This window comes from Epinephelus lanceolatus, chromosome 11 (genome assembly GCF_041903045.1).
Source record: "Epinephelus lanceolatus isolate andai-2023 chromosome 11, ASM4190304v1, whole genome shotgun sequence".
Lineage (NCBI taxonomy): Eukaryota > Metazoa > Chordata > Actinopteri > Perciformes > Serranidae > Epinephelus > Epinephelus lanceolatus.
The window spans coordinates 102,566-174,654 of NC_135744.1; the positions used below are offsets into that span (position 1 = coordinate 102,566).

At 43.2% G+C, this 72,089-nt stretch overlaps 1 protein-coding gene and 1 long non-coding RNA gene across 2 annotated transcripts; one reads left to right on the forward strand and one right to left on the reverse strand.

The window, feature by feature from the left end:
- Positions 1-19,138: 19,138 nt before the first annotated feature.
- LOC144464612 (uncharacterized) lies at positions 19,139-26,719 on the forward strand. Its single transcript, XM_078172128.1, has 4 exons — positions 19,139-19,466; positions 21,494-21,680; positions 23,355-23,442; positions 23,534-26,719. The coding sequence occupies exons 1-4, from the start codon at positions 19,139-19,141 to the stop codon at positions 26,228-26,230; spliced, it is 3,300 nt and encodes a 1,099-aa protein (XP_078028254.1). The 3' UTR covers positions 26,231-26,719.
- Positions 26,720-31,276: 4,557 nt separating this feature from the next.
- On the reverse strand, positions 31,277-41,932 carry LOC144464596 (uncharacterized). The gene is made up of 2 exons (XR_013492276.1): positions 40,983-41,932; positions 31,277-37,935 (listed from the first exon to the last, which is right to left on the reverse strand). It is a non-coding gene; the product is annotated as an uncharacterized LOC144464596 (long non-coding RNA).
- Positions 41,933-72,089: the final 30,157 nt, after the last annotated feature.

Here is a 72,089-nt window from a genome sequence, read left to right on the forward strand (position 1 = left end):
GCTGCACATGTGTTGTCAAATTGATGAAGATGTTTTCTTAATTTGTTTGTGTTTTGTGTGTATGCATGTGTTTTGTTAAATTGCAGTGTGTTTGGCCTGTCAGGGCCACCATAGTTTAGTGTAGTGGCGTTGAAAACCATAGTTAGGCAGAAGGAGAGTGTGATTGCAGTGTTGCTGAACAGGTTGAGAGTGTGTTCAAAGGACACCCCCATGTTAACTAGTGATGTTGGAATATTAAAGGCAGGGGAAGAGAGCTCTGCTTTGCATATTTTTCCAACAAATATGCAAGTAAGTGAGCATAATTATATGCAGTTAATTTCCGTGTGTCCAGATTATGTTGAGATAGAAGCCAAAGATTGGCCAATTGGAATGTACGGCAGGGCATCATAGTAATGCGGCGGACACATGTTTACCGGAGAGGTTGTGTTTGGCAAGGAACGCACGTGTTATGTTATGTAAGAACATAGATGTTGAAGACGATCTGGTCAATGGCGCATGTGGCACGGTAACTCAGATAGATTTTGGTAATGATGAAAGTTTTCCTAAAACAGTTTATGTCAAATTTGATGATGACAAAATTGGCTCACAGAGGAGGAAAACACGTGCACATGCTGTGACAAATCACAATTTGCTTCACAGGGCTTTACAGCATATGGTATCCCTCTGTCCTCACAGCGGATAAGGAAAAACTTCCCCCAGAAAAACCTTTAATGGGGAAAAAAAACGGTAGAAACCTCAGGAAGAGCAACTGAGGAGGGATCCCTCTTCCAGGACGGACAGACGTGTAATGATGTCGTACAGAACAGGTCAACATAATAAATTAACAGTAATCCGTATGACACAATGAGAGAGAGAGACAGATGCAGGACAGACGGTAATGACAGTAGCTTACAACAACATTAATTAAAATAATAATATTATAATTAATAATAATATATTAATATCTGATTGTATACATGTGTGACAATAATCATATGAGTATAATAACAGTAGAAGTATGACTAATGATAACAGCAGCAGCAGGAGGCATCTGGCAGGACCACGGCAGCAGCACAACCACACACATCACACTATCCAGGCACCGCTGCAATACGAGTTAACCTGAGAGACAGTGGAGCACAAAGGCTCCGGAGAAGAAGCCGAGTTAGTGACATCCAGAATGGCCGGGTTAGCAAGATGCAGTAATAGGACACGAGAGAGAGAGAGAAGGAAAGAAGGTGTCCGGTGTATTATAGGGGGGTCCTCCGGCAGACTATGCCTAAGTCAGCCTAACGAGGGGCTGGTACAAGGCAAGCCTGAGCCAGCCCTAACTATAAGCTTTATCAAAGAGGAAAGTCTTAAGTCTAGTCTGAAATGTAGAGACTGCCTCCCGGACCGTAACAGGAAGATGATTCCACAGGAGAGGAGCCTGATAGCTGAAGGCTTTGGCTCCTGATCTACTTTTGGAGACTTTAGGGACCACGAGTAACCCTGCATTCTCCAAGCGCAGAGTTCTGGTGGGATAATATGGCACTATGAGCTCTCTAAGATATGACGGAGCTTGACCATTTAGAGCTTTATAAGTTAACAGTAGGATTTTAAATTCAATTCTGGATTTTACAGGGAGCCAGTGCAGAGAAGCTAAAACAGGAGAAATATGATCTTGTTTCTTATTTCACTGTGCTAACCATGCTAATCAGTTAAAAAGTAAGTTCGCCTACTTTTTGAACCGACTGGCTCACAATGTCGAGACATCAGCGGCAGGCAAAAGGTGACCCTGCTACAACTCAGGTGGCTCCAGCAACTACGATGGCGGACCCGCTAACCCTTACTAGCCTCGTGCAGGAGCTTGGAAAACACAGGGAAAACCTGACTGCAGAACTTAAAACGTACCTCTCTGCATCTTTAGAAACCTCTCTTACGCCTATACAGTCATCTCTTTTTTTTTAAGATTTTTTTTTGGGCATTTTTAGCCTTTATTTGATAGGACAGACAAGCGTGAAAGGGGGAGAGAGAGAGAGGGAGTGACATGCAGCAAAGGGCCAGAGGCTGGAGTCTAACCCGGGCCGCTGCGGCAACAGCCTTGTACATGTAGCGCCTGCTCTACCACTAAGTCACCGACGCCCCGATACAGTCGTCTCTTGAAAAACTATCGGCGCCACACTGGACTCTCAACACCAAAATATAATGACCATTGAAAACACACTCAGCATCCACAGTGATGAGCTAGCTGAGCTAACAGCAAGAGTTGATCGGCTGGAGAAAGCAAATGCTGCGCTAGCATCCAAAGCGGAGGACCTTGAGAATCGCTCCAGGCAGCAAAACCTAAGAATCGCCGGCATACCTGAAGGAAGCTCACCGTTGGAATTCATCTCGCAGCTTCTTCAGACAGTTATTGGAAATTACATTTTCCCTGAACCACTGGAGCTGGACAGAGTGCATCATATGCTAGCTCCAAAGCCAGCAGCGGGACAATGCCCACGAGCCATCCTCATCAGGTTCCGTTATCAGGACATGGAACATGTGCTTCACTGTGCAAGATCGCAGAGAGAAGGCATACAGTTCAACGGCAACAGGATCCTGTTCTTTCCCGATATGAGCACAAGTCTGGCCAAGCAATGAGCGACATTTAAGGACATCAAGGCTAAACTCTACGCCGTTGGAATCACATTCTCCCTACGCTACCCGGCCCGCCTGTGCATCACCGTCAACGGCGAAAAACATCTGTTTGACACTCCTGCAGCGGCAGAAGCATTTTATGAACAGATAAAAGGGAACTTTCCAGCCAATAATGATGAAGAGCAGGATTAACTGATGTCGACCACATCTGAATGGTTTGAGATATGTTAACACTCTAACACTATAGGATGGGTGCTGTGAGATGCAGATCTCAGATAATTAATAGATTGCCTGATCCGCGTTCTGGACTATAGAAACTTAAAGGCAACTTATGTGTCAAATATCCTTTATCTGTTTAGGTGAACTTGGGTAAGCGCACAGTGAAGTTTAACTTGATATATTGTTTTAACATAGATACACTTGAAATGTAAGGTTTCAATAATGGGAACAGGTTCCTGCTGCTTCTTATGTTAGAATAATATGAAGAATAGATTGTACAGCATTGTTATGCTGTGTTCCCACCAAATGCAAATTCGCAAATTCGCGCGTCGAGATTACATACAAAGTCAATGCAAAATGGTATATTTGTGTCTACAATAATACCAGATAGCACCATTGATATGATAGTCAGCATATCGGTGATGTCTGCTTTTATTTTGGTGTTTATTGTATTATGCTGCAGTGTAGACATGCCAAATTAAAGCTTTATTATCTCACAATATGATATCAATCGATAACCTAGCATGCATGAACAGGCATATTATTTTTGGTGCTTACATACATTCATTCATTTCATTTTTATTTCAGTTTTAATGTCAATATAGTAATACTGCAGGATGTTTGCTCAATAGTAATGTGTGGGTGGCTCTTAAAAGAGCCGTTGTAGGAGTGCTTGTGCACTAAATGTTGGCTTGCCACGGGACCGTTCCCTCTGCGGAGAAGTACGCTGTGAAGGTCTCCCGAACCCTGATGGCCTCTCTTGCAAAGTTGTTTGCTGCAACTCTGCCCAGACCTGGCAGCGGCTCCACGTCACCAAGTGGGATGCTACCCCTCATCGCAGGCGTAGGGATCATCTTCCGCAGGAAGTTGTGGAGCACACAGGTCGCCTTCACGCATCTCTCGGCAACATCTGGATGGACCTCGAGAGCACGTCGGTATATCCTCCACTGAGATGCCAGGATCCCAAAGGCATTCTCCACCACCAGCCATGCCCGGGACAGACGGTAATTAAACAACCAACAGTCTCGAGGAAGGGTGCGCCCAGGGAATGGCCTCATGAGGTTTCTCAGGAGTGGAAAAGCCTCATCAGCCACAAAGACGTGTGGCTGGGGTCCTCTGTGGTCAGCTCCAGGTAAGAGATGGTCAGCAGGTAGATGGAGGGTGCCAGAGCGAAGTGCCTGACCAAAGGCTGAGTTGGCCAGGATGCCACCATTGCTCGTCCTCCCGTAGCCCCTGACATCAGTCACTCGGAAGCAATACCTGGCATCCACGGCAGCCAAGAGGACAATGGAAAATGACCCCTTGTAATTAAAAAACTGGGATCCCGTGTTGTCATGGGCTTGAATCCTCACGTGCTTCCCATCCACAGCACCACAGCAGAGAGGAAAGTTCCACCGCTCCTCAAACCCCTCCGCGATGGACCTCCACTCCTCTGTGGTGGGCACAGCCATGAACTCCCCACAAGGCAGTCCCAAATGGCGGAGACCACGTCAGCCACAATCCTGGACACACTGGAGACGCCAACACGGAAGCTGTTGGCAATGGTCCTGTAGGAGTCACCAGTGGCCAGGTATCTGCACCATAGAAAACATTTAATTTAGCTGAGTTGTAGCGAATGCAGTGATACTGTAAGTGGCAGTTTAGATCCCCATTAGCTACTGTACATAAATCATTTCACAATACTTCAATACAGAAAATACACAAACACATTACATTCATACTCACAAGACTCAAAATACAAAACACAACCAAAAAGACACACAACAAATAATAATATTCTATTGATATGGCTACACATATGAAAATGCTGAGGTTGCACTATTGCTTTATTGCAGTGGATAAAACAAGAGCTAATTTTCTATTTAAAAACATGACAAGCAGGTCAAGAGCTAGAATTTATTCATACATTATAAATAAAGTTTTGTACACACACGCGCGCATCAACAACGAGGCTCGCAGCTCAAGTTATGGCCGGCTATGAAGCACCAGTTCTCAGCAGAGCAGCACCTAAACCTCCCTGTCCTTTCCCGGTCAGTGTCTTGCTAGATACAGTGAATATTTATTGATTTTGACACACCAATAAACTGCAACTCACCGGAGACAGATGGACAGGTTCTCTGCAGCTGGAATGGAGCGCCTGTAGTTGGTATCCAGGTGGGAGATCCTCGCGCCAACCCTTGCCAACAGGTCCTCAAACTGGGCCCCAGTCAGCCTGAAGTACCACTGGAACAGACCGTCATCCAAGCGAAGCTCCTGTAGGAGACGATGGAACTCGCCGAGCTCAGTGCGCCTCCGCAGGGTATCATGCACCCAGAACCAACGGCGGCGTTTGGCCCTTTCTTTCTTTCTGGGGAGGAATGGGGGGGGGTATGTTGGTCTCACTCCGTGAATATAAGTGTTATGAATACATATTGTTATGTGCGCAGCTGGTTTTATATATTATCTTTATCTATTTATCACATCTTTTCAGATGTCATGTGCACATTATTAGTATATGAGTAAAATAAATACTCATAGTAGGAATGTGAGAAGGTTAAACGGTCCTGTTAAGAGAGCAAGAATTTTCCAACATCTTAAACTCCACAGGGCTGACATTGTTTTCCTCCAGGAGACACACCTTAAGATAAATGATCATACAAGGCTTAGACGACCATGGGTAAGACAAGTATTTCATTCATTATTTGACTCAAAGGCCAGAGGGACAGCTATTTTAATTTCTAAAAAGATTCAGTTCATACCAGAAAACATAATACCTGATCGTAACAGGCGCTTCATCATTGTTTCAGGCAGACTGTTCCACTTACCTGTTACATTAGTATGTGTGTATGCTCCTAATTTTGATGAAGCCAAATTCATGGCTACACTCTTATCCACTATCCCAAATATGGATACACATTATTTAATTTTTGGAGGGGACCTAAATTGCATAATGAACACTCAGTTAGGTCGCTCAAGCCCTAAAGTGACAAATTTATCAAAAATGGCGACTACATTACAATCATTTATGGAGGACTATGGAAGCTGTGATCCTTGGAGATTTCTGCATGGGGATGCCAGAGCCTACTCATTCTACTCACATGTGCATCATGTCTACTCAAGTATTAGTACCATCCATACACTCCATCGAATACTTAGCAATAGTCAGACCACTCCCCTGTGTTAATAGATTTCAGATTTGATTCTCCCTCTGCAGGTAATCCACAATGGAGATTCAATACATCACTGCTGTCAAATGATGCTTTCTGTTCTTACATAACACAAGCTATCAAAGACTTTTTGAGTTTTAACTATTCAGAAGAGACTAGCCCATCATTACTCTGGGAAACCCTAAAAGCTACCATCAGAGGACAAATTATTTCTTTCTCTTCTCACTCTAACAAGCTATACATAATTGATAAAGTATCTGAAATTGACAAGCAATATGCAATAAATCCCACACCTGAGCTACACCAACAAAAAATTAACCTCCAAACTAAGTTTGATCTTGCCTCTACAGAGAAAGCAGAACAAACCATATTGAAATCCAAAGGTATGCTGTATGAGTATGACGATAAGGCTACATGTTCCCTGAAGATCAGTGCAGCTTTAAATCATATTACTCCAACTTTTATACTTCTGAACCCCCCCAACAGACTCAAATATGAATACACTTTTAGACAGCATAGATATACCAACTATAGACATACCAAAACAGTCATCACTAAATCAACCAATAACAGCATTAGGGAAATGAACAATGGCAAAGCACCAGGACCTGACGGACTGCCGTCTGAATTCTACAAAAAATTCTCTGCTCAGTTAGCTCCTTTATTACTGGATATGTTTAATCATTCCCTGTCTATAGGAACACTGCCAAGAACTTTAACAGAGGCATCTATTTCAGTTATCCTCTAGAAGAATGAAAATCCTGCTGAATGCAGGACCTATAGACCTGTATCACTTTTAAATCTAGATGTGAAAATATTAGCAAAAACTTTGGCGAGAAGACTGGAAACATGTCTCCCTTCAATAATCTCTGAAGACTAGACTTAAGACTTTCCTCTTTGATAAAGCTTATAGTTAGGGCTGGCTCAGGCTTGCCCTGTACCAGCCCCTAGTTAGGCTGACTTAGGCCTAGTCTGCCGGAGGACCCCCTATAATACACCGGGCTCCCTCTCTCTCCCTCTCTCTCTCTCTCTCTCTCTCTCACTCTCATCCTATTACTGCATCTTGCTAACTCGGCCATTCTGGATGTCACTAACTCGGCTTCTTCTCCGGAGCCTTTGTGCTCCACTGTCTCTCAGAATAACTCATACCGCAGCGGTGCCTGGACAGTGTGACGTGTGTGGTTGTGCTGCTGCCGTGGTCCTGCCAGATGCCTCCTGCTGCTGCTGCCATCATTAGTCATTAGTCATACTTCTACTGTTATTATACACATATGACTATTGTCACACAAGTATACTGTCAGATATTAATACATACTTTCAACATATTGTACCACAGTAGCCAGAACTATAACTATAACATTATTACTTTCATTAATGTTGTTGTAAGCTACTGTCATTACCTGCATCTCTCTCTCTCTCTCTCTCTCTCTCTCTCTCTCTCTCTCTCTCTCTGTCTCATTGTGTCATATGGATTACTGTTAATTTATTATGCTGATCTGTTCTGTACGACATCTATTGCACGTCTGTCCGTCCTGGAAGAGGGATCCCTCCTCAGTTGCTCTTCCTGAGGTTTCTACCGTTTTTTTTTCCCCCGTTAAAGGGGTTTTTTTTGGGGAGTTTTTCCTTATCCGCTGTGAGGGTCTTAAGGACAGAGGGATGTCGTATGCTGTAAAGCCCTGTGAGGCAAATTGTGATTTGTGATATTGGGCTTTATAAATACAATTGAATTGAATTGAATTGAATTGAAGACCAAAATGGCTTTATCAGAGGTCGTCAGCTATCTTCAAATATACGGAGGCTATTAAATATTATTTCCACCCCATCCAATGCAAAAAAGCCCAAAATAGTGCTCTCGATAGACGCTGAAAAAGCCTTTGACAGGGTGGAATGGGGGTACTTGTTTAAGATACTAGCAAAATTTGGATTTGGGGAAAATTTCATTTCATGGATATGACTTATTTACTCGTCGCCCCTCGCCCATGTTAACACAAATAGGCACTACTCGATATACTTCCCATTGTCCCGCGGAACCCGTCAAGGCTGCCCGCTGTCACCATTGCTATTCGCCCTTGCTATCGAACCGTTAGCCATATTGTTGAGAGCATCAACACATCTCCAAGGTATAAAGCGAGGAAATATTGAACATCGGGTTTCCCTATATGCAGATGATCTATTAATATATATAACAGGTCCTATCACCAGTGCCAATAAATTAATACAGATACTAGAGGATTTTGGCACATTTTCAGGCTATGAAATCAATCTCCAAAAAACAGTGTGTTTCCCAATAAATTCTAAAGCCAAAACACTTACAGAGGAACAATTACCTTTCAATTTTTCACCAGATAATTTTCAAAATATAGGCATTAACATTACCCATTCTTTTCAGGGGTTACATAAAAATAATATTGACAAACTGCTGAATAAAATGAAAGCTGACCTACAGAAATGGTCCAGGTTGCCACTGTCATTAGCGGACAGAGTGCAAAGTATAAAAATTAATATCTTGCCAAGATTCTTATTCCTTTTCCAATGTCTACCTCTTGTCCTGACCAAAACATTCTTCAAAAAGCTTGATAAAATTATCTTCCTATTTGTATGGGCAGGCAAGGTTGCCAGAATTAATAAAAGAGCTCTGCAGGCAGCAAGACAAGAGGGGGGCCTGGGCCTGCCTAACTTCATGTTCTATTACTGGGCAGCAAACATTCAAAAAACACTGAGCTGGTGGTACGAAAGTGAGTTGGACTGGTGTATAATGGAGTCCCTCTCCTGTCATACCTCCTGACTTGTGGCCCTGACATGCTCCCCTTTACCACTTTCAGCCACAAACTATACCTCAAACCCTGTAATCTTGTCAACTTTGAAAATATGGACACAGTTTCGCAAACACTTTAAACTATCTTATCCTCCTTGGTCCATTATGTAATAATCATACTTTCTTTCCTTCTAAACTGGACTCTGCCTTTGCACTTTGGAAGGAGAAAGGTATCGCATCATTCAGAGATCTGTTTATATATGGCACATTTGTTGATTTTGAAAGGCTGTCCCATGAGCATGACTTACCTCGAAGCAATTTCTTCCGTTATCTCCAGGTTATCTCCAGCACATTCTCATGTTTACCCGCAGACTTACCAAACATTCTGGATAAGCCAAAAAGCCAGACAAGAATGATATCTAAGTTGTATACAAGTATCCTTCAAGCTAACCCCTCTCCATTGATCATAACCAAACAGGAGTGGAAAAATGAGCTGGGAGTTCAATTCCCAGACCCCTGGTGGGAAAGGGCCAAATTACAAGTGAGTTACTCCTCATCCTGTGCCTGTCTTAAATTAATACAATTCAAAGTAATACACAGAATGCACTTCAGCAAAGCCAAACTAGCGAAGATTTTTCCCAGCACCAGTGAGACCTGTAATAGATGTGCCTCTGTCTCATCTGATCTAGCGCATACCTTCTGGTCATGCTCAAAGTTAACAGGATTCCGGAAGAACTTTTTCAAGATCATGTCTGAAGTTTTAGATACAGATACAACTCCCTGTCCACTTATTGCTATATTTGGAGTTCCCCTAAACCACTCTGAGGGTTAGCCTAACCCAATAAACAGAAATTAAATGTCTTAGCATTTGCCTCTCTGATTGCCCGCAGACGTATCCTTCAAAACTGGAAATCGCCAAAACCCCCAGGAAATCAATCTTGGCAGACTGATTTAATGTCATTCCTTAAGCTAGAAAAGGTCAAATTTTCACTTAGAGGGTCAACTGGGAAATTCTATAGTACATGGCAGCCTCTTCTCTCATATTTTGATAATGTAGCTATAACCCCTTCTACTTAGGAAAACAAAACATCAGTATTTTCTTATCCAGTTGTACTGTTCCAACACTGTCAATATATGGGTCAAAGCTGTTTAGTGTACATACAAGGGTGGACCAACTTGGAGTGGGAGACTGGGGTGGGTGGGTTATGTTTTGAAAGATTTTATTATTTTTTTATTTTATTATTATTATTATTATTTATTTGTTATTTAATTTTATTTTTTCTCTTCTCTTTTGCTTCCTTTTTGCCTGTTCTATATGTGTGTTTGGTTCAAAAAATGATCACACATTTATCCATGCAAGATTTTTATGTAACATGATGTGATGTGTTCTAATAAACAAAGTTTAAAAATAAATAAATAAATAAATAAATAATAATAATTATAGCTGCTGCGCAGCAATGGTCGGGGCTGGGCAATTTTAGGCAAAAATAGGCAATTCTGAGCAACAAGCAGAGTGTAGGAAGATGAAAAAAAAGGTAGCACTCTTAGCATTAGAGACTATGCTCTATCTCAATGAGCTAATTAGCAAGAGACAACTCTGTGGTAACTTCTAGCTAATTATAGGAATTCTACAGCTGCAGTGATTAGTCAATAAATCATTAAGTCAAACACGTAATTAATCCACAACTATTTCATGATGGACTGATTGTTTCAGGCATCAATGTTGGAGTTACCTTCACAGATTTGGGGATATCCTCCTCAAATCTTGCTTTATCATGGTTTTGGACCTTTAGTCAGACAAAGTGAGATGTTTGTGGATGCCAGATTGGAATTGGGGAAAGGTAATATGAATTTTACATAATTTTATAGACAAACATTTAATATAGACAATAACTGGAATGCTAATCAATAATGAAATTATTCATAGCAGAGATAGGCCTATTTTTAAAATTGTAAATGCACCATTACAGCTTCATTTTAAAATGAAATCAACATTACCTTTGTGGCGACCCAGCTGTTTTGACGTCATTTTCCATTCATCGTTCACGCCCATCTCTCATCTCCATTCAACCAATAACCATATGCCACCAACCCCGCATAGTAATTCAAAACCACCCAATCACTCACGTTTCACTACTGCGGAGAAACACAGACACACCAGACACACGCTGACAATTCTTACCTGCTGCCGAAGTACATACCATTTAATCCATCGATCATCGCCTCACAGTAAGAGCCAGCCACTTTAGCATCTTTAGCATGCCGAGCGTTCACTTGCCTGTTGCCCCGCGGTAAACATATGATTTAATAACTCCACAGAGTACCGAGCTCCGTGACTGCCGTGTCATCCTCGACTAACCCAGACTCTACTGACGGGAGGTACAGTGTTTGAACAATTATTTATTGATGTATTTCTCTATATGCTTACATTGTCAAATTGTTGTTTTCCTGGCTGCTTGTAGGGTGGGATCCGTGGTAAAACGACGATTTATCTTTTCTGTCAATGCTGGGGGATACAGGAATGGATTTAATTGGATGGACTGAATGTGTGGACTGGATTATATGGAATGGACTGTCGCCCAATTCAATGAACTATAAAATACGAGAAAGAAAACTGAAACTGGTGTTGTGTTGTAAATGTTTAATTGTGAATTGTGTTTTGGAATGCTCATTTAAGCAGGTGTGGTTGTGCGGATTTAAGGTCTGTTTGTTTTGAGTTTTAAGTATTATTATTTGTCAGACCTGACTCTGACTGCCCCCTATATATATATATGTAAAAAAGGATAACACAAGCAGAAACAGTCCAAATGGAAAATAATGGCTTGGACCAACTGCAGGATTCGGGGGATTCTTCTCTGGAAACACTGCTACCTGCTGGCCTGGAGGCCCAGGGGCAACTTCCTGTTTCCCCTACTGACCAGGGCAGGAGGATCAATTGTAACTTTTCCCCTCTGTCAGCTTTGGAACTGCGCCTTCTGCTGGCCAACAAGTGGATTCATATCCTGGACATGTAAATACTCGGTCAAATATATCACTCCTGGACATGGAGCTCACAGGAGATTTTCCACTGATACAGCCACAGTTTGACAAGAACATTCAGAAAACATTGGATGAGCTTCAAAGGAACCAAGTGGGAATGGAGGGCATGTTTATGCAGTTTAAGGTAGAGCAACGAGCTCATAATCAAAAAATATTGGACATCCTGTCTGATCTTAAACAGGCATTCAGTGGGATGCAGGAGCATGGACAGCAGGAAATGAAGAACTCTTTACAGCAGCATACAGAGTATCTCCGGACTCAATTCACAGACACTCTCAAATAGAGGCTTACACATCATCATACAGAGATGCTGAAGGAGGTGAAACAGGTTTGACTCTGTAGTGTAAAAGTTTGTGCCAACAAATCAAGCAGCAAGGTTAAGATGTATAAATTGATTAAGAAAACAAAAGAGATTATATAATCATGTTTCTTATGTACAAGGCATTATAAAGCTCTTTTGATCTACATTTAAATATGATAAGACATTGCTGTATGTGTAAAAGTACTCATAGCACCATAGCACCAGACTATGCAATCATGTTGTATGCACCTATTGAAAGAACACACTGTGTCTTGTTCAACGATGAAACACATACTCAAATGCTGTAATACATACACACATTCACAGATTGCACTCTAAAGGTTCACCTTGCATAAGACTGAGAGCACTGAGGACTGTATAGAAAAGTCCCCAAAATTCACATGTTTTTTAAAAATAGAGTGAAAGCGAGACCAGACCTAAGGGAAGAAAACTTGGGAAATTCCAGGCTGCATTACACCATTAAAAATGGGCCCAATCAGAATTGGACACAAAGAAAGGTTCTCCACCAATAGAATTGGACTTAGGAGGGAAAGGTTAGCAAAAAGAGGTGGAGATTCATTTGAATCTCCACCAGCATATACAGTGCCCTCCAAAAGTATTGGAACAGTGAGGCCAATTCCTTTATTTTTGTTGTAGACTGAAAATATTTGAGTTTGACATCAAAAGATGAATATGAGACGAGATCAACATTTCAGCTTTCATTTCCAGGTATTTACATCTGGATCTGATACACAACTTAGAAGATAGCACCTTTTGTTTGAACCCACCCATTTTTCATGTGAGCAAAAGTATTGGAACATGTGACTGACAGGTGTGTTTTGTTGCCCAGGTGTCTCCCAATTACATTGATTATTCAAACAATAAATAGCACTGAATGTCTGAGCTCAGTTTCAGATTGGGTACAATAGGTTTTGCCTGTGCAGACTGCATTTAGAGGTGGAACCAACATGAAAACCAGAGAGCTGTCTATGGGTGAAAAAGAAGCAATTGTGAATCTGAGAGAAGATGGACAATCAATCAGAGCCATTGCACAAACATTGGCCATAGCCAGTACAACCATTTGGAATGTCCTGAAGAAGAAAGAAACCACTGGTGTACTAAGCAACAGACGTCGAACAGGTAGACCAAGGAAAACATCAGCAGTTGATGACAGAAACATTGTGAGAGCTGTAAAGAAAGACCCTAAAACAACTGTTAGTGACATCAGCAACAAGCTCCAGAGGGCAGGAGTGAAGGTATCACAATCTACTGTTCACAGAAGACTTCATGAACAAAAGTACAGAGGTTACACCAGAAGATGCAAACCACTCATTAGCAAGGCCAGGCTGGAATTTGCCAAAAGGTATAGAGATGAGCCTCAAAAATTCTGGGAAAAAGTTTTATGGACTAATGAGACAAAGATTAACTTTTTCCAAAGTGATGGAAAGGTGAAAGTTTGGAGAAAGAAAGGATCTGCTCATGATCCCAAACATACAAGCTCATCTGTGAAACACGGTGGAGGGAATGTCATGGCTTGGGCTTGCATGGCTTCTTCTGGGACGGGCTCTTTCATCTTCATTGATGATGTAACACATGTTGGCAGCAGCAAAATGAACTCAGAAGTCTACAGAAACATTTTGTCTGCTAATTTAAAGAAAGATGCAACCAAACTGATTGGGAGATCCTTCATCATGCAGCAAGATAACGACCCAAAACACACTACCAAAACAACAAAGGAGTTCATCAGGGGCAAGAAGTGGAAGGTTTTAGACTGGCCAAGTCAGTCTCCAGACTTAAACCCAATAGAGCATGCATTTTACCTGCTGAAGAGGAGACTGAAGGGAGTAACCCCCCAAAACAAACAACAACTGAAAGAGACTGTGGTGAAAGCCTGGAAAAGCATCACAAAAGAAGAATGCAAAAGTTTGGTGATGTCAGTGGGTCACAGGCTTGATGCAGTTGTTGAAAGCAAAGGATTTGCAACTAAATATTAAGTCTCTTTCACTTTAATCTATTTTAAGTTTATATGTTCCAATACTTTTGCTCACCTAAAAATTTTGTGTTCCATTACAAATAATGCTATCTTCTAAGTTGTGTATCAGATCCAGATGTAAATACCTGGAAATAAAAGCTGAAATGTTGATCTCTTGTCTCATATTCATCTTTTGATGTCAAACCCAAATGTTTTCAGTCTACAACAAAAGTAAACGAATTGGACTCACTGTTCCAATACTTTTGGAGGGCACTGTAAGCCAGGGTTCTGAGAGCAGGTTTTCAGTCACACTCCGGAGTCTGACTTGCTAAGTTGTATGTGTTAAAGCCTGTTGACACATTAAACTTGATTGCATCGGACTTTGCCTGTTTCCAGTGTTTCTTTAAGTATTTGCCAGCTGAGCCTAAGGTACCAAATTGACATCTGAGAACAACTGACAAGAGACAAGAGGTTCAAGGTCGGGAGCCTACAGGCCCACTTCCAGGCACCGATTTTTGACACTTCAAGTGGCGATTTGCCAGCCAGGAGAGAAGGACGTGTCGGGGCCGGAGACCAGGAGCACTGGGCTGTACGCCAGACACACAGGTGGCCACCAAACTAAGGTAAGCAGAGTCTTTTTCTGCCTAAACCGGGTGTGTCTGGGGTGCAGTGCTGGAGCCGCCCAGGTCGAAGGTATTTGGCATTGTTCCTCCTCTAAAGAACCTAGTTATGATGAATTAATCAATCGAATTGCTAAAAGTGTCACTGAATTGGTTGAATTACCAAGAACATTACTGAGTCACAACTAACATCACTGAGAAGCGGCTAAGTTTGGTGCAATATATGTGATCTTGGTGCGGGAAGAGTGTATGTGTGTGTGAATGTAAGAGGTAACAAAAGTAGAAAAGATAGTTAAAGTATTTAAAGTATTGAGAAAACACACTGAGAAAATAAGAAGTAAAACCGGTAAGAGAGTAAGAGATATAAAAACATATCCGTGGTTACCGCTATTGACTTGACCAACGTACCCTTTAAATCTGTAAAGGCAGGGGCGTTGAGCCAACCAATAGGCTGCTCGGGCGGAATGCAGAGATAAAAGAGTCAGAGGTACTCAAAAGCGAATCCGTGGATACCGCTAGCGACTTGCCACACACACCTTTAAGCCTGTAGGGGCAGGTGTGTGTGTCAACTGCTAGGACTGCTTAGACGGAGAGCTGAGGAAATAGAGATAAAAAGGCCTAAAGTAAAAAGCTTCTGTGGATACCGCTGTTTTGAGGAAAGTGACCTCCCGGCCAAGAAGGAGGGGAGTCACCGTAGACAGAACAGGTCTGACACGGGCAGAACGCTTAAAACGTTGCAACCAAAGAGATAAAGGAAAAGAGAAAAAAGACAAAAAAGAAGTCAAAACAGTTAACAGATCGATCAAGAGTGTAAAAATTGTAAAAATCTAACTGTAAGCTATAAAGTTGTTGTGCATATATTTAGAAGTAAGCTAGAGTAAACACAATAAAATCTATTCAAAGTAATGCATGAAGCGTTGAATAAAGTGTTGTAAATACAGTAAAGTGTTAAATAAAATGTAGCTGTAAAAAGGCTGACAAATCATTGGGAGACTGACTTAACAGGGAGTACAAAGGGAGGAGGTGAGAAATACAGCCAGCATAGAGTGAGGAATGTAGCCAACAAAAGAGGGCTTACACAAACAGAGCTTTGTTAAAATTGATATTTTGATTTTGACCTCTATTGGGCTAAAAGTCATCACAAAGGAAAGTAGATATTTTGGATATATGTGTGTTTGTTTTATGTTATTTGTTTCATCAAAGCTTTGTTACATGAGGTAGTTATTAACAGTGTCTCAGTGAAACAAAACCAGACAAGGGTAACCTAACGGTGTCAACAAATTGTCTGGGGACTGGAAACCTAACGGTGCCAACAAAAGTCCACATGTTTCACTGATTGGACCAGTTGCTCGGGTGAACTCCATACAAACTGGTTGGCTGTTAAGGGGAGAATAAAAAGATATTTGTTATTGTGAGAAAAACAAAAATAAGTGACAAGTATAGTTTAGAATAAGAAAATTATACAATATAGATGATAAAGAGTCTTAGTTTATGTGTGTAGTTATCATAGACAAAATAAAGTACATAAAGAAAAGAAAGGTTAAAATCAAGCTGCTGAGAGCTGGATGGAGCAGAGCCAACAGAAAAGAAATTAAACTGATAAATCAACCTGTTGCAGTAGGGAGGTGAGCTCTGAAGGGAGAAACATAGATGGATGGAGGAGAAATTGTTGATGACGAGATTTGGGGAGAAGAACACTGTTTAAACGAGGGCCCGATAGAATATAGGGGAATACGAACACATTTTTGGATAGAGAGATCATACTACGACAGCGAGGGGGTCGAGCACTGGCAAGACGAGCAAGAAATTAAGCAGAAGCTTTGGCAAATCACTAAATTTGTAAATTTGAAAAGAGTAAAAGAACTGTTTCCAGGTGCCCCGTGGGAAGCGATTTTGCGCAGATTGTGGAATCCTTTTTCATTACATACACTATTGCAATACTTGTGTGAAAATTATGAAGGCGCGCCAGGAGCCTCACTGCCTCTGCAACAGATAAGAATACAGAGTAGAACTGGAGGGATATATCATCCACGGCTGCAGATCACTGTAGTGCCCAGAAAAGTTGAGTGGGAGACAGGAAAATTTGGGTGTATAGTTCAAGTTCCACAGGGGGACGGGTCGCATAGATTAGAATATAACCCAATTGGAGGAACACGATACAAACCTGCCATAACAGTAGGCAAGATAGTGGTGCTGATACGCACCACAGAGACAGACGAACAACCAGAGATCTCCAGAAACAGTGAAGCCAAGCAAGGCTTCATGGGAGCCAGACAGGATAAAATGGAGGAAGGGGTTTTAACCCCCATAGAGGTAGTGATAAGGCAACATCCAACTCGAGCTAAAAGAATCCGACGGTGTGTAACCAAATGGCACAAAAGAACGTCAGGCAGGCATCGTTGGCCTATGGAGGGTACCTTCAACCTGGCATGCTGTGATGAGGTGGAGTCAGAATTAAGACACATTGAGGCTCGCGACATTAAGGCAAGTTACGCATTAAAAAACAAGCGTGCAAAGGAGAGAGAGGTTTTGGGATGGTTTAAACAAACAGGGACAAGAATGATGGTGCAAGTGGAAGAAAAAGAAAAAGAACAGACAAAAGAGCAGGTGACGCCCACAACCCCTACAATGCCTACAGCCCCGCCCCTACCCACACCACCACCACCCCCATACCCACAGGAGCCGACGCAACCAACAATAGGACAGTATGCATTGTTAGAAACCACAGAACTGGGAGGTCAAATGGAAGGGACTTTTACAGTAACTTTAACCAAGAACGCTAAGAAAGAACCCAAACGGAGAAAACCATTAACTCCGAGAAAACGGCTACCAATGGAGAAAGCTCTCCTCTCAGACACAGAAAGTACTGATGGGTCAATAGCTGACGAAGAGGATGAAGAAGCTGGGATCCCAGAGACAGATCTGCGCCGACAAGCACCTCACAACAGGAGAAACAGTGATGGCGCCTGGACCACAGACATGGAACTGACAGGACTTGTCAGCCAAGGGGAAGCTCCTCCCATTGAAGAACAAGTCCCACCTATGAGACGACATGAAGAGCAGAGACGCAGACAACCAAAGGTGAGAGATACCAAGCCCCACCACTCAAGCTGCTATGATCTCCCTACTGGAGAGATTAGACACCCACAAAAGGCAAAGCAGGAGTGGCTGCTGAGACACCGGAGCACCCCAGAAATGGAGATTTTAATGGAACAAGAGATGGAACGCCTCGAAGAGGAGTGGCGTAGGCGACGGGCTGCTTTTAGCCCACCACCTGACCCAAATAACGGGGTGAGTACCATGCAGGTCGACAGGAGCAACCAGAGTCCCGATGTGGAGAGTGGCTATGGGGACGTGGTTCAGCAAATGCAAGGATTAATTGACAAAACTAACAAAAAACTGGACCACATGTCCAAAGAAATAGAGGCCTTAGAGGAAGAAATTAGACAACCCCAAGGCCCCAGACAAGGACAAAAAGAGCCTAACGCCAAATCCACAAAAGAACATGTTACTATACGACTTCAGGGCACTTTGGAGACTGACAAGGCACGGACAGAGGACATACAAGATACAGACAACGAGCCGACGCCATACAACAGCGTAACATACAGCAGCAGTCTGAGTCCAGCAGGTATGACACTAAGAAATGGGAGAGTCCTAAAAGTACTCAGAATGGCGGAGGAAGAGAGTGAGGACAGTGAGGAATCCCGCATGTGCCCTATAATAACAAAAACCAGTGGAAGATTGCAGTACGAACCTTGGCCATTCATGGACATGATAGGCCTGGCAGAACGTCTACCAACACTCACAGATGGCGCTGATAAGTGGATATTGGCCCTGGAAGAGACCACAGCTGGCATACGGTTGGCGATAGGAGACATCAAAGCCATCCTCATGTATGTGGCAGGAAAGCAGACCACCAAGGAGATATTTACAGACGCTGAACCAATATTAATGACGGAGTGGAATTTGGACGCCATCGCTCTCGTGTGTGGGAACAGCTAAGAAAACATTACCCAGCAAAAAGAGACCCATCCAAACTGGAAGGGGAAACCATGGGGGAGGATGAGTGTCCCTCAAAATTCCTACACAATTTCCAAAAAAGATGGAAGGAAGAAACGGGAGAGGCATGGAATGCAAACAAGACCACCCAGAGCCTCTTTAAGATGATGGTAAAAAAGGCCATGCCTGAGGAGGTACAGCGACGCCTAGAGGGTGTGGTAGGATTGATGAAGATGGAATGGCCACTGTTTACAGAGCACATCGTTCATCATGTAGAACTCTACAAGAAGGACAAAAGGAAAAAGGAGGAAGATGATAAACAATTGGCTAACAAACTGACTCAGCTACAGCTGGGTGAGTTGAGCAAACAGGTGAAAAAAGAAAAAGAGAAAGCCAAGGTTCAAGCCCCCATGGTAATGGCCACCCAAGCAGTTCCACAGGGCGGCCAACCCCAAGCTCCTCTGCAGCCAGCCCTGGCTGATTCCAATGCGGCAAGCAAAGACACTGCAGTCAATGCTACACATCACCATCATTATTATCAGTCACAAACACCAAGAGGTGGTGGCGGCCAACGACCCCCCAGAGGGCGGGGCCGAGGAAGAAACCGGGGATGGAGAGGAGGCAGAAATTACACACCAAGCAACCAGCAGGGTTATCAGGAACAGTTCAATCAACAACCAGGAACCAATCAGGCTCCACCTGATAACCTCTGTTGGGGGTGTGGTCAGCCAGGTCACATACGAGCTCAGTGCCCTAGCAATCCATGGGAAGGTCCAGCACAGAATTGGCCCTGCACAGAACAGCCACGCCCCTGGTAGGGGTGCCCAGAGGAGCCTGAGGGGGAAGTAATGTTACCAGCTATATCACTTCAGTCACATGACGAACCAATCATACCTGTTGTCATCCAGGACCGTGAGTATCCTTTCATGGTAGACACGGGAGCCACATATTCATGCATTGGAAAAGAAGGCTCAAGGCTCCCCCTCTCTACATCATCAATAAAAACAATAGGCTTCTCTGGGAAATCACAGGTCATACCATTGACAGAGCCTGTTCCAATGCTCATTGCAGGAAGAGTCATTTGTGCTCCTTTGCTATATTCAGCCTACACCCCAGTAAATTTGTTAGGAAGAGACATTTTATGTCCCTTGAAGGCTAAGATCATGTGCACCCAAGATGGGTTGTATTTGGATTTCCCTGATGATCCCCCACAAGGCATGATGTCCCAGCTTCCCCAAACTACACTAGAAAAACAGCAGGCCCTAGTTTATTGGCTTCAGTTGACACCTGAAGAGTCACATCTTCAACAGAAATGGGCTGAATGGGGGGCGTGGATTCGCATGCACTACGACACAGCACACACCCCCACTCTGCCACTGCATTGCACGCTCATGTATGACAAAGATCAGACTCATGTAGATTACCAAGAATGCTGGGATGCAATAATTAACAAAAAACCATGTTTGATCACAAGTGAAGACATATTTCTGGGGGCAGAGGGTGTGGCGGCGGCTGTTCGCCTTCCAGACGAATTATCAGGGTGGTTTCAAGTACCAAACTCCACGCCACATGTCACATTGTTGGTGGCAGAACATTATGAGTCTCATCATCTTGGTCCCATGGTCAAGTGTGCCATGCAGGTGCAAGAGTGGATACCTACACAAAATAAATACATTCATTTTTCTAAGGACAAACAGTTCATCAGAATCTCACTTAAAGTAGGTGATGAGGCACTAGCAGACAAGGTAGTGGTAGATGCAGCCACACCCACACAGATGGCAATTGCAACAGAACATGAGGAGATGCTAAATCAAGTCCCACCGCAACTGTGGACAGCTCACAAAACAGACGTGGGTTTAATTAAATCAGCTCAGCCAGTTCACATTAAGCTAAAACCACACGTTAATTTGCCATATCAAAAACAGTACCCTCTCAAGCAGCATGCCATTGATGGTATCAGACCAACAATTAAGGGGTTGGTAGAGGCAGGGGTATTGGTTGAGACTAGAAGCCCCTGTAACACACCTATCTTCCCCATAAGAAAACCAAATTCAACAGACTACCGTTTGGTCCACGACTTACGAGCTGTAAACGCAGTAATAGACGGGGAAATACCACACGTTCCAGACCCACATACGTTGCTCTCAAATATTCCACCAGACACCCAGTGGTACACAGTCATTGATCTGTGTTCAGCTTTTTTCAGTGTACCACTACACCCAGATTCTCAGTACTTGTTTGCCTTCACGTATGAAGGTCGGCAATTTACATATAAGTGCCTCCCGCAGGGCCTATCCGAGTCACCTTCGCTCTTTAACCATGCGCTGACACAGGACTTGGCCAGTTTGAATGTGCCAAGCACTGTGTTACAGTATGTGGATGATTTGCTTATCTGTAGTGCAACCAAAGAACAGTGTGAAAAGGACTCCATTGCTGTACTCACAGCCTTGGCAGAAGGAGGACATAAAGTCAGTAAAAACAAACTGCAATTCTGCCAGCAGTCAGTAGAGTATTTGGGGAGACAATTATGTGGAGATAAAAGGTTTATTGCACCCTCACAGTTGGAAGCAGTAATCAAGGCCCCTCAACCGCAAACGGTTGGCCAGATGCTGTCTTTTCTGGGTATGACAAGTTACAGCAGACCTTGGATTTGTGACTATGCCATAAAAACTGCTTCCCTCAGGGCTCTGATTAGGGCAGCAGGACAAACGAACAACGCAGCACAGTTGCAGTGGACAGATGAGGCGGAGGGAGCGTTCCAAGCCTTAAAGAGTGACATGCAATCTGCCCCTGCGTTGGGGACTCCTAATTATGCTAAACCTTTTCACCTCTATGTTGCAGAGAAATCTGGCTTTGCGTGTGCTGTCCTGATGCAAGACACACCTACAGGTAAACAACCACTAGCCTATTACAGCACCAAACTTGACAACATAGAGGCTGGTTTGCCACCCTGCTACCAGGGATTGGCAGCAGCTGCTTTTGCCTTTCAGAAAGCATCATCGCTGACCATGGGACATCCTGTGACGCTGTACACTTCTCATCAAATCCATGCGTTGCTAACAAGTCCACGTTTCGTTCTGACGCAAGCCAGACGTACGGGCTATGAAGTTGTTCTGTCAGCCCCTGAACTTAATATACAGCGTTGCACCATCGTTAATCCCGCCACAAAGCTGATGTTGCCAACAGAAGGTGCACCACATAATTGCATTCATGAGACAGACAATTTTATGCGCGCTAGGGAAGACTTACATAACCAACCAATTCCTGCAGATCTCACACTGTTTGTTGATGGTTCTTGTTTTCGAGATGGTACTGGCAGCCACGCAGGATATGGTATTGTTCAGCTCAATAACACTGATCAAAGTTTTGTCACACTGCAATCCTGTAGCCTTGCTCAACCTTGCTCGGCCCAACTCACAGAAATAAAAGCCTTAACAGCGGCATGTCAATTGGCAAAGGGCAAATCATTGAATGTTTACACAGACTCAGCATATGCCTATGGGGTATGCCATGTTCATGCTAACATCTGGAAACAAAGAGGGTTTCGTAGAGCAGACGGCACTCCGGTAACCCATGGAGCTGCCATTCTTGACCTTTTAGAAGCCATGTCGCTTCCCAAAGCTCTAGCTGTAATTAAATGTCCAGCACACCAAAAAACTGACACATTGATAGCAAAAGGTAATAACCTGGCAGATGAGGCAGCTAAACGGGCAGCAATAGGTGCAGTAATGGCACCTATACTTACCATACAAGATTGTGAATCCCTCACTTCCTTGCCCTCACTTAAAGCCACTCAGGATAGAGTAGAGGAGGCTGAGAAACGTTTATGGATAAAAAGGGGTGCTGTAAAAAACATGAGACCAGGGCCATTGCACAGAGTTTGGCTAGATGCCCATGGCCGCTTTGTACTACCAACCTTATTATTGAGACATGCCATAATTTGGGCGCATGGTAGTGACCATTGCACAAGGGGGGAGATACTAAGGAAACTACAAGCAGTATGGTGGTCACCATTTATGGCAGCTACAGTGGATAGGGTACTAAATGAATGTGACATCTGTGCACAACACAACATCAGGAAAGTTTTTTCAGCTCCATTGGCACACATACCACCCCCAGCCGGTCCCTTTAGACACATCATGTTAGACTACATAGACATGGGACCACAATCAAGAGCTAGGGGAATGAGATACGTTTTGGTGGTCATATGTAGATTCAGTAGATGGGTGGAGGCAAAAGCTACAGCAAAATCAGATCACAGAACAGTTGCAAAATTTTTGTGTCAAGAAGTATTCCCAAGATTTGGAATGCCAGATACCATATCATCAGACAACGGTAGCCATTTTGTGTCTAACGTTATACAGGAGACATTGAAACAATTAGGGATCAAACAAAAATTTGGCTGCGTATACCATCCCCAATCACAGGGAGCTGTAGAAAGGGCAAATGGTATTTTGAAAACCAAAATAGCCAAAATAGTAGCAGACAGTGGAAATAAGCTTAACTGGGTGGATGCTTTACCGCTTGCACTAATGTCCATGCGTTCACAAGCCAGCCGAGTCACGCATCTAACACCGCATGAAATGCTTACGGGCCGGCCCATGCCGCTACCATACGTAAGAGGTCCCCATGAGGGGCCGTCCCTGGAACAACTACAAGGTGAAATGTTTGAATACTTACGAAGTCTAACCCGTATCCACAGGGCTGTGTTCCAGCAGGTGAAGGGTGCCACTGAGAACAGAGGGGTCGACATCCCAAGAGACCTCCAAAGAATACGTCCGGGAGAGCTGGTATACGTCAAGGTGTTCAAGAGAAAGTGGGACCAGCCACGAAGGGAAGGTCCATACAAGGTGATACTTGCCACACCGACTGCCTTGAAAGTCTGCTGCAGAGCTAACCCACAAGTCCCAGAGAGACCACCCATACCCCGGCCCAGAACCAGGCAGAGAGCAGTCCCCCCAGATCCACAAGGGGACGGCGAGGCCGCCCCAAGGGCAGAGAGAGATCAACCAGAAAGGTATGGCGACGCCTCCCCACAGGAACAGGGGACAAGAAGGTCAGCACGCGTTGCACAGAGACGCAGGGCAGAGGCAACCCAGGGCGATGGCAGCAGTTCAGCCCCGAGTGAGAGCAGCAGGTCGCTACCAGAGAGGGTATCAACAGTGGCAGAGAGCTCATCAGAGGGGAGCTCCTCAGCCTCCAGGACTGGCAGCCAATCTCAACCTCATGAGTCATCATCTGCTAGAGATAGGGAAGATCATGAGAGGACAAGTGCAGAGAGAGAGGTGGCTGCAGAGGCAGAAGGACAGGAGAGAGAGGGAACAGAGGCGGAGGGAGAAGAAGGAGAAGAGAGCTCAGACACAGGCCCAGCACCAGGCTCAGGCACAGGCTCAGACTCAGGTTCAGACTCAGACTCGAGAGACACAGACACAAGAGGATCAGACCCTGAAGAAGGAACAGCCCCCCGGCAAGTGGGAGGGTCTGAAGATCAGGCAAGGAGGAGCTAATGTGGGAGTGATAGGTGCAGTGCTACTAACCCTTTTACTTATTCTGACAGTGAGGCAGAGTGCAGGAGCAGAACTGGGCAATCAACATCAGATGCAGACAAGTGAATGCTTAGTGGCATTAGGAACTATGGCTGCAAAACAGGGACAGATACCACACAGGGAAATGATACAACTAACCTACTATAAATCACATGCTTATGATGACATCTTGGTGGAGGGTCCAGGAAACATCAGGTTGCATGGTCAGTCCATAAGTCCACACTGTACTGCAGAGGGAATGATGACAGCAAGAGCTTGGTGTAACATGAGAGGTTGTACCAATATAGAAACAAGGCTTACCTTATCTGTGAAAGTGGCCCGTAAATGGCTAAAATTGAACCCAAGGTCCCAGAGAAAGCCAAGAGAAGTGGTGATGCAAAGGGTTGAGATAATCAGAACAACTACTTGGATGTCTAACATGTTCTACCAGTGGTTAGAATACTCCGCAAAACAGGTAACTAACATCACATGCGTAGCATGCCATAGAAGGAGGGGTATACCCACAGTTAAGCCTCTCCCAAACATAGATAAGTGCTGGGAGCATAGTACATGTTTTGCTGCATGTGTCATGTGGATGGCGGCAGGACGAGACAGGTGGACCAACACAACTGCAATTTGTCCGGGAAGTCTTAAAAATGCCTCTGATAAATTCCAGCAAGAGTTTCACGTGCCCCCAGTAGTACATTTGGCACCAGATCTTGTGTTCCCCTTTTGTGTGGCACGGGGAGATAATATAGAACACTGGTTAGATAATGTCACTTCTACTAACTCTTCCCAGGGGGCAGAGAGACTGATCCAATGTCGGTATGAGGAGATTGTGGGAAACGTATCTTCATCAGCGGGTGGGATGCAGCTCAGGGGGGTACAGAAAGTATGTAACACAACTCAAGAGGCTAAAATTCAATGCCATCAGGTGGTCAATGGTGGGAACGATTCAATGGTTATGGGAAGAAATTATAACGATACCACTTGGATTTTGACACTTAACTTAATTAATGGTACGGTGCCACTGGCAGATATATTTTGGATGTGTGAAAATGATCTTCAGGTGAAAGCTGTGCTGCCAGTGAATTGGACAGGAATCTGTACCCCAGTAATGTTAACAGGACAAATCACAATCATGAGTTTAAATAATAGCCAAAATAACAATAATCACTCACGGTCTCGTAGGTCTATCAGTTCTCCAATGCTCTCCTGGGAGGAGGATGCTAGTGTGTACATTACATGGGATCAGGTGCCCCAAGGGGTTCCCAGGGACACACAGGCTATATCAGATGAATGGATAGAGACAGGTAGAGTGTTAGGCTCCTGGCCAATCTGGGGAGCCATAGCTAATGCCCAGTATATAGCTCGTAATAGCCGTTGGATAAATTATTTATGGTATAACCAACAAAGATTTGTGAATTGGACTATAGAAGCCTTACAAGGGGTGAGTGAGCAGTTACATGCTACATCCCTAATGACACTGCAAAACAGTTTCATCATTGAGACTATGCTTGCTCAGGACCAAGGGGTCTGTGATGTAGTTGGAGAACATTGTTGTACCGTCATCCCCATGCACACCGGGGAGGATGGCAATTTAACCAAAGCTCTAAATAGCATACGTACCCTGCGAGACCAACACGTACAGCACTCAAATTGGAACACTAAAATCTCCTCAATTTGGGACTGGTTATCAAAGTTATCCCCTGGAAAGATTTTACACATGATGGGAATGTTGTTGGGGTTTATAGTACTGGCCCTTCTTATAATAGCCTGTTGCATTCTTCCTTTAGTGCAACTCCTCATCAGAAGAACTATGGCAAGCGTTGCTGGACAATTTATTATAATAGATCAAGGATCCCATCCCAAGACAATCACAGAATTATACAAAGACATGGGTGGCCCTGAAGGGAAAGAGCCTAATGATTTCCACCAGAGCACAGGGCTGAATGAGGGAAACCAATATGAAATAATGACGTCAGACAAGATACTGAGCCCAGATGATCAGAAATGGGGGTCAGTCGAGGAAGAGTACGAGGAGATAGTGTAAGAGCACCTAGAAGTCTTGCTGTCACCAACCCTACTAACACTTAACCGCTAAACACAGTAATTTTGCTTGCATGGCTTGTGTACAATATCAAATGCTGTAGGGACAGACACAGCACTAACAGAAAAAAGGGATAGCACATTAAAGATGTCCTTTACAAACTTTTAAGATAGATATAAACCATGGCTGAGCCTTGGAGAACCCCACATCCATACCAACAGAACCCAGAGGACCAGCCAGTGTTCCAGTATCAACAGCAGACGCCAGGCGTGATGGGACCTCCTCGTCCACCTCCGCCACCCTACCCCGTGGGCAGTCGCCTGGTGCCCCTTTGCAACCCCGGTGAAGGTGTCCAGACGGGCGGACGACGCAGCTCCAACCCCTACACGATGACGCCGGAACAGGTCTTCACTGCAGTCTTGGGCGACCCCCCACCTGCACGTACCTTTCGTCAACTGCTATTGTCACCAATAGTCCCCAGTCATGCTGACAATCCCCACGAAGTTTCCAATTCAGAAGCAGAATCCTCCACTTGGGGAGGCCAGGCCCCAGTTGATCCCACTCCAAAGAACCCAAACCCACCATACTCCCAGTTAGAGTTCATGCAGAATGTCGCGGGGGCCCAAGGGCCTACCACCTCACGAGCAGGTGCTGGAGAGGTTCAAACCCCCACCTCCCCACAAGTGCCATGTCAGAGTGGATGTCTTCCTTGTCAATACCGTGTGTGTGATGACACCTCATCAACAACGGACGGTGATACCGAGTCACTAAGTTACTCACCTACTACTCCTGACCCCCCCCCAAAGCCAACTAAACAACAAAGGAGTGCACGGGGCAGACTGCTAGGCCCCATGCCAGTACAACCACTGTACACCTATATGCTCCAGAGGCTGCAGGATGAGTATGACGTAGTCCCAGAATTCGTTGAAGCCAATCTGTGGCTATTGCCTGAGGGGAAGGCCAAAACTAAGCAAGATCGTGAAATTGAGGCTGTACTGCGTAACCAGCTTCACTCAGTTGGCCAAGGACCTTATCGCATGTTGATGCGCAGTCTTCCCCCAGTACTGCGTACAAAACTGCGCAGGATTCGCCGTGACACCTATGCAATCAGAAAGGGTGAGAATCATGTGTTGAGCCGGCAGCAGCAGCAGCACACCACCAATGAGCTGCTGAAGCTGCGGGCCCAGCTTAAGGAAATGACTGAGTCCCGAGACACCCTCCTGACGGAGGTCTCTATACTGAGAGGGAAGGTGGCGGTTCAACACTTCTTAGGTCACAAGGACTGATATGGACATGATGAATCGACAAAATGGAGATTTATGCATGTTAATGCCATAATGATCAGATAACAAGTAATAATGACTGATGATGAAACCTAAAGGTACTGATGATTATGCTTGCTCTGATATAAGAAGATATATGATGTGTGTTATTCACTAATGAAGATATGTGTGACAAAATGATAATTGATGAAATCTGATCTATGTGTTAACCTTATTGCTAATCACTGAAGATGATTCAGGTATGGTAATAGTTAATCTTAATCAGTAGTTATGGGACTATAAAGTCCCAAAGGGGGGAATATATATTTTTCTCTCCCTCTGTGATTAAAGTATTATATGGGACTATTGTAGCCCCAGAAGGGGGAATGTAGTGTAAAAGTTTGTGCCAACAAATCAAGCAGCAAGGTTAAGATGTATAAATTGATTAAGAAAACAAAAGAGATTATATAATCATGTTTCTTATGTACAAGGCATTATAAAGCTCTTTTGATCTACATTTAAATATGATAAAACATTGCTGTATGTGTAAAAGTACTCATAGCACCATAGCACCAGACTATGTAATCATGTTGTATGCACCTATTGAAAGAACACACTGTGTCTTGTTCAACGATGAAACACATACTCAAATGCTGTAATACATACACACATTCACAGATTGCACTCTAAAGGTTCACCTTGCATAAGACTGAGAGCACTGAGGACTGTATAGAAAAGTCCCCAAAATTCACATGTTTTTTAAAAATAGAGTGAAAGCGAGACCAGACCTAAGGGAAGAAAACTTGGGAAATTCCAGGCTGCATTACACCATTAAAAATGGGCCCAATCAGAATTGGACACAAAGAAAGGTTCTCCACCAATAGAATTGGACTTAGGAGGGAAAGGTTAGCAAAAAGAGGTGGAGACTCATTTGAATCTCCACCAGCATATAAGCCAGGGTTCTGAGAGCAGGTTTTCAGTCACACTCCGGAGTCTGACTCGCTAAGTTGTATGTGTTAAAGCCTGTTGACACATTAAACTTGATTGCATCGGACTTTGCCTGTTTCCAGTGTTTCTTTAAGTATTTGCCAGCTGAGCCTAAGGTACCAAATCGACATCTGAGAACAACTGACAAGAGACAAGAGGTTCAAGGTCGGGAGCCTACAGGCCCACTTCCAGGCACCGATTTTTGACACTTCAACTCAGAGTATGGATCACCTACAAACTGAATTTCTGCAGTGCTCCCAACGCCTGGTAAACATAGCAAGTCATATGGCCACGATGACAACTCAATCACTCCGTGTGTCAGCACTGACTGATGCTTCAGTACAGACTGGTCCAAGTACTGCTCAAGCCACACTCCAATCTATAACCCCCCAACAAAACGCTGCTCTGCCTCCGCGAGAACGCTTGCAGTCAACCATGCATGCTCAAATCGCTGATACTCTGTTATCTTCACCAAATGACTCCTCTATCTCAGCGGACTTGAGTGGCAGATTAATGGCTAAGTGTCCTATTGAACTCCAGTTTCCTACATTTGGGAGGATGGAGGACAACCCAGATCCCTTGTTGTATGTGGAGAGATACAAAGATTTTATGGTAATAAATCCACTGACGGCTGAGGAGTTAATGGTGACACTCAGGAATGTGCTGTATGGTACAGCAAGAGACTAGTGGGATGTGACTCGTGTCAATACGCGATCCTGGGCGGAGTTTGAGTACAGTTTCCTCGCTGCTTTCCTCTCGGAGGATTATGAGGATGAGTTGGCAGAGAGAGTGCGTACCCGAGTTCAAGGTGAGGACGAAGGTATCAGGGACTTTGTTTATATGTACCATTCCTTGTGCCACCGCTGGAAGCCAGACATCACAGAGGATGCAGTTATGAAGCTCATCCTTAGGAACATCCACCCTCGTATGGCTGGCCAGCCAGCTACGGGGTAGAGTGAATATAGTGGATGCTCTGGTGAGGTCTGTGAGGCTTGGACAACAGCTGGAAAAGGACAGAGAGAAGGAAGAACAGACAGAGGCACCCCGGCGGTACCAACCTACCACCACTAGGGCTCCAACTGGGGTAAACCCTGCCCCCACCCCACAGGTTTCCCCCCCTCCTGTGACTCTGGAGCCTGCTCATCCTTACTGCTGGAGGTGTAAGGGCAGTCATGCTCCATTCTCATGTCCCAATTACAACCACTCTAAGAAGGTTAGGCCCTCTTCTCAGTCACACTCTCAGCAGCATCAGCCGCCCTCCCAACCACAGTCTTCATATTTGTCCCACCCTCAACAGCAACAGCCATCCGTCCACCCTTGACAACGCCACCCTCAACAGCAACAGCCATCCTTCTGCCCTCGACAGCCCCACCCTCAGGAGCAACAGGCACCCTCCAACTCTCAGCAGTTCTGCCCACCCCCCGCAGTCAAGAGCCAGATACACAGTCCTCCCGTTTTGCAGACGAGCAGACCCGCCCTTCAGTTAGTACCTTGACGCAACAGGCAGCACAGCCAGCGTCATGTGTTCCCTCTCATTCTTTCGTGAGGGAATTGGGGGAGTGCAGCGGCTCTGGAGGGAGCTGTGGCAAGGCCTTGCCTTGATTGTTAAAGGTGATGGTGGCTGTTCGGAACTGGAGTGGCAAAGCTGTGGTGGAGACGGGGAGTCTATACACTGCTCAGCGAACAGGTATGGGAGAGCATCAAGGCTCCTGGTGACAGACTTTGCCCTTGGACAGGTGATCCACTCTATCTGGCTGATGGGGAGCCCAGGAAGCCTCTTGGATGGGTGGAATTGGAGGTGACCTTGCAGGAGAAGACTTGGCTGGTGGCTGTGGCCATGCTAGATTCCACTGCTTTGGCATTTCCTGCTCTGCTTGGCTTGGATTTTGTGTTTTTCTCAGGTATGCAGATTGACGTGGCAGGGGGTTCCGGGATGATGACAAGAGAAGGTTTTTCTTCTGTGCAGAGGCCTCTCCGCTGAGGGAGGGGGAGTCTGGCAACTATTTTGCTTTCTTTTCGGTGGAAGCTCCATCGGCCTATGCACTATTCCCTCCTCTGACCTCTGGGGAAGACTCACAATTGTGTTGGGATTCACAGGACCACAGATGATTTATCATTTGGTAAAATCATCACTGATTTAAAGGCTTTTTCCTCTGCATGCTCTTTGTTCCCCAAACAAAGAGAGCTATGTGACACTCATCTCCACAGGAGATCTCACCTCACATCTCAGTGAGACTCAAGTCCCAAAACTTGATTGGACAGGACCTTTACAGTGACATGTGACTCTGATGTCACAGGCATCTGTAGATCTGTGCTCCCTTCCACAGATCTCTCTCTTGCTCTCCAGCTGTTGAACAGCTAACACTTCTTTCCGGCTGGGCCTGGAACAGCACAGAGGCCCAGCCCCTGAATCTTTGTTTTTTTTTTGTTAACTTCACATTTTCTCGTGTAGTGGTAGTTCTGTCCTTGCTGTGGAGACACACCACTGTTAAATGAATACAGAGGAAACACTTATGTGTGGAATAACAAAGGATGTGGAGTGTGTGGATTTCTTTCATCAATTTGAAATAAAATTGTCATCTTTGTTGTGTTAATGTCATTACAGCTGAGATGGAAGGTCCTCTGCTGGCGCTGTGCTGCCACAGCTTCATCGGGTGCCAGGAATGCATCGCAGTCCTGCTGTCCCGGAGTGAAAGTTGCCCAAAGTGCAGGACACCTATTAGTCAGGACAGGACTGTTGCTGTGGCTGGCCTGTCAGAGGCTAAAGGGACAGTGAGAGGCCTTGAGCTGTGATAGATTGTTTTTCCTTTTGTTGTTCATATGTTGTTACCATTACTATGGTAGTCATTAAAACTACAATTGCAAATGTTGCATTACAAATGCACAAACATGTTAAATTAGAAATGTTGCATTACAAATGCACAATGTTTTCATTGTGCATGTGAATTTGTGCAGGGCTTTTGTGAATTTTTCTAGATTTAACATGGTTTTATGAAACCCAGAACCTGACTGATCTGTTTATTAACTAAAATGCATTGACAATTTTAAATGACTATATAGTGTGAAACTTGCTGTGAGTCCTAACCTCACGGACCTGCACTTAGACACTCAGCTGGTTGCATCTCTGCAGTGACATGGGAACAGGGTGACACTGGACAGGCTGTGTAACCGACTTATTGTTCAAATTTCTTAGCATCTTATCACTTATTGTTATATATTTAAAATACTATAGATCTTACTTCTGGCAGCTTGCACTGAATTGTATGTATACACGTCATACAAGGAATTCTTAAACAGGCCAACAACCTCACTATGACTGTACTGAAAATTAAAGACCTAGCCTTGTTTTGTGTGCTGTGTTCAGAAGACTCCCCTCAAAATGAAACATTAGAATGTAAATTGATGACCTTCAGTTCCTTAAAATGCCTTAATATGTGAGTCAATTCAGTAAAAATGTCAAATTCCAATAAAATTTTCACCCATTATTCATAACAATCTACACATCCTACAACACACTATTTCTTTAAGTTAGTGGGTATTTGATAACTCCCTCCACTTATTTAAGACATTTTGCATTTTTTTTTTAAGATATTTTTTGGGGCTTTTTAGCCTTTAATGTATAGGAGTGTGAAGGGGGGAGAGAGAGAGGGAGTGACATGCAGCAAAGGGCCACAGGCTGGAGTCGAACCCGGGTCGCTGCGTCAACAGCCTTGTACGTGGGGCACCTGCTCTACCACTCAGCCACCGGCGCACCAAGACATTTCGCATTTTAATAGGCTTTTAACTATGGCAAGAGAGGGTACAATACACCAGTAAAATTAACTTTATTTCATGAATTGCTGCATTTTTAACTGACATAATTACACCATGTTGTGTACACCATCACTGATGACTACAAACAACAAATACAGTACCACAGTGATTTATAATGACTTCATTTTCTGGGACCAGTATGAGCTACTGTACATGTTTCATGTGGGCACTGTACAAAGATTAACCATCTCTTCTAATCATCCAGTAAATTAAAAGACAGTTCTTAAATACAAAACTGAATCAACATACTCTTACTTAATGTGTATTTAATACACTCAGAACTCAAAGTGCCTTGGATTTCTTACTTCTTGTTTACAATTGTTTGTACTGATATTACATATCTTGTCATGCTTTGATAAGACATCTGGCATTAAACTGTGTGGTGCCTCTTTGGATGTCTGCATCCTTTCTTACAGAAGAATTAAGCAAGGCTGTGTTCTAAACTCATTTATTATAATTTTTTCAATATCTGTAAAGACCCAGCACCATGTGTGTCTTAGTCCTTTCCTTTGCACTGAAAAGCTAGCTGTGTTTCGCTGTGCAAGCCACTTTTAGTAGGTACAGTTTGGGACTCAGAAAGCAGACATGTTGAAACTCCTTCACTCCCTTCTGAGGTGAGCGACACTCCCTCCACATCTGCCTCTCCTAGTATCTCACAAGCTCTCTACTCTGGTCCTCTGGAAACTCTGTAATAAAAGAAAATGTTTTGTTTGGTTTAAAACAGATGTTTTACATAAAGACTGCATAAAGAAAATATATGACGGAGGTCATGATATCTAATATTTGGTGTCAAATTGTTTTCAGTCATCGACTGTCTGAACTCTGTGATCCCAGAGGACATGTCAATCAATTTCAATCAATCAATCAATTTTATTTATAAAGCCCAATATCACAAATCACAATTTGCGTCACAGGGCTTTACAGCATACGACATCCCTCTGTCCTTTGGATCTTCACAGCGGATAAGGAAAAACTCCCAAAAAAACCCCTTTAACGGGGAAAAAAATGGTAGAAACCTCAGGAAGAGCAACTGAGGAGGGATCCCTCTTCCAGGACAGACAGACGTGCAATAGATGTCATACAGAATAGATCAACATAATAAATTAACAGTAATCCATATGACACAATGAGACAGAGAGAGAGAGAGCGACAGAGAGAGAGACAGAGACAGAGAGAGATGCAGGACAGACAGTAATGACAGTAGCTTACAACAACATTAATGAAAGTAATAATATTATAATTAATAATAATATATTAATATCTGATTGTATACATGTGTGACAATAATCATATGTGTATAATAACAGTAGAAGTATGACTAATGATAACAGCAGCAGCAGGAGGCATCTGGCAGGACCACGGCAGCAGCACAACCACACACGTCACACTATCCAGGCACCGCTGCAATATGAGTTAACCTGAGAGACAGTGGAGCACAAAGGCTCCGGAGAAGAAGCCGAGTTAGTGACGTCCAGAATGGCCAAGTTAGCAAGATGCAGTAATAGGACACGAGAGAGAGAGAGAGAGAGAGAGAGAAGGAGAGAAAGTGCCTGGTGTATTATAGGGGGTCCTCCGGCAGACTAGGCCTAAGTCAGCCTAACTAGGGGCTGGTACAAGGCAAGCCTAAGCCAGCCCTAACTATAAGCTTTATCAAAGAGGAAAGTCTTAAGTCTAGTCTTAAATGTGGAGACGGTGTCTGCCTCCTGGACCGCAACAGGAAGATGATCCCACAGGAGAGGAGCCTGATAGCTGAAGACTCTGGCTCCTGATGTACTTTTGGAGACTTTAGGGACCATGAGTAACCCTGCGTTCTCAGAGCGCAGTGTTCTGGTGGGATAATATGGCACTATGAGCTCTCTAAGATATGACGGAGCTTGACCATTTAGAGCCTCATAAGTTAACAGTAGGATTTTAAATTCAATTCTGGATTTTACAGGGAGCCAGTGCAGAGAAGCTAAAACAGGAGAAATATGATCACGTTTCTTAGTTCCTGTTAGTACACGTGCTGCTGCATTCTGAATTAGCTGGAGAGTTTTTAAGGACTTACTAGAGCTACCTGATAATAGAGAGTTACAGTAATCCAGCCTTGAGGTAACAAAAGCGTGGACCAATTTTTCTGCATCTTTTCGGGTCAGGATAGGCCTAATTTTCGCAATATTATGCAGATGAAAAAATGCAGCCCGTGAGGTTTGTTTTAAATGAGAATTAAAAGACAAATCTTGATCAAATGTTACTCCGAGGTTTCTTACGGTAAGGTTAGAGGCCAGAGCAATGCCATCTAGAGAAACTATGTCATCAGATAAAGAGTCTCTGAGTTGTTTGGGGCCAAGAACAATAACTTCCGTTTTGTCTGAATTTAACATCAGGAAATTGGTGCTCATCCAGGTTTTTATGTCTTTAAGGCAATTATGAAGTTTAGTTAATTGATTACTTTTTTCTGGCTTCATAGATAAATACAACTGTGTATCATCTGCATAACAATGGAAATTTACAGAGTGATTTCTAATTCTAATGATGTTACCTAAAGGAAGCATATATAGAGTAAATAGGATCCGAGTCTGAACCTTGCAGAACTCCAAAACAAACTTTAGTACGTAAGGATGATTCATTATGAACGTCAACAAACTGGAAATGATCAGATAAATAAGATTTAAACCAGCTTAGTACAGAACCTTTTAGGCCAATTAAGTGTTCCAGTGAATTTGATGGTCATTTGTGTCAAACGCCGCACTAAGATCTCATAAAACAAGTACAGAGACGAGTCCTTTATCTGAAGCAATCAGTAGGTCATTTGTAATTTTAACTAGTGCTGTCTCAGTGCTATGATGCACTCTAAATCCTGACTGAAATTCCTCATATAAATTATTATCATGGAGAAAATCACACAGCTGGTCTGCGACTACTTTCTCAAGGATCTTTGAAAGAAAGGGAAGATTAGATATTGGTCTATAGTTGGCTAACACCTCTGGATCCAGGGTGGGCTTTTTTAGTAGAGGTTTAATTACAGCTACCTAAAAAGACTGGTTAATAAGTGCCTGTTAATAAGGATATATTGATCATATCTAATATATGAGTGTTAACTCAAGGAAAGACCTCCTTAAGTAGCCTAGTTGGGAATACAAGGCTCAATAGAGCCCTGACTCTCAGTCAGCCTGGCTACAGTGCTGAAAAGAAACCTGGGGTTATTCTTGTTTTCTTCTATTAATGCTGAGTAATAGTTTGCTCTGGCATTGCGGAGGCCCCTCTTATACGTTTTGAGACTGTCTGCCCAGATTAAACGAGATTCTTCCAGTTTGGTTGATCGCCAATTCCTTTCAAATTTTCGCGATATTTGTTTTAACTTACAGGTTTGAGAGTTATACCAAGGAGCGAACTTTCTTTGCTTTGTTAACTTCTTTTTAAGAGGTGCTACAGAGTTGAGTGTTGTTCGCAGCGAGCCTACGGCACTATCGACAAGATGATCAATTCGGGAGAGGTTAAAGTCGGCACGGGAAACCTCTGTTACTGACGGACTTGGTATTGAATTTAATGACGGAGTAATCATTTCCTTAAATTTTGCGACAGCACTATCTGATAAACATCTAGTATAGTAACTGTTGCTGAGTGGCGTGTAATCGAGTAAAAAGAAATCAAAAGTAATCAAATAATGATCCGATAGTGAGGGATTCCGTGGAAAGACTGTTAGGTTATCAATTTCAATTCCATACGTCAGAACTAGATCGAGGGTATGGTTAAAACAATGAGTGGGTTCATGTACACCCTGACTGAAGCCAATGGAGTCTAATAATGAGATAAACGCGGTAGCCAGGGAGTCATTATCAACGTCGACATGAATGTTAAAATCGCCTACAATAATAACTTTATGTGATTTAAGAACTTAACTGGATAAAAACTCTGAGAATTCAGAAACAAATTCGGAATACGGGCCAGGAGCACGGTACACTATAACAAATAAAAGTGGCTGCGAGGTTTTCCAGGTCGGATGTAAAAGACTAAGAACAAGACTTTCAAATGAATTATAATCTAGTTTAGGTTTAGGGTTGATTAACAGACTAGAGTTAAAAATGGCTACAACTCCCCCTCCTCGGCCACTGCCTCGAGGAATGTGGGTATTATAATGACTGGGAGGAGTGGATTCATTAAGACTAACATATTCATCTGGACACAGCCAGGTTTCGGTGAGACTGAGTAAATCAATATGATTATCTGAAATTAATTTGTTTACTAACACTGCTTTAGACGATAGAGACCTGATATTTAACAGTCCGCATTTAATTCTCCTGTTTTGTCTTTCTGTCACAGAAGAGGTTTTAATTTTTATGAGGTTGTTATGCACAACTCCTCTTTGTTTAATTTTAGATTTAAATAATTTAGGTGGTCGGGGGACATGACACCATTTGTATAAAACTATGAAAACTATGGGTGGGTAATTGCACTAGAAGCTCAGAGAAGCGTGTAGGACTGCGACTCTGAGTCCTGATCTCAACTCTGGGTTGTCAGGGATTTGAATTACTAATAAAATTTGCCAGGTTCCTAGAAATGAGAGCAGCTCCATTCAAAGTGGGGTGAATGCCGTCTCTCCTAATAAGACCAGGTTTTCCCCAGAAAGTTTGCCAATTATTAACGAAACCCACACTGTTTGCTGGACACCACCTGGACAGCCAGCGATTAAATGATGACATGCAGCTAAACATGTCATCAGTGGTCAGATTTGGGAGGAGTCCAGAGAAAACTACGGAGTCCGACATCCTTTTTGCATATTCACACACCGAGGCAACATTAATTTTAGTGACCTCCGATTGGTGTAACCGGGTGTCATTGCCGTCGACGTGAATAACAATCTTACTGAATCTACATTTAGCTTCAGCCAGCAGTTTTAAATTTGACTCAGTGTCGCCCGCTCTGGCCCCAGGGATACATTTGACTATGGCCGCTGGTGTTGCTAACTTCACGTTCCTCAGAATAGAGCTGCCAATAACCAGAGTTTTATCCTCAGCGGGTGTGTCGCTGAGTGGGGAAAAGTGGTTGGAAACATGAACAGGCTAGTGGTGAGCCGTGGGCTTCGGCTTGGAGCTGTGCCTCTGGCGAACAGTTACCCAACCTCCCGGCTGAACGGGTATTACCGGAGGACCGCTAGCGGAGGCTATGCTATGTGGCTCCGTACTGGCTACAGGGGGCTGGCTAACTACCACAGCTACTGAATGGTTTTCCATGGTGTGGAGCCGCGCTTCTAATTCACTAAGCCTCGCCTCCAACGCAGCAAATAAGCTACACTTGTTACAATTACCACTGTCGCTAAAGGAGGCAGAGGCATAGCTAAACATTTGGCACACCGATCAAGAAAGAGCAAAGGGAGAAGCCATCGCTAACTGTAAAGCTAATGTAGCTACCAAGGCTAGTAACGTGCAAACAACAGCTAAGAGATTAGCAGGGAAGTCGTAAGAAGGAGGAGAGCTATAATTGCTTTAACAGAACTAGTGTGGGTTAAGACCTGAAGTAGATGTTAAAGCAACTGAAGTGAGAAAGCAGAAAGCAGGCTAGTAGAATTCACTAGAGCAGTACAGAGACGCTGTCACGGAAACACCGGAAATGACACAACTCGCTTACCGCAAACATAAAACCAGACACATGTGTATCTCCCCTGCCCTGGTGATAAACAGGAAAAAACAATTTACAATAAGAAACAGTGTGTGTAGTATATACAGAATATGCAGAATATTATTATTTTACCATGGGTGACAGAGCTGTACAATTGTGCATTGTTAATGTGAAAAATATGACAGATCTGTTTGACAGAGCTGTACATTGTGCAGGGTTATATGCACAATTATAGGGAAACATGATATTTATTATATTATTTAGAACATTTCTTTATTTTGCACTCTGCATGCACAAACACTGCTGGTAATGTACACATTTGTGAACACAGATCACACTAGAGTTTAATAAATCAAAAATGCATATCAAAACACTCTTATGTCCTTACTTACATGACCAGTAAGGTCTACCATAAATGTAGACATTTCACACAGACTTTTGAGAAAATGTTCAAATGAGGTGCAAAATAGCTGATAATAACAAACGAGTAAGTTAAGGTTATCCATACAATTAGCTACAACAGCTAGCTAGTTTACCTGCAAACAAATTAGCATTGTTAGCGTTGGTTATCTTCTGTAGCTAGCAGTTAGCTACACTGCTGGCAGGTCAACAATTTAAACAGTGTTGGGTTGGAGATGTTTAGTGGATAAGATCAACAACAACAAAGTTTGACTGCGTCTCAAACACGATGTGTTTACTTTAAAAATCCCCGGTGATCATCTCTCTCAGTTGTGAGAAAGTGGCAGAAATATCACTGTATAACAGTTATGAATGATGTTAATTATTTAGGCAATTTGTTGTTCGGTGAATTTATTTCGTTTCGCTCTCCTTAAATTGACCGCTGCAGCCAACACGCTTCAAAACAACGCGCAACTTTTACTTTGAAGTCTGTTTCCGGCTCTCGACTTCCTTTTTCAATTTTCATTGTATAAGTTGGATAAAGGAACAAGCAGACGCTTTGAAGCGCTGAATTGCATTACACGTCTTACGACAATGAAATAGGAAATACCCCCAAAAGTGGGATTTTTCATTATACAACGTGAACAATGCACATGAATTATACTTCATGCATGGACCATTTTAGCAATTATTTTAAATACAATCATGTTTTATTTGGAATAACATTGACCCCAACAAGTTAAACCTACAAAAATTGCAGAAAATCAGCAAACACATAAATTTTAGTTGGTTTCATTTTTAACAAAGATTAAATAAGGTGAGCACTTTAATTTATTGGGTTACAGCTGCAACATGCAAATTACTATCAGGTCATTCAAAACAACTGAAAACCATGGACACAACAAATGTCATACTTACTCTTACATCAGTATGGTTAATTGTAACTATTTAACTTTTAAATGAATGTAATAATTAGATTGTCATATTGTCAGATCTATTCTATTATATTTCAAGAATACATGTAAACACAATATTACACTATTGTACTGGCAACATAAAGAAGTAGACTTGGAGTTCTCTTTTTTGTGGAAAAAGTTTTTATTCCAGATATCCATATCAATCTCAAAAGTAGAAAAAAAAACAAAGAAAAAAATGGAAAAACAGTAAAATAATTGAATTGTTTGGTCTATAAAATGTAAGAAAATGGTATAAAATGTCAACCACTGTTTGCCAAATCCCAAGATGCAGCCTAAAATGTCTTGTTTTGTCCCAAACAAATATCATTAAACATTACTGTTACATGTTCGCGCTCTCATTTTTGATTTTAAATTTGGGGCAGAGAGGACACCCAAACTCGGATGGTGAAAGGGTTGTGTGCCCCAGACTGGCTTCGTCACTCAAAATGGAGGGGTGTATCTGAAAAAAGTCAATCAACATTGATATCTGGAAAACATACTGAACATCAACCATATTCTATCAATCTAAAGGACTCATGGTGGAGGAGGCACTACAGCTATTTATGTATTCACATGTGTATGTGTATTAAGTGCTCTGATGCATTACTAAAACATAATACAAATGTATTTTTTGCAGACACCCGGGGCTATGTATACATTATTTATCTGACCCGGCAAACCCTCGAGGGTCACTCATGTCGTATACCACATGAGACGACTGTCGTTATTAGTTTTAGAATATCTCCGGAAAAAAAGATGTATAGAACTTGACTGAGTAGTACAGGGTTGAGGTTATACAAGCATTAATACACAAGGAGACCAGGCGAACCAAAAAATGGCTTGTGTGCAGTGAGTGTGTGCACAGATGTTTTGCACCACAACATACCAAAAGGCAGAGGAACACATATTAACCCCACTGCAAACTCACATCTAAATTAACCAACACATCAAGCAAGGGTAGTAATAGTCTCTGACCAACATTAACACTGTTACGACAGACATTGATGAAAGGGAGCACAGCAGACCTTGAGCAGCTAACATTAAGTTAATACCAATCATGGCCTCGTTTTTACACAACAAATGTAGCTAAATCCACCTTCCGGTGGTAGTCATTTGTGTGCATGCCGAGATTCCCCACATAGACGTCCCCCTAATGATTTGATACATTACATCTTAGGGCCGTAATATACTTGCTACAAACAATGGAAATGCATCATGGCTGCCACACGTGATCTGCATTCGTTTGACACGTCGAACGCACATCTCAACGCGAGGTACCGCGATGCGTGCATGAAATGCAATATTCGTATAACTGCCAGAGGTGCTGGTGTGAATGCACACAGTGACATGACCGGATGAACAGACCAGACCCTTCTTTTTCTTCTCATGAGATTCTTCACAATTTCGTGATATTTTTGTTGTCTGCCCCAAGTGGTGACCGCCAGTATTGTGCATTTTGGCTGCACAGTGCTGCGTACACAAAGCACTGTGTCTGTGCACAGACACACCGTGTTGTGTACGTGTACGTTCGATCAAGCAGGACGTTACTGCCCTTAGAGAACATAACACAAGTGTTAAAATATAATGAAGATGACGGTGCGTATACACGCAGCGGCTTGGTACTCTATGCTAGTGCTAGCTACTAGCTAGTACTGCTAGTGCTAAGTGCCGAACAGAATTTCATTGTACAATGACAATAAAGTTGTCTAATTCTAATAATTAAAAGACTCATTCCCTTACCGTTCTTTCTTTCTTTCCTTTCTCTAGTCATGCGTGTATTGTTCGCATTCTTCTCTTCGTCTTCTCCATCGTCTTCTTCCTCTTCGGCGAATAATACACAGACCAACTTCCAGTTAGGACTTTCGGTATGGATTGGATATATGGCGGCGCCCTTGTCCGCCATCTGTCTGCAGCTGGGTCCCTCTCGATCTTTTATGTAAAGAAAGAATAGGTAGCATGAGACAATGGTTAGCAGGAGACAATGTACTATGGTAACTTCAGCCCATTTGTCTTTTTCAGAACAAAATGTATTGCCCTTTCTGGGGGTTTAAGTTGGAGGCAAAGCAAAGATTTTGTATCTCCTGCGGCAGGGATGTCACATTTATCATGGAGGTCACTTCAACCGACCCTGTTCCTGGCCCCTCTCATCTTGTGCCAAACGATAACATCATTTTTCTGAGCTGTTTTTAATTCATTTAATTTAGGGACAGTAATGTGATTTTTTTCTGTCAGCCAACATAGTGACAACACCTATACCCATAAATGGACCCTTTGATCAGTCTCTCTCTGTCTCTCTCTGTCTCTCTCTCTGTGTCAGTGAGTGGTGGATGTGCTGCATCAAACTTAGCTCAGTTTATGAAATTCAGAGATCAAAAAGAGAAGGAGAGGAGAACTTTCTCCAAAACAGAAAACAAATCAACGAAAAAAAATCAAGTATAGCATTTTACTTTAAAAAAAAAAAGATGTACAAACTCAGACAAAAGTTATGAATCACTACAAGTGTGTTGGTGTCTTATCTGCTGAGACTCTGCCCTCTACCTGTATCTCTTCTCATTTTGCTGTGTGCGGGGTGTTTTTGGGCTGCAAACCTGTGGGCAGTAGGTATGAATCTCCCAGTCAATTAACTAGGACAGGCTGTTCAAATATCACCACTTTGTTCCACCCTCTGTCTGATAATGATAGTGATAATGATTTCATGGTTCTATTTAAATTCATAAGTTTTGATTAGATTTGCGATTTGATGTTGATTTATTCAGGATACTTAAGTGAAAATACATGCTTTGCACATTTTTGTAGGAAACAACTGAGAAATCATGCATGACCTGCACAATTAATCGCAATTGCAATTTAATCACAATGTGGTCTACTGTAATTTTCAAATCGCAGGGTGGCTCAATAATCATAAAAGGAGAAAGGGTTTTTTTTCCTTGCCATCATTGCCAAGGAGCTTGCTCATGAGGAACTGTTGGGTCTAATTAAAGATATATATAAAATTGAGTTGACTTGGCTTGAATTGTGTGTCAAGATACCACTTAAATTTAATATTGTTATGCCACAGAGATGTCCTGCCTACAAATCATTATACAGACTTCAGAAAATATCTTTGTTTGACACAGATCCCTGCTAAAATCACACCGTAATCATTTTAATATGAATGAAAATAAGAATTAAAGCTGTAAGCAGCTGTGATTGGGCCCTCACTCCCCCATGCAACCACGGGGGCCTGAGGTATTCGGGGGCTGTGGCGCTAAGCGAGAATGGAGAAAAATCCTGGCAGGAGCGTAAAAACGCAATCTTTCGTTCATCCACCAGGTGTCACTATGAGCGTAACCAGATGTGGGCAGGTGCGTTCAGGGGTGGACCGTCATCACACATGTGAAGTTTTGAGCAAATCAGACAATGTTAATGTCTAAAAGGGCATTTCCTGTTTCCACAAGGGGGCGGCATGAGCAAGATTGCCTACGAGCATATGGAGGCGTTGAGGGCGGGGCTCTTATCATGTAGAAAAATTTTGAAGCAGTTTGGATGAATTATGTGGGAGAGAGAGCTGCTTGAATATGCATGGCGATGGATCAAAAATGGCAGCGCCATAGCAGCCACGCCCTTTGACCTACAGACATGCAGAGCACAACTTTTGATCAGCATGGTCACTGGATGATCTGTAAAAAAATTGAAGTCGATTGGATGAAATTCCTAGGAGTAGTTCGTTAAAATACAACATGTGGAGTCGATTGGATGAAATTCCTAGGACTAGTTCGTTAAAATACAACATGTGGAAATCACGCCAAAATGAGAAGTCAAAATCAAAATGGCTGACTTTCTGTTTGGAGTAGACCATTGGTACCAGAGACTTTTATGTGCGTCTGGACAACATACACATGTATACCAATTTTCATGTTCCTACTCCAAAAAAAACCCTATGGGGAGGAGTTTTTGAAAATTTCAAGGGGGCGCTATAGAGGCATTTTGTCCCTCCCATGGGCAACGCCCCTATCAAATGTAAGAGCTCGTCATTCTTCACCTGTGTATCAATTTTCATGAGGATATGAGATCGTTGAAGCCATCAAAATGCCAAACATATTTAGTGGCGAGGGATCGATAGTCGCCATGCTGCATGGACACCATTAGATGTAGCTTCACAGCGTTCATAAGGTAGCTTCACCAACTTGTTCTGCATGCATTAGAAGTGGAATGAAGTTCATGCGGTCAAGTTTGTGGCATTAGTGCATGTTAAAGTAAAAACTGGTCACTTCCTGTTACCACCGGGTGGCACGATGAGTAAGGTGGGATATAAACATATCCGGGCGTTTGGGGCGGAGCCATCATCATGTCCAGCAAGTGTTGAAGCTGCTGAGATCAAGTATGTGGGCGGGAGAGCCATTCAAATTTCGATGGCAAGAAAACGAAAAGTCGCCAAAATTTGTCACACCCTAGCAGCCACGCCCCTTGACATAGAGAAAAGCTTTTAATTACTTTTGATCAGCATGTTCTTACGATGATCTGTAGCCAATTTGAAATTGATCGGACGAAATCCCTAGGAGGAGTTCAAATTTAAGTTGTGGAAATCGCCATAATGAAAAAATTCAAAACAAAATGGCCAACTTCCTGTTGGGATTTTACCATGACGTCAAGAGACTTTTTTGTGCGTCTCAGTATGATACATGTGCGTGGCAAATTTCGTTTGCCTACGACACACTAACCCCAAGGGGAGGGTTTTTTGAAAATTTGTAGGGGGCGCTATTTCGGCATTTCGCGTCGACCATGTGCAACCACCCAAAAATATTGAATTTCAGATCTGGCCGGACAAATGTGGAAAGTTAGAAGCATTTTGAAATTTGGGAAAGGGGCGAAATTGGATACGAAATGCCGGAATAATAATAATAATAATAATTAAAGTTGCAAGCAGCGATGAACGGGCCCTCGCACCTTCACGCAACTCGGGGGGGCTGGCAGGACGTCTTCTGATGTGTCAATTCATTTCTGTCAAAGTTAGACATCGCATGCAGGAGTGACTTGGCATATCCCTGCTACAGTGCTGGAATGACATATTTCACATTTTGTATCACTTCCTCTTTCCACTAGAGGGAGTTGGAGAGCGCACGAATTATACATCATGTTTTTGTACATCAAATATACACCACAGCATTTAACTTTCAGATAAATCAAAAGATAAGTGTTTGAGACCTACTTCCTGTAGCCACTAGGTAGCACTATGAGTATCAGGAAATATGGTCATATAAATGTTTTCAGGGTAGGACTAATATGAATCATCTGAAGTTTGATGGAGATCAGAACATTTACGGCAAAAATATAGCAATTTCCTGTTTCATGGCGAGACATCAAAATTAAACCCTCTGCAGCACACATAGACACTAATGATATGTCATGTTTGTGTACATCAAATACACACCACAGCACTGAAATTTCAAAGATAAGTGTCTGATAAGAAGTACTTCCTTTCAACACTAGGTGGCGCTATGATTATCAGGAAATATGGTAATGAAAATGTGTTGAGGGCGGGACTAATATGAATCATGTGAAGTTTGGTGGAGACAGGACCATTTATGCCAAAGCTACAGCAATTTCGTTTTTCATGGCGAGACCTCAAGATTCAACGCTTGGCAGCGGGCGTGCCATTCCACATTGGGCAAATCCTGTGATAACTTTTGGTCACAACGTAGTCACGCTTACATACACCAAGTTTGGAGAAAATCTGATTAAATCTGTAGGACAAGTTCGTTAATTTACAAGCTCTGGAAATGGGCAAAAATGCACAAAAGTGGCACAAGTAAATTCAAAATGGCGGACTTCCTATTGGGTTTGGAGCATGGCTCCAAGAGGTTTTTTTGTACGTAATAGAGTGTTACAGGTGCCTACTGTTGAAGCAAAAAAGTCAAGGTCCCGAGCCGTGCCAGAAAGCTCGCGACCTCGGTCTTTTCTTCTCAAACGGACTTTCTTTGTCTTCCATTAGATATCAAAAACTCAAATACTCAGAGGTCAATAAAATCACTAGAGACACGTAGAATCAGATGCAACTGAGTTTAATGTGCTCGTAGACAACAAACACATCACAACTCAATGAGTCAAGCTCCGGAGCAAGACTGAAGTTTCACTTTCTGCGCTGCTCCCTTTTATGCTGGTGAGGATTCGAGAGAATCTCCACCTTTTTCCTTTAGTCCATCCTACCCACTGGTGGCAGGCCTTTTTGCCTTTGTTCAGACATGCCTGGACACGCCCAGACATGCCCCTATGGTTTAATCTTTTTCTCCCGGCCTACTACTACTGTCTACTATTACAGTTCCAGGCAATACATGGTATGGTATGTGTGTGTTTTCAATATATGAATACGCAAACTTGTGTAAAAGTGCTTTGCCATACATGGATACATAAAACATGGTGTGTAAAAGTGCTTTGCCATACATGGAAACATAAAACATGGTTACATGAACTCCAACCTTAATCAACTCATGCAAAATAAAACATTTACCTGATTAGTGATTAAATCTTACACTACATTCCCCCCTTTGGGGCTACATAGTCCAACTAAATACTGAGGGAGGAAAATATACATTCCCCCCTTTGGGACCAGAAGGTCCCATACTATAATCTACATGAATCAGCAAGCTTGACAGAGGAAAAAATATATTCCCTCCTGTGGGACTTGAAAAGTCCCATACTACAGAACCATTATCAATATACATCACACATAAAACAGTTCCAGCAATAATTCCCGTGAACACACTTCTATCTAATTGCTCTGAATGTTATTGATGTAGTAGTGTTTTGAGTACAAGAGTTATACTGGGTGCCCTTGCTGTCATTTACCATTATATGCGTGATTAATCCCTGTAACTTTCTCATATAGAGGTTACAGTAAGCAAGGTACATAGTTATCTTTGCTGTTAATGCTGCCTAGTTACTATCCATCGGGCACATAGGCGAATGTGCCAGTCATCCGCAGGCGCCGGTAGGACGCCACCTGGTGGTTGACCAGTTGTCGCTGTAGGTCATCCCTAGCCTGGGCTCAAATGGTGGCTGGTCCTCTGACATGGCTGGGCACTCTTGGTAGGCCAACCCTGGATTCTGCCGCTTTGGATACAGGGATCTCCATATGCTGGCCATGCTCTGCACCTATCTGTGTGTTGGAAAGGACATTGTTTAGTTCAATTCACTTCCCTCCTTTTCCTCCTAATTGCCCCATGGTATAGATAACCTATATATGTTAATCAGTCGATTGTTAGTATGGGTTTGGTAACAGCAAGGTTTTTCCTGAATCTATTGCCAATTATTTGGTTATTTCTTACCCTGAATCGGCTCTCCCTCTATACAACCTCGTATTCCCCTTCCAGGTTCCCCTTCATTGGCTCATATACGTTTATATTGTCAGCCATATTCTCACATACGTCCGTATTGTCAATCGCAGTTTCATATAAATCGTTGTTCAATCTTTTGGATGCATAGGATCTTACCCACGGTTTATCTAGTTTCCACAATTCGCCTTTCTTGGGGAGCTTTTCCTGCTGTTGTATCAGCATAATAAATTGTCCCATGGCCGTTCTCATGGCCCTTCTTATCAGGATCTGTACTAGGGGAAGGACGCAACAGATTATCAAATATTACTCCTATAGTCCATAAGATTTTTCCAACAGAGAACTTTTCTAACCAGTCAAGAACTGATGAGATTTTAGTGTTCCAATTGCAGTGGTGTACCTGTTGGTCTCTTAATCTACGTATGTTTTCTAAAGCTTAAGTCAGGTTGCCGTCCTCGCCTGTATTCATGGGGATGGCTGTACAGCATTCTTCCCTTATTACATCACAGACACCTTGGTCTCGGGCTAATGTTGTTTCGATGACAAGTCTGTTCTGCACAGCCATTAGGGATGTAGCATGCAACTGTTCACTCACACCTTCCAGTGCTGTTATAGACCAATTTACGAACCTCTGTTGATTGTACCACAAATAGTTCACCATCTGGTGACATTGTATCCTAGTTTGTTCTATGGTCTGACACACTTTTGCAATCCAAGTCTGATTAGTTTACTTATGTGTGGCATTTTCCCACCGGCATTGGATCAATTGTTCCGCCTTGAGCGTGTTGTTGCTACTAGTGGAATTCTCTAACCAGTATTCGATATCACCTCGGGCTACACAAAAGGGAAATACAATATCTTGAGCCAAATGCACTACTGGTGGTACATGAAATTATTTTTTAATTTGCTCAGGAGCCCCCTTAAGACTTATTGGGCAGATTTCCCTATTACTGGCATAATTGGTTTTCCCTGCCGCCATCCACATAGTACACTGCGCAAAACAGGTGTCTCTATACCCGGGAGGGGCCTACCTCTAGGTAGGCCTAATTTTCTGTGGCAGGCTATGCACGAGCTGTTAGTTACCTGCTTGGCGGAGTACTCTAACCACTGATAAAACATATTAGATCTCCATGTGGTACTTCTAATTAGTTCAGTGTCTCGTACCGGTGTATTTCTGGTTCTTCTATGGGGGTTTCGGTTTTAGTTTGAGCCATTGCTAAGCCAGTTCTACGGGTACTGCGTGCCAGGTGTCTGCATTGGCACATTTTTCATTATCACACCAGACTCTTGCTGTCACCATCCCTTCTACACTACATTATGGTCCTATAGACCGGCCATGCAACCTAACATTTCCTGGACTTTCCACTAACACATCATCATAAGCATGTGACTTATAGTAAGTCAACTGCATGATCTCTCTGTAAGGTATCTTGCCCTGTTTTGCGGCCATGGTCCCTAGTGCTACTGCACACTCGCCTATTTGTGCCTGGCCTTGTCTGTCTGGTTCTGCCCTTTCACTCTGTTTTACTCCTACCAGAATAAGCAATAGGGTTAGTAGCATTATTAGTCTATTGGGGGATTGTTCCCTGGGCTGTTCCTTCTCTGGGGTCTGAGTCTCCTGAGTCTGTGCTGCTTCTGTCTGAGTCTCCTGTGTCTGCGTCTGACCTTTCTGTGCTTCTGGCTTCGCCTGTTTCTGAGCTGCTGCTTTCTTCTCCCTGCTCTCTTTCTGCCTCTGCTCTCTCTCCTCTCTCTGTTCTCTCTGCGCTTGGGCCCTCATCATCAGCCCTGCGGCTACCAGGTGGCGACTCGTGAGGTTCATCTTCAGCCACTGAGGATGGGGTGTTTTCCTCTGAGGTGCTCTCTGTCGACACCCTCTCTGGGTTGTTAGCTCTGCAGCAGTGGAATCAAACGTCCTTACCTTCAACTTTCAAGGCAGTTGGTGTAGCTAATATGACCTTGTATGGACCTTCTCTGCGTGGCTGGTCCCACTTCCTTTTGAACACCTTGACGTATGCCCACTCTCCAGCAAGTATGCGTTGAAGGTCTTCTGGGATTCGACCCTTCTGTCCTCGGTGGTGCCTTTCACCTGCTGGAAGATAGCCCTATGGATACGGGTTAGACTTCGTAAATAGTCAAACATTTCATTTTGCAGTTGCTCCAATGGGGGCCCTTCATAGGGACCCCTCAAATATGGTATTGGCATGGGTGAACCCGTAAGCATTTCATGCGGTGTTAGATGCGTGATTCTGCTAGCTTGTGAGCGCATTGACATTAGTGCAAGCAGTAAAGCATCCACCCAGTTAAGATTGTCCCCACTATCTATTACTATTTTTACTATTTTTGTTTTCAGAATCCCATTTGCTCTTTCTACTGCCCCCTGTGATTGAGGGTGGTAGACACAGCCAAACTTTTGTTTGATGCCTAGTTGCTTCAGTGTTTCTTGTATTACAAAGTGTTTTCCGTTATCTGATGATATGGTATCCGGCATCCCAAATCTCAGGAAGACTTCTCGGCAGAGGAATTTTGCAAGTGTTCTATGATCTGATCGGCTGTAGCTGTTGCTTCTACCCATCGGCTGTATCTGCATATGACCACCAAGACGTATCTCATTCTTCTTACTCTGGATTGTGCTCCCATGTCTACGTAGTCTAACGTGAGGTGTCTGAAAGGACCGTCTGGAGGTGGTATATGTGCCAGTGGGGCTGTAAAAACTCTCCTGATGTTGTATCTTGCGCAGATCTCGCATTCGCCTAGTACTCTATCTACCGTGGCTGCCATGAATGGTGACCACCATGTTGCTCGCAATTTCCGTAGGATCTCCCCCCTTGCGCAATGGTCATTACCATGCGCCTAAATTATAGCATGTCGCAGCAACAAGGTTGGTAGTACAAAATTGCCATGACTATCTCGCCAGAGACCATTTGTTGGCCCCTGTGCTTGTGTTCTGATAGCACCACGCTTGATCCACAGTTGTTTTTCAGCCTCACTTACTCTGTTTTGCGCGGCTACAAGAGAAGGCATGGTAGTGAGGGTTTCACAATCTTGGATGGTTAACATGGGTGCCATTACTGCACCCATTGCTACCTGTTTGGCTGCTATCTTGCTAGCTATCAGCTAGGTTATTATCTTTGGCTATCAATGAATCAGTCTTTTGGTGGGCTGGACATTTGATTATAGCTAGGGCTTTGGGGAGGTGCATAGCCTCCCACAAGTCAACAATGGCCTCCCCATGTGTAGCTGGGGTGCCATCTGCTCTACGAAACCCTCTCTGTTTCCAAATGTTTGCGTGGATGTGGCACACTCCATATGCATATGCTGAATCTGTATATACATTCAGTGACTTTCCCTTTGCTAATCTACATGCTGCTGTTAGAGCTTTTATCTCTGCAAGCTGGGCGGAGCAGGGCTGAGCAAGTTTACATGATCGTATAGTCACAAAATTCTGATCGTTATTGAGCTGTACAATTCCATAGCCTGCATGACCACCTGTGGCGTCCTGAAAACAGGAGCCATCAACGAACAATGTGAGGTCAGCTAAAATGGGCTGATTATGTAAATCTTCTTGAGCGTGCATAAATTTGTCTGTGTCATGAAGACAGTCGTGGTGTACCTTCTGTGGGTAGAACCATTTTGGTGGCTGGATTAATGATGGTACAACGTTGAATGTCAAACTCAGGAGGGGACAGGATAACCTCATATCCTGTGCGTCTGGCCTGTGTCAAAACGAATCTGGGACTTGTCAGCAGGGCATGAAGCTGGTGAGAGGTATACAAAGTTACAGGATGTCCCATTGTTAATGAGGATGCTTTTTGAAATGCAAAGACAGCTGCGGCTAGCCGCTGATAACAGGGAGGCAAACCTGCCTCTATGTTATCGAGCTTAGTGCTATGATATGTTAGTGGTTGTTTACCTGTGGGTGTGTCTTGCATCAGGACGGCACATGCACACCCAGATTTCTCTGGTACATAGAGATGAAAAGGTTTGGAATAGTTAGGAGTGTCTAACGCTGGAGCGGACTGCGTGTCTATTTTTAAGGCTTGGGACGCACCTTCTGCTTCCTCCGTCCAGGACAGCTGTGCTGTGTTGATTGTCTGTCCTGCTGCTCTTACTAAAGCTCTGAGTGGAGCAGTTTTTATAGCATAGTCACAAATCCATGGCCGACTGTATCCTGTCATGCCGAGAAAAGACAGCATTTGGCCCACCGTCTGTGGTTGAGGAGCCTAACTTACTGCCTCTATCTGAGATGGGGCAATACACTTTTTATCCCCACTCAACTGTCTGCCCAAGTACTCTACAGACTGCTGGCAGAACTGCAATTTGTCTTTACTGACCTTGTGTCCCCCCTCTGCTAATGCTATGAGCACTGCAATGGAATCTTTTGACATTATTCTTTTGAAGAGCTACAGACAAGCAAATCATCTGTATATTGTAATGCAGTGCTTGGCACGTTCAAATTAGGTCATAATGCTGACATTCATAAGTGAACGCAAACAAATATTGAGAGTCTGGGTGTAGTGGTACACTGAAAAAAAACAGAACACAAATAAATGACTGTATACCACTGTGTGTCGGGTGGTATGTCTGAAAGCAGCGTGTGTGAATCTGGCACATGTGGCGTCTCTGTTTTCCACCACTGCATTAGCTACTATTCTGAAGAAGTTGGTTTCTTGATTGGAAAAATGAGCGTTTTGCACAGACTTCTAGTTTTGACCAGAACTCCGGCCTTTACCAAGCCCTCAATTGTGGGTCGGATACCATCAATGGCATGCTGCCGGAGAGGACACTGCCTCTGATATGGTAGGCTAGCATGTGGTTTTAGTGTGATGCGAACAGGTTGCGCTGATTTTATCAAGCCTACGTCTGTTTTATGTGCTGTCTATAGCTGTGGTGGAACTTTACTCAACAACTGTGCGTGATCTTCTGTGACTGCTATCTGTGTGGGAGTAGTACCATCTACATGTATCTTGTCTGCGACTGTTTCATCACCTGTCTTAGTTGAGATTCTGATGTATTGTTTGTCATCTGAAATGTGGATGTATTTGTTCTTGGTGGGTAACCACTCTCGCACCTGCAGTGCACGTCTGACCATTGGACCCAGATGATGAGACTCATAACCTTCTGCTATCATCAGTGTACCTTGAGGTCCTAAATACATGTCTTCACTAATGATCAGGCATGGTTTTTATTATCATTATTATTATTATTTTTTTTTTTTTTTTTGAGCACTGTGTCCCTGCATTCTTTACAATCTACATGAGTCTGGTCCGCGTCATACATGGGCGTGCAATGCAGTGGCAGATTGGGAGTATGTGCTGTGTCAAAATGTAACCTGACCCATGGTTCCCACTGAATCCATGTCTGTTTGAGGTGAGACTCTTCTGATGTCAGTTGGAGCCAGTAGACCAACGTCTGTGATGTCTCTGTGGCGTTCCCGGGCAGCTGTGGCATCATGCTTTGTGGGGGGTCGTCAGAGAAGTCTAAATATAGTCCATCTTGAGTACTCATGATCTTAGTTTTGAGAGGGCACAATATATCTCTGCCTAGAAGGTTCACTGGTGTATGAGCTGAGTAGAGTAGGGGTGCAAAGATGACTTTACCGGCGATGAGCATTGGAACAGGCTCTGTCATTGGTATGACTTGTGATTTCCCAGAGAAGCCTATGGTCTTGATGGATGACTTAGAGAGGGGGTGTGTAGAGTCTTCTTTTCCAATACATGAATATGTAGCCCCTGTGTCCACCATAAAGGGATATGCTTGTTCGTGGATGACAACAACGCCCCCCTCAGGGGCCTCTGGCTATTGTTGTTTCCACCTGCTCATTGTGGATAACAGTAGTGGTAATGTGAGGCATTGCATTGTCAGTGTTCTGCGTGTGGGGAGCGTCTTCTTTCATCTGCTCTCGGTCTTCGTATCCCTGGCCAAGGTCACTGTGAACCTTCCCTCCACTTGGCCTTCCATTGTTGTTGCTGCTCTTGCCTCCCCTACTGAGCGTAGTGGTTATTGTCCCGTCTCTGATGGTGATGTGTCTTGTGGGTATGGTGGTGGTGATGCTGGTAGGGGTGGGGCTGTGGGTATCACACCCGTCGGTGCCTGTGGGTCCTGTGGGTCCTTGCTGCGCTCTGCTTACACCATTTGCTTCCCACCCCCTATCTGTCTAAACCATCCTAATACCTCCCTTTCTTTAACCCTTTTGTTCTTTTTTTATAACTCGCCTTAGTGTCTTTTGCCTTAATGTGTCTTAGTTCTGTCTCCACCTCGTCGCAACATGCCAGGTTGAAGGTTCCATCTTTAGGCCAACGATTTTTTCCCTGATGTTCTTTTGTGCCATGTAGTCACACAGTGTTGGATTTGGTTTCTCCTACCTGGGTGTTGTGTCATCACTGCTGCTGGTGATGCTGGCTATGGGTGTCAGAAACCCTTTTTCCATCTTTCCTTGGTTGGCTTCCATGAAGCCTTGTTTAACTTTACTCACTCTTGGAATTTTGTGGTTGCTCATCTGTTTCTTTTGTATGTATCAGTGCTAGTAATTTCCCTACTGTGAAGGTAGTTTTGTATTATTTTTCTTCAGAGGTTATATTCTAATTTATGTGACCCATCTCCTCCCAAATTAGCTTTTCTAGGCACGACAACAATCTGCAATCTTGGATTAAATTCCACTCCGTTCTCTAAATCTTGAAATATTACCTGGTTCAGAGGAAGTGAAGCTACAGGTCTGTTTTTATAATCATCACACAAATATTGCAGCAGTGGATCTAATGAGCGGGGAGTCCACAAATCATTTAAAATCGTCTCCCACTGTATACCTGAAATTCTTCCTTCACTTGTTTCAATTGGTAAATTTACTAACTATCCAAAGTTTTAATCGAATGTCTTACTCGTCTTGCCACTGCTTCTCACCCTCGTTGTCTATGTAGGTTCTTTCTAACCCGAAATGTGTTCTTTATGCCTCTAGTATCTACTAAGCCATCAGTCATACAATGTTGCTCAGCCCAATTTTCATCACTACTGCTGTCACCCTCTTCCACCCAGCTCTTAACAGCTTGATCTCAACTTCTTAGGTTTCCAGTCCCCAGACAATTTGTTGACACCATTAGGTTACCCTTGTCTGGTTTTGTTTCACTGAGACACTGTTAATAACTACCTCATGTAACAAAACTTTGAAACAAATCACATAAAACAAACACACAGATACCAGGTTATGATAAAACATTCAGGCCCCAAAATGTCAAAAGAATTTTCTTTGTAATGACCTTTAACCCAATAGAGATCAGAACCAAAATATCAAATTTTAACAAAGCTTTGTTTTTTGTATAAGCCCACTTCTGTTGGCTGTGTACACTCCCCGTCCTTGTCCAGTGGTTAGTCTATTATGTCCTCAGTCTTTTTATCTACACACGTCTATTTATACACGTATAATATTTACAATTTTTACACTTTGATCGATCTTCTGACTGTTTTTTCTTTTTTCTTTATCTCTTAACTTTTAGCATTCTGCCCATTCAGTCCTGTTTGTCTGTGGCGACTCCCCTGCCCTCTTGGCTGAGAGATCACCCTTTAAACAGCGGTATCCACAGAAGCTTTATATCTTTTTAACTCTTTATTTCTCTCTCAACTTCTAGCATTCTGCCCGTGCAGTCCTGACGTCTGACACAGCACACCTGCCCCTCCAGGCTTAAAGGTGTCCAGGCAGCGGTATCCACGGATATGCTTTAGTTTTTCTTTTTATTTCTTATTGCTTCTTTATCTGCTTTAGCATTCCGCCTACGCAAACCTGCCGTCCGGCTTCAACATCCCTGCCTCTACAGGCTAAAGAGAGTGTTGGCAAGATTAGGCAGTGGTAACCACGGATATGCTTTACTCTTTTTAACTCTTTACTGGTTATTTTTCTCTTCCCTGTATGGCTCTTACAGGTTTCTTTTTCTCTTGTGCACTTCCTATTCTTGTTTGTCTTCTTAATATTTTAAATACTTTACTCTTACTACATTCCTCACTACATTTGTTACCGTACATTCAGCACACACACATTCACTCTTTCTTTTGCCTGCCTGGTTACTCTAGCTCACTCCCCCACATTCCACACACACACATACACACACTCACTCACTCCCACATTCACTCTCCATGGTTATCTCTCTAACTTCCACACACACACACACACACACACACACTGTGTTGCATTAGATTCAGTTGTCTCCAGCAATATATCAGCTATGTTCCAATGTTGTGTTATTAATTAGTAATTTTTACATCATATTTTAGGTTCTTTAGGAGAGGAATTTGTCAAATACCTCTGACCTGGGCGGCTCCCAACTGCACCTCAGACGCACCTGGTTTAGGCAGAAAAAAAGTTCTGCTTACCTTATCTGGTGGCCACCTGTACGTCTGATGCGCAGCCAAGCACCCCCGATCTCAGGATCCTCCTACGCTGGCTCGCCAAATAATGTTTAAGCAAAAAAGTCAAGGTCCCAAGCCGTGCCAGAAAGCTCGCAACCTCGCTCTTTTCTTCTCAAACGGACTTTCTTTGTCTTCCATTAGATATCAAAAACTCAAATACTCAGAGGTCAAAAAAATCACTGGAGACACGTAGAATCAGATGCAACTGAGTTTAATGTGCTCGCAGACAACAAACACATCACAACTCAATGAGTCAAGCTCCGGAGCTCCGGCCTACTACTACTGTCTACTATTACACTTCCAGGCAATACATGGTATGGTATGTGTGTGTTTTCAATATATGAATACGCAAACTTGTGTAAAAGTGCTTTGCCATACATGGATACATAAAACATGGTTACATGAACTCCAACCTTAATCAACTTATGCAAAATAAAACATTTACCTGATTAGTGATTAAATCTTACACTACACTACCAAGTTTCATACATGCAGGCCAAACCAGCTTTGGGGGCTGCTTAATTGAAATATTCCAGGGGGCGCTGTTGAGCCATCTTGGTGCATCAAAGCACAAAAATCACATCAGACAACAGGACTTGCAACCTGTGATGTGTATGCCAAGTTTGGTGAGTTTTCAAGCATCCCTTGTCCATTCAAAACAACATCGTGTTTGATGGCGAACAAGGCGGCGCCACGGTGACACCGTTTGATGAAAACTCAAAAGCTTCATTTTTAAGTATCATCAAGGTCTAAGGACTTAGACCAGCAAGTTTGAGGTGGGTCTGATTAACCTGCTAGAAGAGAGACATCAAAGAATGTATAAAGAAACTTTCTGTTGCCAGTAGGTGGCACTGTGGCCATGATTCAAAATTCCTCTGTAGATGTGTTCAGGGCTGGACTGTCATCATATGTGTGAAGTTTTGGCCAGATATTCCCACATGGAGTCAAGTTACAGCAACGTTTATCATCACGGCGAAACATCAAAGTTTGTCGCCAGGCCGTGGCCACGCCCTTCGACGAAAACTCACAGTTTTCACAATAAGCATCATCAACGTCTTATGACTTTTTTCACCAAGTTTGAGATGGATCTGGTCAATTCTGTAAGAGATGTACATTAAAGTCTAAAACATGACATTTCCTGTTGCCAGTAGGGGGCGTTACTGAGCCATTTTTTGGAACCCGCACACGAGACCCTTAAAATATCTAATTTTTCACCAGTTCTGAGATGTGTGCAAAGTTTCATGAGTTTTCGGGTATGTTAAGCCTCCCAAAAAGGCAATTCATTTGGAGGAAGAATGAGAATAATAATAATAATAAATCCTTGCATTTCAATAGGGCCCTAATAAAAAATCCTTGCATTTCAATAGGGTCGTCGCACCGCTAAGTGCTCGGGCCCTAATAATAAAAAATCCTTGCATTTCAATAGGGTCCTTGCACCGCTAGGTGCTCGGGCCCTAATAATAATAAATAAAAATAATAATAATAATAAATCCTTGCATTTCAATAGGGTCCTCGCACCGCTAGGTGCTCGGGCCCTAATTAAAGCTGTAAGCAGCCGTGATCGGGCCCTCGCTCCCCCATGTAACTGCGGGGGCCTGAGGCACACGGGGGCTGTGGTGCGAAGCGAGAAGGGAGAAAAAACCTGGCAGGAGCGAAAAAACGCAATGTTTCGTTCATCCACCAGGTGGCGCTACGAGCGTAACCAGATGTGGGCAGGTGCGTTCAGGGGTGGACCATCATCACACGTGAAGTTTCGAGCAAATTGGACAATGGCAATGTATAATAGGGCATTTCCTGTTTCCACAAAGGGGCGGCATGAGCGTAACTAGATGTGGGCAGGTGCGTTCAGGGGTGGACCCTCATCACACATGAGAAATTTCGAGCAAATTGGACAATACATGAAGGATTAATATCAACTTGATGTTCCGTGGCAAAGTATGAAAAGTCGTGACACTAACATGACAGGACATGTGTGTCACTGTGGAGATTCATCAACTTGATCATCATGTAGCCACAAAATGTAGTTGATCAGGTCAGGAGCTTGAGGTTGGTGTTTGTAAGTGTAAAAGATGGCCATGAGCGAGATTGCCTTCGAGCATATGGAGGCGTTGAGGGCGGGGCTCTTCTCATGTACAGAAATTTTGAAGCAGTTTGGATGAATTATGTGGGAGAGAGAGCTGCTTAAATATGCATGGCGATGGATCAAAAATGGCAGCACCATAGCAGCCACGCCCTTTGACCTACAGACATGCAGAGCACAACTTTTGATCAGCATGGTCTCTGGATGATCTGTAGAAAATTTGAAGTCGATTGGATGAAATCCCTAGGACTAGTTCTTTAAAATACAACATGTGGAAATCACACCAAAATGACAAGTCAAAATCAAAATGACTGACTTCCTGTTTGGAGTAGACCATTGGTGCCGGCGACTTTTATGTGTGTCTGGACAACATACACATGTGCACCGATTTTCATGTTCCAACTCCAAACAAAAACCCTGTGGGGAGGGTTTTTTTAAAATTTCAAGGGGGAGCTATAGAGGCATTTTGTCCCCCCCCTCCATGGGCAATGCCCATATCAGATGCAAGAGCTCGCCATTCTTGACCTGTGTGTCAATTTTCATGAGGATATGAGGTAGGTGAAGCCATCAAAAAGCTAAACGTATTTGGTGGCGAGGGAGGCACCATAGCAGCCACACCCCTTGACATAGAGAAAAGCTTTTAATAACTTTTCATCAGCATGGTCTCTGGATGGTCTGTAAAAAATCTGAAGTCGATAGGATAAAATCCCTAGGACTAGTTCGTTAAAATACAACATGTGGTAATCACGCTAAAGTGACAAGTCAAAATCAAAACGGCCGACTTCCTTTTTGGAGTAGACCATTGGTGCAAGAGACTTTTATGTGCGTCTGGACAACATACACATGTGTACCAATTTTAATGTTCCAACTCCAAAAAAAACCCTATGGGGAATTTGAAAATTTCAAGGAGGCTCCATAGAGGCATTTTCTCCCCCCCATGGGCGATGAGGTCGCTGAAGCCATCAAAATGCCAAACGTATTTAATGGCGAGGGATCAATAGTCGCCACACTGCCACATGGACACCATTAGACCTAGCTTCACAGCGTTCATAAGGTAGCTTCACCAACTTGTTCTGCATGCATTAGAAGTGGAATGAAGTTGATGCAGTCAAATTTGTGGCATTAGTACATGTTAAAGTAAAAACTGGTCACTTCCTGTTACCACCGGGGGGCTCTATGAGTAAGGTGGGATATTAACATATCGGGGCGTTCGGGGCGGAGCCATCATCATGTCCAGCAAGTTTGAAGCTGCTGAGATCAAGTATGTTGGTGGGAGAGCCACTCGAAATTTGATGGTGAGAAAACAAAAAGTCGTCAAAATTTGTCACACCCGAGCGGCCACGCCCCTTGCCATAGAGAAAAGCTTTTAATAACTTTTGATCAGCATGTGCTCAGGATGATCTGTACCAACTTTGAAGTCGATAAGATGAAATCCCTAGGAGGAGTTAGTTCCAATGTAAGTTCTGGAAATCGCCGTAAAGAAAAAATTCAAAACAAAATGGCCGACTTCCTGTTGGGATGTTACTATGATGTCAAGAGACTTTTTTTTCTAGTCTTAGATACTTCATCCGATCGACTTCAAACCTTGGTCTGTCCCATCCCAAGACGTTGAAGATGAAAAGTTATCCAAAGCTTGAGTTTTCGTCAATGCGTGTGACCGTGGGATGGCGTCAAAGTTAGGGTTCTCGCCACTAAACAGGAAGTAGTTTATAACTCCAGCATACATGGTCCAATCTTGCCCAAACTTCACAGGATTGATGACAGTCCCACCCTGAACACATCTACATGTCAATAATTAGAGATAAATATAGCACCCCCTACTGGCAACAGGAAATGTCATGTTTTAGACTTTAATATACATCTCCTACAGACTTGACTAGATCCATCTCAAACTTGGTGAAAAAAGTCATAAGACGTTGATGACGCTTTATTGTGGAAACTGTGAGTTTTCGTCGAAGGGCGTGGCCATGGCCTGGCGGCGAACTTTGATGTTTCGCGGTGATGATAAACGTTGCTGTAACTTGACTCCACGTGGGAATATCTTGCCAAAACTTCACACATATGATGACAGTCCAGCCCTGAACACATCTACAGAGGAATTTTGAATCACCGCCATAGCGCCACCTTCTGGCAACAGAAAGCTACTTTATACATTCTTTGATGTCCCTCTTCTAGCAGGTTTATCAGACCCACCTCAAACTTGCTGGTCTAAGTCCTTAGACCTTGATGATACTTAAAAATGAAGCTTTCTAGTTTTCATCAAACGCTGTCACCGTGGCGCCACCTTGTTCGCCATCAAACACGATGTTGTTTTGAAGGGACAAGGGATGCTTGAAAACTCACCAAACGTGGCATACACATCACAGGTCACAAGTCCTGTTGTCTGATGTGATTTTTGTGCTTTGATGCACCAAGATGGCTCAACAGCGCCCCCTAGAATATTTCAATTAAGCAGCTCCCAAAGCTGCTTTGACCTGCATGTATGAAACTTGGTAGGCACCTCTAACACTCTATTACGTACAAAAACCCAACAGGAAGTCCACCATTTTGAATTTACTTGTGCCACTTTTGTGCATTTTTGCCCATTTCCAGGGCTTGTAAATTAACCAACTTGTCCTACAGATTTAATCAGATTGGCTCCAGACTTGATGTATGTAAGCGTGACTACGTTGTGACCAAAAGTTATCACAGGATTTGCCCAATGTTGAATGGCGCGCCCGCTGCTGAGCATTGAATCTTGAGGTCTTGCCATGAAAAACGAAATAGCTGTAGCTCTGGCATAAATGGTCCAATCTCCACCAAACTTCACATGATACATATTAGACCCGCCCTGAACACATTTTCATTACCATATTGCCTGATAATCATAGTGCCACCTAGTGTCGAAAGGAAGTACTTCTTATCAGACACTTATCTTTGGATTAACCTGAAATTTCAGTGCTGTGGTCTATATTTGATGTTCACAAACATGACATATCATTAGTGTCTACGTGTGCTGCAGAGGGTTTAATTTTGATGTCTCGCCATGAAACACGAAATTGCTATGAATTTGGAGTAAATGGTCTGTTGTCCACCAAACTTCACATAATTCATATTTGTCCCACCCTGAACACATTTATATGACAATATTCCATGATAGTCATAGCGCCACCTAGTGGTGAAAGGAAGTACTTCTTACCAGACACTTATCTTTGGATTCACCTGAAATTTCAATGCTGTGGTCTATATTTGATGTTCACAAACATGACATATCATTAGTGTCTACGTGTGCTGCAGAGGGTTTAATTTTGATGTCTCGCCATGAAACACGAAATTGCTATAAATCTGGAGTAAATGGTCTGTTGTCCACCAAACTTCACATAATTCATATTTGTCCCACCCTGAACACATTTATATGACAATATTCCATGATAGTCATAGCGCCACCTAGTGGTGAAAGGAAGTACTTCTTACCAGACACTTATCTTTGGATTCACCTGAAATTTCAGTGCTGTGGTCTATATTTGATGTACACAAACATGACGTATCATTAGTGTCTACGCGCGCTGTAGAGGGTTTACTTTTGATGTCTCGCCATGAAACAGGAAATTGCTATAAATTTGGAGTAAATGGTCCGTTGTCCACCAAACTTGACATGATTCATATTTGTCCCACCCTGAACACATTTATATGACAATATTCCATGATAGTCATAGCGCCACCTAGTGGTGAAAGGAAGTACTTCTTACCAGACACTTATCTTTGGATTAACCTGAAATTTCAGTGCTGTGGTTTGTATTTGATGTACACAAACATGACATGTCATTAGTGTCAATACGTGCTGCAGAAGGTTTAATTTTGAGGTCTCGCCATTAAACAGGAAATTGCTATATTGTTGCCGTAAATGTTCTGATCTCCATCAAACTTCAGATGATTCATATTAGTTCTGCCCTGAAAACATTTATATGACCATATTTCCTGATACTCATAGTGTTAGCTAGTGGTGACAGGAAGTAGGTCTCAAACACTTATCTTTTGATTTATCTGAAAGTTAAATGCTGTGGTGTATATTTGATGTACAAAAACATGATGTATAATTACTGTGCTCTCCAACTCCCTCTAGTGGAAAGAGGAAGTGATACAAAATGTGAAATATGTCATTCCAGCACTGTATCAAAGATATGCAAAGTCACTCCTGCATGCGATGTCTAACTTTGACAGAAATTAACTGACACGTCAGAAGACGTCCTGCCAGCCCCCCCGAATTGCGTGAAGGTGCGAGGGCCCGTTCATCGCTGCTTGCAGCTTTAATTAGGGCCCGAGCACCTAGTGGTGTGAGGACCCTATTGAAATGCAAGGATTTTTTATTATTATGATTATTCTTCCTCCAAACGAATTGCCTTTTTGGGAGGCTTAACATACCCGAAAACTTATGAAACTTTGCACACATCTCAGAACTCGTGAAAAATTTGATATTGTAAGGGATTCGTGTGCGAGTTCCAAAAAAATGGCTCAGTAGCGCCCCCTACAAAAGTTTGAGGAAACAGCCCCTGAAGCCAGTTTAACCTACATGTATGAAACTCGGCAGGCTTATGTAACGCCCAGACATGTACAAAAAAGCCTCTTGGAGGCATGCTCTAAACCCAACAGGAAGTCTGCCATTTTGAATTTTGTTGTGCAATTTTGGTGCATTTTTGGCCATTTCCAGGGGTCATAAATGAACGAACTAGTCCTAGAGATTTCATCCGATTGACTTCAAACCTTGGTCTGTCCCATCCCAAGACCTTGAAGATGAAAAGTTATCAAAAGCTTGAGTTTTCGTCAATGCGTGTGACCGTGGGATGGCGTCAAAGTTAGGGGTCTCGCCACTAAACAGGAAGTAGTTTATGACTCCAGCATACATGGTCCAATTTTGGCCAAACTTCACAGGACTGATGACAGTCCCGTCCTGAACACATCTGTTACAGTCCGGGAGGCAGACACCGTCTCCACATTTAAGACTAGACTTAAGACTTTCCTCTTTGATAAAGCTTATAGTTAGGGCTGGCTCAGGCTTGCCCTGTACCAGCCCCTAGTTAGGCTGACTTAGGCCTAGTCTGCCGGAGGACCCCCCTATAATACACCGGGCTCCCTCTCTCTCCCTCTCCCTCTCTCTCTCTCTCTCTCTCTCTCTCTCACTCTCATCCTATTACTGCATCTTGCTAACTCGGCCATTCTGGATGTCACTAACTCGGCTTCTTCTCCGGAGCCTTTGTGCTCCACTGTCTCTCAGAATAACTCATACCGCAGCGGTGCCTGGACAGCGTGACGTGTGTGGTTGTGCTGCTGCCGTGGTCCTGCCAGATGCCTCCTGCTGCTGCTGCCATCATTAGTCATTAGTCATACTTCTACTGTTATTATACACATATGACTATTGTCACACAAGTATACTGTCAGATATTAATACATACTTTCAACATATTGTACCACAGTAGCCAGAACTATAACTATAATATTATTACTTTCATTAATGTTGTTGTAAGCTACTGTCATTACCTGCATCTCTCTCTCTCTCTCTCTCTCTCTCTCTGTCTCATTGTGTCATATGGATTACTGTTAATTTATTATGCTGATCTGTTCTGTACGACATCTATTGCACGTCTGTCCGTCCTGGAAGAGGGATCCCTCCTCAGTTGCTCTTCCTGAGGTTTCTACCGTTTTTTTTCCCCGTTAAAGGGGTTTTTTTGGGGGAGTTTTTCCTTATCCGCTGTGAGGGTCTTAAGGACAGAGGGATGTCGTATGCTGTAAAGCCCTGTGAGGCAAATTGTGATTTGTGATATTGGGCTTTATAAATAAAATTGAATTGAATTGAATCTACATGTCAATAATTAGAGATAAACATAGCGCCCCCTACTGGCAATGGGAAATGTCATGTTTTAGACTTTAATGTACATCTCCTACAGACTTGACCAGATCCAGTTCAAACTTGGTGAAAAAAGTCATAAGACGTTGATGATGCTTTATTGTGGAAACTGTGAGTTTTCGTCGAAGGGCGTGGCCACGGCCTGGCAGCGAACTTTGATGTTTCGCGGTGATGATAAACGTTGCTGTAACTTGACTCCACGTGGGAATATCTTGCCAAAACTTCACACATATGATGACAGTCCAGCCCTGAACACATCTACAGAGGAATTTTGAATCACCGCCATAGCGCCACCTTCTGGCAACAGAAAGCTACTTTATACATTCTTTGATGTCCCGCTTCTAGCAGGTTAATCAGACCCACCTCAAACTTGCTGGTCTAAGTCCTTAGACCTTGATAATGCTTAAAAATGAAGCTTTTTAGTTTTCATCAAACGCTGTCACAGTGGCGCCGCCTTGTTCGCCATCAAACACGATGTTGTTTTGAAGGGACAAGGGATGCTTGAAAACTCACCAAACGTGGCATACACATCACAGGTTGCAAGTCCTGTTGTCTAATGTGATTTTTGTGCTTTGATGCACCAAAATGGCTCAACAGTGCCCCCTAGAATATTTCAATTAAGCAGCCCCCAAAGCTGCTTTGACCTGCATGTATGAAACTGGGTAGGCACCTGTAACACTCTATTACGTTCAAAAAAAGCCTCTTGGAGCCATGCTCCAAACCCAACAGGAAGTCCACCATTTTGAATTTACTTGTGCCACTTTTGTGCATTTTTGCCCATTTCCAGGGCTTGTAAATTAACGAACGTGTCCTACAGATTTAATCAGATTGGCTCCAAACTTGGTGTATGTAAGCGTGATTATGTTGTGACCAAAAGTTATCACAGGATTTGCCCAATGTTGAATGGCGCACCCGCTGCCGAGCGTTGAATCTTGAGGTCTCGCCATGAAAAACGAAATTGCTGTAGCTCTGGCATAAATGGTCCAATCTCCACCAAACTTCACGATTCATATTAGACCCGCCCGGAACACATTCTCATTAGCATATTTCCTGATAATCATAGTGCCACCTAGTGTCGAAAGGAAGTACTTCTTATCAGACACTTATCTTTGGATTAACCTGAAATTTCGATGTTGTGGTCTATATTTGATGTTCACAAACGTGACACATCATTAGTGTCTACATGTGCTGCAGAGGGTTTAATTTTGATGTCTCGCCATGAAACAGGAAAGTGCTATAAATTTGGAGTAAATGGTCCGTTGTCCACCAAACTTCACGTGATTCATATTAGTCCCACCCTGAACACATTTTCATTACCATATTGCCTGATACTCATAGACCCACCTAGTGGCAACAGGAAGTAGGTCTCATCAAACACTTATCCTTCAATTTATCTGAAAGTTACATGCTGTGGTGTATATTTGATGTACAAAAACATGATGTATAATTTGTGCTCTCTCCAACTCCCTCAAGTGGAAAGAGGAAGTGACACAAAATGTGACATATGTCATTCCAGCACTGTATCAAGGATATGCGGAGTCACTCTTGCATGTGATATCTAACTTTGACAGAAATGAACTGACGCGTCAGAAGGCGTCCTGCCAGCTTCCCCGAGGTGCGTGAAGGTACAAGGTCCCGTTCATCGCTGCTTGCAGCTTAAATTATGAATTATTATATCATAGTGTGGGGAATCCGCAAGCCGTGTGTTTTCCACTAGAGTGTTTTGGAGTCATTTGATGGTGTAATTGATTAGTTTTGAGGGAGAGACGGGGCTGTATCACCTCCATTTCAGCTAGCAGCTCTGTCCCACCGATCTAAAAACAGCAGGCACTGACATTTAAAGGTATCAGAATCAAGAGCTCGCCATTCTTGACCTGTGTATCAATTTTCAATCAGATACTCAGATTTCTTCGTCTCTTGTTTTTATGATGGTAGTGTCAGGATCAGCCAAAGATCACCTGGTGGCAAGATAGTTATCTACCAGTGTTCATAAACAAAAGAATATTGGTCATGGCCGAAATAAAAATAAAGAAAGATAATTATGTACAGTTAATGCGTTCTAGGTTTCTGACTCTTTAAAAGTTGACATGGTGTCTCTAGCTCAAACTATGAGGGACAAGAAGAGGTTGAAAGTTAATGAGTTTTGAAGAGGATTTAGAGATTTTCCAATTTACTTCCATTCACACTAATTAGACTGCCACCAGAACGCCACCTATCGGCCGATTTGCACTGAATTTTGCACAAACTCTCATCAGGCCATGGAACACAATCAGCAAAAGTACTGTGGTAATCAGACTGTATTTGGTCAAGATATGAAAGACTGTCTGTTTGGAAAACAAGGTGCAGGAATTTGTTGTTTTATATTTTGGCCATTTTTTGGACAAACAAAATTCTTTTAATAACTTTTTGTCAGAAGGGTCCACAGATGCTTCATGCAACGTTTGGTCCAAATCAGTCAAATCGCCTAGGAGGAGTTTGAAATAGTACGTTTTTCATTTGTCGCGATTTAGCGAATGGAAATTTACTGCGAAAGTGGGCGTGGCTTACACCACAGAATTCAGCTGAATTCAGAGAACATGTAAATAGAAGGTTTAACAATGTGTGATATATTATGTGGGAGTTATTAGCCAAAAACGCTTTTGCATTGAAAATAGCGCCACCTGCTGGTCATTTTTGGTGTGTGAGTTACAGGGGCCAGTCTATACCACCCCTATCAATTTTATTTCCATGAGTGTTATGGTGTTGGCAAAGTGTCAAATATTAAATTAGACGGCCACCAGAGCGCCACCTGGTGGTGGATTGGTTAGTCCTTCGTCAGATACCCTCAGAAGGGCATTGACAATAATCATACCAAGTTTCGTGTTAATCCGACCAACCTATGTTGAGATATAAAATACTTCAATTTAAAGAGCGCCACCTGGTGGTCATCGCCTGACATTTTGCACAGAGCCTCAGGGGCTCATGGAGAAGAACCAAAGTGAGTTTCATGTCATTCCGATACACCAATGTGGAGATATGCAGCACTTCCTGTTTACAACGAAATGTGCAGGAAGTTGTTATTTAATAACTCGAGTATTGTTTGGAATATCAAAATTCTTTTAATAACTTTTTGTCAGGAGGGTCCACAGATGCTGTGTGCAAAGTGTCATGCCAATTGGTGAAATTGCCTGGGAGGAGTTCGAAAAAGTAGGTTTGCGACATTTTGCGAATTTGTGGGAAAAAATCGTAGGCAGAAATAGGCGTGGCCTATATCACAAGATTCAGCACAATTCACTGAAAGCGTGGATATAAGGTTTTTGAATGTGCGACAAAGTGTATGGGAGTTATGAGCCAAAACGCACTGTCCTTGATTATAGCGCCATCTAGTGGTGGAAATTCAGGACGACAATAGATTATAAAATTTTCCCCAGACCTAACGCGTGTGCCATATTTGGTGAGTTTTTGAATTTGGGAAAGGGGCCAAATTAGGGATTATATGCGCAGAATAATGATAATAATTAAAGCTGCAAGCAGCGATGAACGGGCCCTCGCACCTTCACGCAACTCGGGGGGGCTGGCAGGACGTCTTCTGACGTGTCAGTTAATTTCTGTCAAAGTTAGACATCGCATGCAGGAGTGACTTTGCATAACTTTGATACAGTGCTGGAATGACATATTTCACATTTTGTATCACTTCCTCTTTCCACTAGAGGGAGTTGGAGAGCACAGTAATTATACATCATGGTTTTGTACATCAAATATACACCACAGCATTTAACTTTCAGATAAATCAAAAGATAAGTGTTTGAGACCTACTTCCTTTCACCACTAGCTAACACTATGAGTATCAGGAAATATGGTCATATAAATGTTTTCAGGGCAGAACTAATATGAATCATCTGAAGTTTGATGGAGATCAGAACATTTACAGCAACAATATAGCAATTTCCTGTTTCATGGAAAGACCTCAAAATTAAACCCTCTGCAGCACGTATTGACACTAATGATATGTCATGTTTGTGTACATCAAATATAGACCACAGCACTGAAATTTCAGGTTAATCCAAAGATAAGTGTCTGGTAAGAAGTACTTCCTTTCACCACTAGGTGGCGCTATGACTATCATGGAATATTGTCATATAAATGTGTTCAGGGTGGGACAAATATGAATCATGTCAAGTTTGGTGGACAACAGACCATTTACTCCAAATTTATAGCAATTTCCTGTTTCATGGCGAGACATCAAAAGTAAACCCTCTGCAGCGCGCGTAGACACTAATGATACGTCATGTTTGTGTACATCAAATATAGACTACAGCACTGAAATTTCAGGTGAATACAAAGGTAAGTGTCTGGTAAGAAGTACTTCCTTTCACCACTAGGTGGCGCTATGACTATCACGGAATATTGTCATATAAATGTGTTCAGGGTGGGACAAATATGAATTACGTCAAGTTTGGTGGACAACGGACCATTTACTCCAAATTTATAGCAATTTCCTGTTTCATGGCGAGACATCAAAATTAAACCCTCTGCAGCACACGTAGACACTAATGATATGTCATGTTTGTGAACATCAAATATAGAGGGAGATGTAGGAGATGTACATTAAAGTCTAAAACATGACATTTCCCATTGCCAGTAGGGGGCGCTATGTTTATCTCTAATTATTGACATGTAGATGTGTTCAGGGCGGGACTGTCATCAATCCTGTGAAGTTTGGGCAAGATTGGACCATGTATGCTGGAGTTATAAACTACTTCCTGTTTAGTGGCGAGAACCCTAACTTTGACGCCATTCCACGGTCACACGCATTGACGAAAACTCAAGCTTTTGATAACTTTTCATCTTCAACGTCTTGGGATGGGACAGACCAAGGTTTGAAGTCGATCGGATGAAGTATCTAAGACTAGAAAAAAAAGTCTCTTGACGTCATAGTAAAATCCCAACAGGAAGTCGGCCATTTTGTTTTGAATTTTTTCTTTACGGCGATTTCCAGAACTTACATTGGAACTAACTCCTCCTAGGGATTTCATCTTATCAACTTCAAAGTTGGTACAGATCATCCTGAGCACATGCTGATCAAAAGTTATTAAAAGCTTTTCTCTATGGCAAGGGGCGTGGCCGCTCGGGTGTGACAAATTTTGGCGACTTTTTGTTTTCTCACCATCAAATTTCAAGTGGCTCTCCCACCAACATACTTGATCTCAGCAGCTTCAAACTTGCTGGACATGATGATGGCTCCGCCCCCGCCATCCCACGGTCACACGCATTGATGAAAACTCAAGCTTTTGATAACTTTTCATCTTCAAGGTCTTGGGATGGGACAGACCAAGGTTTGAAGTCAATCGGATGAAATCTCTAGGACTAGTTCGTTCATTTATGACCCCTGGAAATGGCCTAAAATGCACCAAAATTGCACAGTAAATTCAAAATGGCTGACTTCCTGTTGGGTTTAGAGCATGCCTCCAGGAGGCTTTTTTGTACGTCTCTGTGCGTTACATAAGCCTGCCGAGTTTCATACATGTAGGTTAAACTAGCTTCAGGGGCTGTTTCCTCAAACTTTTGTAGGGGGCGCTACTGAGCCATTTTTTGGAACCCGCACACGAGACCCTTAAAATATCAAATTTTTCACCAGTTCTGAGATGTGTGCAAAGTTTCATGAGTTTTCGGGTATGTTAAGCCTCCCAAAAAGACAATTCATTTGGAGGAATAATAATAATCATAATAATAATAATAATAATAATAATAATAATGATAATAATAATAAATCCTTGCATTTCAATAGGGTCCTCGCACCGCTAGGTGCTTGGGCCCTAATAATAATAATAATAATAAACAGCGCGATTACAATAGAGTCGTCACGGACGACTTCGTCGTCGCTCGGGCCCTAATAATAATAATAATGAACAGAGCAGTTTCAATAGGGCCTTTTGGTCGGTGCTCGGGCCCTAATAATAATAAATCCTTGCATTTCAATAGGGTCCTCGCACCGCTAGGTGGTCGGGCCCTAATTAAAGCTGCAAGCAGCTGTGATCGGGTCCTCACTCCCCCATGCAACCGCAGGGGCCTGAGGCATGCAGGGGCTGTGTCGCGAAGCGAGAAGGGAGAAAAATCCTGGCAGGAGCGAAAAAACACAATGTTTCGTTCATCCACCAGGTGGCGCTACGAGCGTAACCAGATGTGGGCAGGTGCCTTCAGGGGTGGACCCTCATCACACGTGAAGTTTCGAGCAAATCAGACAAAGTCAATGTATAATAGGGCAATAGGTTTCCACAAGGGGGTGCCATGAGCAAGATTGCTTACGAGCATATGGAGGCATTGAGGGTGGGGCTCTTATCATGTACAGAAATTTTGAAGCAGTTTGGATGAATTATGTGGGAGAGAGAGCTGCTTGAATATGCATGGCGATGCATCAAAAATGGCAGCGCCATAGCAGCCACGCCCTTTGACCTACAGACATGCAGAGCACAACTTTTAATCAGCATGGTCTCTGGATGATCTGTAGAAAATTTGAAGTCAATTGGATGAAATCCCTAGGACTAGTTCATTAAAATAAAGCATGTTGAAATCACACCAAAATGACAAGTCAAAATCAAAATGGGCAACTTCCTGTTTGGAGTAGACCACTGGTGCCAGAGACTTTTATGTGCGTCTGGACAACATACACATGTGTACCAATTTTCATGTTCCAACTCCAAAAAAAACCCTATGGGGAGGGGTTTTTGAAAATTTCAAGGGGGCGCTATAGAGGAATTTTGTCCCCCCCATGGGCAACGCCCCTATCAGATGCAAGAGCTCGCCATTCTTCACCTGTGTATCAATTTTCATGAGGATATCAGGTCGCTGAAGTCATCAAAAAGCCAAACGTATTTGGTGGCGAGGGAGGCGCCATAGCGGCCACGCCCCTTGACATAGAGAAAAGCTTTTAATAACTTTTCATCAGCATGGTCTCTGGATGATCTGTAAAAAAAATTTAAGGCGACTGGATGAAATCCCTAGGACTAGTTCGTTAAAATACAACATGTGGAAATCACGCCAAAATGACAAGTCAAAATCAAAATGGCCGATTTCCTGTTTGGAGTAGACCATTGGTGCCAGAGACTTTTATGTGCGTCTGGACAACATACACATGTGTATCAGTTTTCATGTTCCTACTCCAAAAAAGACCCTATGGGGAGGGTTTTTTGAATATTTCAAGGGGGCGCTATAGAGGCATTTTGTCGCCCCCATGGGCGACGCCCCTATCAGATATAAGAGCTTGCCATTCTTGAACTGTGTATCAATTTTCATGAGGAGATGAGGTCATTGAAGCCATCAAAAAGCCAAACATATTTAGTGGCGAGGGATCGATAGTCACCACACCGCTACACGGACACCATTAGACATAGCTTCACAGCGTTCATAAGGTAGCTTCACCAACTTGTTCTGCATGCATTAGAAGTGGAATGAAGTTGATGCGGTCAAGTTTGTGGCATTAGTACATGTTAAAGTAAAAACTGGTCACTTCCTGTTACCACCGGGGGGCGCTATGAGTAAGGTGGGATATTAACATATCGGGGCGTTTGGGGCAGAGCCATCATCATGTCCAGCAAGTTTGAAGCTGCCGAAATCAAGTATGTGGGTGGGAGAGCCGTTCAAAATTCGATGGCAAGAAAACGAAAAGTCGCCAAAATTTGTCACTCCCTAGCGGCCATGCCCCTTGCCATAGAGAAAAGCTTTTAATAACTTTTGATCAGTATGTTCTCAGGATGATCTGTAGCGAATTTGAAGTCGATCGGACGAAATCCCTAGGAGGAGTTCCTTCAAATTTAAGTTGTGAAAATTGCCGTAAAGAAAAAATTCAAAACAAAATGGCCGACTTCCTGTTGGGATTTTACCATGACGTCAAGAGACTTTTTTGTGTGTCTCCGTATGATACATGTGCGTACTAAATTTCATTTGCCTACGACAAATAAACCCCAATGGGGAGGGTATTTTAAAAATTTGTAGGGGGCGCTATTTTGGCATTTGGCGTCGACCATGTGCAACCGCTCAAAAATCAAATCGAATTTCGGATCCGGCCAGACAAATGTGGAAAGTTAGAAGCGTTCTGAAATTTGGGAAAGGGGCGAAATTGGGACACAAAATGTCGGAATAATAATAATAATTAAAACTGCAAGCAGCTGTGATTGGACCCTCGCTCCCCCATGCAACCGTGGGGGCCTGAGGCACGTGGGGGCTGTGGCGCGAAGCAAGAATGGAGAAAAAACCTGGCAGGAGCGAAAAAATTCAATGTTTCGTTCATCCACCAGGTGGCGCTACGAGCGTAACCAGATGTCGGCAGGTGCTTTCAGGGGTTGACCCTCATCACACGTGAAATTTCGAGCAAATCGGACAATGCATGAAGGATTTATACCAAGCTGATGTTCTGTGGCGAAGGATGAAAAGTCTATGCCGCCGCTGCAGTCAGCCTGAAACATGACAGGACAAGTGTGTCACTGTGGAGATTCATCAACTTGATTGTCATGTTTCCACAAAATGTAGTTGATCAAGTCAGGGGCTTGAGGTTGGTGTTTTTCAGTGTAAAAGATGACATTTCCTGTTTCCACAAGGGGGTGCCATGAGCAAGATTGCCTTCGAGCATATGGAGGCATTGAGGGCGGGTTATCATGTACAGAAATTTTTTGAAGCAGTTTGGATGAATTATGTGGGAGAGAGAGCTGCTTGAATATGCATGGCAATGGATCAAAATGACAAGTCAAAATCAAAATGGCCGATTTCCTGTTTGGAGTAGAGCATTGGTGCCAGAGACATTTATGTGCATCTGGACAACATACACATGTGCACCAATTTTCATGTTCCAACTCCAAAAAAATCCCTATGGGGAGGTGTTCTTGAAAATTTCAATTAGACTCTATAGAGGCATTTTGTCCCCCCCCATGGGCGACACCCCTATCAGATGCAAGAGCTCGCCATTCTTGGCCTGTGTATCAATTTTCATGAGGAGATGAGGTCGCTGAAGCCATCAAAATGCTAAACGTATTTAGTGGCAAGGGATCGATAGTCGCCATGCCGCCACAGGGACACCATTAGACATAGCTTCACAGCGTTCATAAGGTAGCTTCACCAACTTGTTCTGCAGGCATTAGAAGTGGAATGAAGTTGATGCGGTCAAGTTTGTGGTATTAGTACATGTTAAAGTAAAAACTGATCACTTCCTG

Excerpts from the sequence above, each read along its gene's own strand:
- LOC144464612 (XM_078172128.1), top strand. The coding sequence starts at position 19,139 with ATGCGGCAAGCAAAGACACTGCAGTCAATGCTACACATCACCATCATT. Across the intron at positions 19,467-21,493 it reads ACAGAACAGCCACGCCCCTG|AGAAATCTGGCTTTGCGTGT; the intron begins GTAGGGGTGCCC and ends TCTATGTTGCAG. Across the intron at positions 21,681-23,354 it reads ATGGGACATCCTGTGACGCT|GGCTGTGTTCCAGCAGGTGA; the intron begins GTACACTTCTCA and ends CCGTATCCACAG.